The 64,396-nt window shown below is 38.6% G+C and overlaps 2 protein-coding genes and 1 long non-coding RNA gene across 3 annotated transcripts; 2 read left to right on the forward strand and 1 right to left on the reverse strand.

Moving 5' to 3' along the window:
- The first annotated feature begins 3,657 nt into the window (after positions 1–3,657).
- LOC146315883 (rap1 GTPase-GDP dissociation stimulator 1) lies at positions 3,658–30,247 on the forward strand. Its single transcript, XM_084736440.1, has 14 exons — positions 3,658–3,784; positions 13,050–13,154; positions 15,791–15,913; positions 17,067–17,192; positions 17,609–17,737; positions 19,555–19,680; positions 21,360–21,503; positions 22,722–22,853; positions 23,292–23,426; positions 23,636–23,761; positions 25,428–25,567; positions 26,043–26,169; positions 29,305–29,433; positions 29,643–30,247. Exons 1-14 carry the CDS (start codon positions 3,772–3,774, stop codon positions 29,768–29,770), a joined length of 1,683 nt encoding a protein of 560 aa, XP_084592566.1. The 5' UTR covers positions 3,658–3,771; the 3' UTR covers positions 29,771–30,247.
- On the reverse strand, positions 19,563–29,667 carry LOC146315884 (uncharacterized). Its single transcript, XR_014771865.1, has 3 exons — positions 29,577–29,667; positions 29,276–29,370; positions 19,563–19,687 (listed from the first exon to the last, which is right to left on the reverse strand). It is a non-coding gene; the product is annotated as an uncharacterized LOC146315884 (long non-coding RNA).
- A 5,282-nt stretch (positions 30,248–35,529) lies between the features above and the next one.
- galm (galactose mutarotase) lies at positions 35,530–53,338 on the forward strand. Its single transcript, XM_084736471.1, has 9 exons — positions 35,530–35,671; positions 37,890–38,083; positions 41,026–41,180; positions 45,552–45,665; positions 45,982–46,074; positions 49,176–49,257; positions 51,884–52,034; positions 52,546–52,720; positions 52,880–53,338. Exons 2-9 carry the CDS (start codon positions 37,897–37,899, stop codon positions 52,955–52,957), a joined length of 1,035 nt encoding a protein of 344 aa, XP_084592597.1. The 5' UTR covers positions 35,530–35,671; positions 37,890–37,896; the 3' UTR covers positions 52,958–53,338.
- The last annotated feature ends 11,058 nt before the right edge of the window (positions 53,339–64,396 follow it).

A 64,396-nucleotide genomic window follows, 5' to 3' on the forward strand; every position in this document is an offset into this window, starting at 1 on the left:
ATGTATTTGAAAGTCACTTTGTGAGAGTACAGAGAGAAGGTATGTAAAGGAAAGAACTGACTTCTCTGGTGAGTACTGTCAGTACTGACACACAAACACACGCACACAGCTGATGTTTGCAGGTCCGTGCTCGCTTACAACTGCCTTGGTAAACTGTTGCATGCATGCATGAAGCACATGCTGCTCATCTGGTAGGAAGGACTCAGGACAAAAACCTAAACCTTACTTACGTCCCGGAGATGAGACTCAACACTCAACTGTTTTCAGTCTTTCTACCTACTGCAGCTTTAAACATTAATATCTTCACAATGAAATTGTGTTTTTAAAAGTGTTTTAAGTGGTTTTAGAACCACCAACACAACATATTACCAGAAATGTTACAGCCTATGAAGACGGGCCTCTTACAGAAAGATGCTTGACTTTGTACATTGAGATCAACGCCAATTAATCACTGTTACTGTATAGTGCCAGTTGTATTTTGGAGCCACTGAGTGGCCACTAGTGGTAATGCACCTGAAAGGATTCTACTTTTGCTTTACCGTTGAGCTGTGTTGGTGTTTGTGTTTCTAATGGAGCTTTGTATTGTGATGTGTATTATATACATTACATATCGTTCCATCAGAACAGCTGCTGCAGTCGGCCCTCACACGGATATCTGCTCCCCCGCCCTCCTCCTCTTCTCCTACCCACACAGATACAAGAACAGCTTTTCACTGGTCTTCAGCCCAACCAGTCATTTACTGGCTTTTGTTTTGACACATTGCAACATTTTGCAGTCACAACCCACAGCAGGGAGAAGTGTGTGTTTGTCCCTGCTCTGTATTTTAGTTCCAGCTCCTCTCTCTGCTGCTGATAATCTACTGATGAGCTTTGAATAGAATTAGAGAGTATTAGAGAGGAGGGAGTGGAGGCAGCCTGCACCTGAGGGAGAGAGGCTCTGTTTGTATGTGTGTGTGTGTGTGTGTGTGTGTGTGTGTGTGTGTGTGTGTGTGTGAGAGAGAGAGAGAGAGAGAGAGAGAGAGAGATATAGGAGAAGAGTAGGATTCAGAATTGAAATGGGAGGAGATAAGAGATAACCAGAATCCGAGGCAGGAGGTGAAACTGCAACAGATGGAAACAGAGATGCATATAAATAACTCTCAAACAGTGTTTATTTAAATATTTCCTTTTCCTATAATCATTTCTGATTTAATTTCATGTCTTCCTCCAAAGAGGTTTGCTTGCAATATCTGATCTAATAGTAGATCACTGTGTTCTGATAACAGTTTTAAGCTTTTAACAATGAAGGAAGGAGTGTGAATCACAGCTGAGCTGACAACAGCACGAGTCACCAGTGAGGGGAGCTTCACTGTTTAACCAGTGACAGTGTTCATTCATTCAGTTCACAGTTTTGGTTGTGAATGAAATATCTCCATAGGTATTAGATGGTTTCTCATAAAATTACATGAGCACATTCAGGGCCCCGTCTTACACCTGGTGCAAAGTGGATGCGCTGGCTATCTTATGCTGGCGCCATTATCATTTTTGCCACTTCAAGATAGCAAATGAACTTGCGCCAAGTCTGTGCAGTCATAGGAAAAATTAAGGCACGGCCAGGCAAATTTTCAGTCTTGTGCATGCCGGATTGTTGTGCCTTAGACTGGTCAAATAGCAAAGTCTGTGGCTCAAGAGGTCTGAATGCACAAGATGGCAGATGGAGCGTTTGGTCGAGGCGCACACACACCTCTCCACAATCACAAAACACCTTCATCTATGCTGAGTTTGTTTCCCCACGCAGGAGTGTGGATTAATACAGTAATCTTTGAATATATTTTCTACCATCAATAGAGTTAGTGAGATTTACAGCGTGCACGTTGGCCAAATGCAAGACACACACAGTTCTCCACAAACACAAAACACCTTTTATTTATGAAAACAGCGTGTGTGTTTCTAAAATCATTCTCACTAATAATGAATAAGGAATTATTATTATTGTTAAAAATCCTAATAAATCTCAACAGACCTGCAAAGTGTTTATTGAGATCCAGAAAAGCAAGGATTGAACTAAAATATTTCATTAAATTAACACTGGTAAATATTAATCTCCTGTTCATTCTCTCTTCTCAACATTCTCTTCCAGTAGCAAAAGTAAATTTGCATCTTTGCTTCATGTGTAACTGAACTTTGGTGAACTAACCAGCAAAGTTACAGCTTCAACCAATAACAAAGACAACCCAACTTGGCTGCACCACCCGTATTCAGCGCTACAAGATATACGAATGTCACCTCGCATGGCTTGCCTTCGTTTGTGCATATGTGACTGCACGCTAAAGCATGGTGCAGAGGCGGAGCCTTGATGTGGAAAACCATAGACATATATACATAGACGCCACATGGATCACTTTGGTCTGTTGCTGGATCATGTCAACGATGCTGGGTCAAGACTGGCCTGTGAACAAATACAAACAGGAGAGTTGTAGCTTTTCGTTGTAAAAAACACTATAACATTTATTTCTCATCTGATTTTGGTGTGTTGTGTTATATTAAAGGGGTTATGATCTGCATAGAGTAAGTTACAAAAAACTTTTTTTTCTCACTCCATGTAGATCATAAACCTTTGAATATAGCATGACTTGTTGACATCGGTCAGGAAATAATTGTGTTTTTTAATCCAGAAAAAAAGCTCTTCCATTTGCATGTTTTTGTTCAGAGGTCAGTCTTGACCAATTGGAAAATGGCGGCCACATTGACATATGATTCAAAGGCCAATGCAGCTTTTTTTTCCTATATGTCTACAGGGAAAACCATCAGGAGTTATGCTGTATGTTGTTAAGTTATTGAGTTACTTTGTTGTTGTTGTTACCTTCAGATGTTGTCTTTTGTATACATTCTTTCAATAAATCTTTCTGTAAAATAGAAATGTGACTCCCCTCCCACAGTCTTCAAGACTGTCCTGGCCGACCTCAGCAGGCCATTGGCTGACATGGGAGGGTCGCCAGCCGATTAAGCTCACCTACAGGCTATAAAAACTGGTCCATATGTTCAGTCTGTCTCTCCCTCTCTAAGCTGACATCCACTCTGCATCACCTTCTCTTGCTTTGGCACTGCAACACCTCCACAACACCCATGTCACACATCATTGCACTGCATGCATGGATTTATATTGCTCATTTCCACACCTGACTCATTTGTGTTAATCTCAAATGTAATCAATTACTTAATCTTTAAGTAAGACAAGTGAGAAAATTGCCCTATTTTTCTGTTTTCTGTCTATATATTTCTTCAGTTTTTACTTGTTAACACCTTCTTATACAGTAGAAGCTTTGACATACTCCTGTCTGAACAATCTAGCTTATTTGAATTTGTGAATAGAGAGGGAGAGAGGTGAAGAGAGGAGCAGGGAGAGAGCGCAGGCGCAGTAGCAGCAGGGAGGGTGGAGGGAGAGATAGAGAGAGAAGGAGGGAGAGTTGGATAATGGGATTGAGGGAGCGAGGAGAGGAGAGAAACAGACAGACAGAGTGAGAGACAGAGTTGGGGTGCACCTGACCTCGAAAAGGGAGGGTAGCTCCTCTGCTAGCCACACCCGCACACACATTTGCACACATACACATTTGCACACACACACACACACGCACACACACCTACACACACACACACACACACAAACACACACACACACACACACACACACACACACACACACACACACACACACATTCACATTCACACACATACAGAGCTAACAGGCAGAGGCAGTGAGGCAGCCAGCAGAGAGCCTGCCGACCAGCAGCCATGACAGACACCGGTGAGTAGCTACATATCTAACATCCGCTTGTGTTTGTGTGTGTGTGTGTGCGTGTGTGTGTGAGTGTGTGTGTGTGTGTGTGTGTGCAGGGTTTCACGAGTGGTGACGTATAACACCAGCTGTGGTTATGTGATTTTTCACACATCAGAGAATGTGAATGTGTGTGTGAATGTATGCATGAGGGCATTAGATAGATAGATAGATAGATAGATAGATAGATAGATAGATAGATAGATAGATAGATAGATAGATAGATAGATTGATTGATTGATTGACAGATTGACAGATTGATAGAGAGATTGGTGATTCATCCATTATCTACAAGGGTAATGGGGCTGAGTTTCATTTGTTTTAACATATTGAAATTATGTTACAGTAATTAATCACAAGACACCACACAGCATTTACATTAAAGGGACAATACACCCCAAAACCTAAAATACATATTTTTACTTTGTACCTGTAGTGCTACTTATCCATCTACATAGTTTTGGTGAAATATTTGCGACAGTATTTTGCAATATCGGTTTCATCATTGATTGTTTTGGTATTTTTGTCTGTCAGTTATTTTGATTAATGTATTAGCTGTTTGGTCGATAAAATGGTGAAAGATCGGCGACATCCTCAAATGTTGGCCATTCAAATGAATTTGATAGGTAACCAACTCTTCCTGAGTTTGGGGAGTAACAGATAACATATAACAAGATCATGTATTCTGGACACAAAAAAAGGTAACTGTATGCCATTACAGCTCCAGATAAAAAAAAAAGACAGATTACAGATACATTTAGTAAAAATGGGGATTATTAGTAGGTTTACAATTTTAAAATAAAGAACAATATCCTACCATGCACAGTACACACACAGCTGCCAATTCATTATCATGACCTCTAGTGAAAAAATGATTCACTGGGTGGAAATTTCACATTTTTTTGTCTTTAAATCAATCAATAAATCAAACAAAGCAAGGAACAGCTATACAAACTAATAAACAGAAAACAGAAAAAAATTTGAGCTGCAACAATTTATCTATTAAAGGACTCTTCATCTATTTTTATGATTGTTCATTTTCAAGTCATTTTTAAGAAAAAAAAATAAAAATTCTCTGGGTTTTCTGATTCCAGCATCTTCAATGTAAATATTTTCTGGTTTCTTTACTCCTCTTTGACAGTAAACTGAATATTTTTGAGTTGTGGACAAAACAAGATATTTAAGGATGTCATTTTGATCAACATTTTCCACTATTTTATGGCCAAATAACTAATTGATAAATTTAGAAAATAATCAGCTGATTAATTGATGACATAAATAATCATTTCAGCCCCCCAAACATTATAGTAGGCTAAAGAATTTCACCATATTCTATATTGAGGTAATCCAAAAGTAATGGAAAGTAAGTCTTTTTTAAAATAATAATAATACATTTTATCTGTATAGTCCTTTGAAAGGTACTGAAAGAGACTTTACATGGCAGAAAAAAACGAATGCAAAACATGGAAACAATACAGTATCAGCCTAAAAAATAGAAAATAGTAAAAAGCAGTATCAGTATAAAACCAATCTAAGAAACAAATGAAAAAGGAGAAGGGGGGCTTCAGTTGCTACTAATTGAGAAAACATGTCTGTTATCAACAAAGTGTGCTGCATTAACACTGGCTGTGTTTTAAGTTTAATTAGAGGCTGGGTAGGTCTATTTGCTGGCACCAATGTAAACATCAGATATGCTAATGGATAACAATAGCCCAACATCTCCATCTTTTTTGCACTGACACGAATGTAAGTGAGGGAGTGTTTTATATTTTTATCTTTTTTGGTGCAAGGCATGGGGTTGCACCACTCTTCAGTGTCACTCTCAGACCAGGCATTCCCAGAAACACCGAGCTGTTTGTCTCACTGACTGGGCAGTAAGAGCGCACTGTTCAGCTCCAGAGTGCAAACTAGACAGTGGCCAGTGGCTGTCATGCATTAAGACACACCACCATCCAACCAGTCAGCTTCAGCTGAAGCTACTGCTGCTGCTGCTGCCTGTTATTCACCACTGAACACAAAAAATCCTGAGCTTTACAGTGAGGAGATTTGTTGTTGGACTATTGATCAGATTGTACAGTCGTGCTGGATACTGGGAGCACCCTCTGCATACATATATGATAATGTAAGTACAGTGCTGTTGAAGCATCTGTAATAAGCACCCCGGGGACTCCCTCGCAGCACTCAGTGGGACTGATTAGGAAATTGCTCTTCTGCTCTCTTGTCAAACACACATGGATGCACATGCACACAGAAGGACAAGGGAGTTAGATCCAGCCAGGCTGTGTATCAGCCTGATAGCCCCCTCCACTCAGGCTATTTTCATTCGACTTACAAAGGATTAGCTGAGGTGATTACCATCTGCAAGTCTCACCTTACAGTGTGTGTGTTTGTGTGTGTGTGTGTGTGTGTGTGTGTGTGTGTGTGTGCTTGTATGTAACGCATTGTATAGCATGCATATTTGTTTAAGTAGCTCCTCAGGTTTATGACCAAGCTTCATTCTAAGCCAGCAGTGGAAGAAACATTGAAGATGTCTGAGGTTAATTGGCCCTAATTAGGCCAAAGTAACTGTGATCACTTCATTAACCCTATCACCAAACAAGAGCAGTTACTGGACAATTATATAAACCCCCACATTACATTAATTTATCTAAAAAACACTAAAAACTTTATCTATCACAATGTAGGTAGTGAAATCCTCTGCAGCTGACCCATCCATAGTATTAGGAGCACTTGGCAGCCATTGTGCAGCGCCCAGGGACCAACCCCAGTTCTAAGCCATTGCCTCAGTCAAGGGCAGTGACAGAAGAAATTAACTTAACATACATGTTTTAAATGGTGGGGAAAACTGGAACACCCGCAGGAAACTCATGCAGGCACTCAGGGAGAACATGCAAACTCCACATCCTGCACAAACTGGGATTTATAACATTCTCATGCTCTATTTCTGCTCATGCCAACTATGGAATGGTTAAGGTTAGGGATAGATTGTAAGTTATGGCATATAAGCCATGGTTAAGGCAGTGTTAAAGGACAAATCTGTAACATATTTGCTTTTATAAATCATAAAATGACCATAATATGTCATCAGAGATCAAGAAAACATTAAATTTCTACTCCAGGCCGGAATGCCCATTTCACACTAAATAGAATTTGAATTAATGCTGAATTTTTCGCCAAATGAGTAAGTGTCTGTTTATGAGTTGGTAGAAATAATTAATAATCTTGTAGAAGTATATATTGAGCAAAACCTTAATGGAGTTTGGCAGCAGTGAGGCAGGCAGCCACTGAACTTAAAGTCCAGAGGCTTTGCATTGACAGACAATTAATAGTTAGAAACAGCTGATCAACTTACAATGAAGGACTCCCTGTTGCTCATTATTGTCAATTTATGAGGTTGCATGCATCCTGCACTCCTGCGGTGTTCCTGCAGCCATTGATTGTATATTAAGTACGATTTTAATCTATTTGAAATACAATCAATGGCTCCAACTAGTCAATTTTTACGTATAGCATAAGGCAACTAAAATACTTAGCTAATGTTGGCTAAAGATTGTGGTTACTGTGAATGAAGAGGCAAATGTTTTCTGTGACAGTGGTAAACTCCTACATAAAAGTCCAGTGTGCTGCATGGCCTCTGCTTTGCTTATTCAATCATTCTGAGGCCTTTTCACTGTGCACTTCAAAGGACAACATTTCCAAACCAAAGCCTTCATTGTGTGCTTTAGATGTTATGCCTACCAGATTTCCAAAGGAGGTTTTTAACAGTGTTGGTCCAACTATTTTATCATTTCTGTCCACTGGCTGTGTTCTCTCCTGCCTTAAAGGGATAGTTCAGATTTTTAGAAGTGGGATTACATGAGGCACCACAGTCAGTGTATTAACTACAATAGATGGAGGGTGACATGTCCCCAGTTTGGAGAAGCAGCAGGAGTACTGGTGTAGGAAGCTAAGCAATGTACTGCTGGGGACAAAGTCTGCAGCAAAATGTATTTTAAACACCTAAAAAAAATCTATATCAGTTTAAGCATACGTTGCATTTAGAATATTTTCACCATTTTACCTTGGTGTCAGACAGGCTTTTCTGATGGGAAACTGTCAAAAGAAGTCTGGTGACTGTGGAGAGAGTAATATTTCATGTATATAATTGTGGTTTCCTGTTGAAAAAGGCTGTCCGACAGCAAGGAAAAGCAGTGAAAATAAATATAATAAACTGATATTGATTTGTTTAGATGGCTAAAATATGTCGCTGCTGACCCTGTCCACAGCCAGAGACAGGCAGAATTTCAATTAAATGTATTTGAAATACATATCCAATTACTTTTGAGTATTTTGTAATTTGTATTTAGTTGGGCAGAAAAAACAAGATGTAATGTTCTTGTATTTGCTTTTGTTTGTGTATTTGAAATACTTAAAATTCATGACTGAATATGTCATTTTATTCTCAAATAAGACGCACTTCATCCCCAGGTTAAAACTGTAGAAAAAAGTAAAATATAAACGGGTTTGTGGCTGGGGCAGGAGAACTGCATGCTCATCTTGGCGCGGGTTCTCTCTGGGTACTCTGGCTTCCTCCTACAGTCCAAAGACATAACAAAAAATAACAAATTGATAACTCTAATTTTCCCGTAGGTGTGAATGTGAGTGTGAGTGGTTATTTGTCTCTATGTGTCAGCCCTGTGATGAACTGGCGTTTTCTCGTCCAGTGTCAGCTGGGATAGGCAGGCTCCAGCCCCCCTGTGACCCTTCAAAAGCATAACTGGTTACAGACAATGATACGCTCATTGTGAACTACCACATTTCCTCATGACCAGTTGCTTGAGGAGAGAAGCTGCTTTGGTGTTTGGTGCAAATTTCTCCTAATAATGATATGCAATCAAAATATGATCAGATACTGCAGCTAAGACAAACTGACTGAAGGATACTAATATACAACAGAAGAGCAATGTGCTCTAGAACTGGAAAATAGGTCGATTGCAAATGACTCCCACAATGACACAGAGGATATGACTGTTGGAAAGAACCGGTGGCAGGCATACCAGAACTGAAGTACGTGATGTGAGTCACGTGACATATGTCATGTCACATTAAACTCATGGTAAACATTGTGCAACAGTCACAGTTTGGTTAGGTTTAGGAAGAAATCATAATTTGGGTTAGAGTAAGTAGGTTACATTTTGTAAATGATGTCACCTATGTGTATATGCTGACCCCCATATACTGTAGGTAACACACTGTGGATAAGTACCTCACATAACCACGCTTCAAATAATCTGAACTATCCCTTTACGCATGTAGAAGGTCTCCAGCTTCTCAAGAACTCTAGTCTTTACCTTGCCTAAAAGTTTAGAGAACTAAACGAAAACTAATCTGAAATCATAGTTTTCTTCCTCCAAAGTCCGTCCCAATTCCAAATACAAAATCATCTACAAATGTCAACCCCATAAACCAGTAGTAATATTCGACTGCAAGCTTTCATTTATAAAACAATTAAAAAAAAAAAAAAAAAAGTCATTCAGTCATATTTTTATCAACTTAGGAGCATCTCTAAAGTCCTCACAAGTCTCTCCCGGCTTGATCTCGAGAAGGTCGTTCAGGCTTTTATTTAATCTTGGTTAAATTACTGTAATTCTCTTATTCAAGGTTAAGTCATATCTCACGCCTTCAGCTAGTACAAAACGCAGCTGCTTGGTTTTTAACAGATACTCACATCAGGCCTGTTTTAGCCTCTCTTCAATGGCTCACAGTGGATTGATTTTAAGATTTTACTAATTACCTTTAAAGCGCTTCATGATTTAGCTCCCGGTCATATTGGTGAATTGCTGCTCTCATATGAGCTGCAGCACAGCCTCAGATCCTCAGGCAGGGCTCTGGATGTAAATCAGAAGTTGATGAGTTGTACAATATAAAAGTAATTTCTAGACACTGAGCTGGTTATTTCTAATCATATTGTAATAAGTATGTCAAACAACAATATTACTGTAATCTGTTATCCATCTAGAGGCCAATAGTGGTGTTAGAAATGTAACATGATAGCAGTAGGGGGAAGGTCGATGGTTCACAATAAACCTCCTCCATCCTCTGAGGCATGGAACAGTGTGTTTCTCAGGAGGAAACTCTGATGGCAGTTCTAGAGGAAAGGTCAGGAGGTCACCAGAACTACTACAGATTCTCTGGGGTCAATATCTATATCAAAGTTCACAGTGTCCTTGCCAGGAGCTGTGGAGTCCTTTTCTCCTGGACCAACCACCGAGTGTTGGTCCAACGATATTGTATTTTCAAACTATATTTCTTCAGTTCTTATTAATGAGCTTGTTTTCACTCATTAGTCTACATTACTTTAATTTTAAGATGGGTTTTGCTCAGATATCTTGTTGTATATTATTGTTGTATTTTCTTGCTCCATATCATGACGGGTAAAAATTTAATGTAACACTTTCTATCACGGCTCGTGCATTATAATGCTGTATAGACATACTTATAATATGTTATACTGTGATAACAGCAATGTATAATTATAGGTATAAGCACACATAAGTACTCATAATGCTTTACAACATTGACTATAACACATTATAAGGCATTATATAATGACTTATAAGGTCAAGTATCAGTTTATAATTGCAGGTCACACACTGACACATTTTTTGGCAAAGATCATAGTTGAAATACATATAATCACTGTTACAATGCATTATTATGTGATTATAAGTTGCTCTAAGTGGTAATTGGGTGCTCTAAGAAAAAAAAAAGTAATGAATGTCCTGAGGTAATAAGTCACTATACATTATTGGTTCCCAACCTGGGGTCTGGGCCCCCCTCAGGATGGTGACAAAAATCAAGGTCCCCAAGACTCTGTGGGTGCACATCTTTTCTTAGATCAAAATTGTGTGGGGGGGGGGGGGGCAGTGATCATTTGATCATCGTCTTAAGTAAAGGCTTTACGTAAAGTGAAAAAAATACTGTAATGTTTCCACAAAAGCTCAGAGTTAGTACATTATTATTATTTTAGAATGCATTATAATCACAGTACAATGTACTATATGATAAAGTGATTATAATGCATTATTAAATAGTTATATATAATACATTATGCTTCTTGACCTTTTAAGTCCTTATAACATCCTTTATGATGTGTTAAGATTATTGTTATTAAGCAGTATGAATATTTTTCAGGACTTATAACTATACTTATACATTGTTATAAATATAATGCATTATAAGTATGTTTAAATGGGTGACATATAAAGTGTTACCAAACAAAAATTTTAATAACTTTCCCTTATTGCTCCCTGTGCTCAAACATTTATTCTAGTGTCATGTATTATAATAGATGCCTGCTATTCATAATACTGACATAAACTGACATATTCATCATATGACTGACATGTTATAATACTAGCTTTGGCAGGAATATTGCATGTAGATGTTTGGGATCTTCTGTGTAATGTTTTTGGTCCGATCATAAAGCACAGACATTTAAAACTAAATGAGTAAGAATTCTGTTCCAGTATTTATATTTGCCTTCATGACTTGCACAGTACACAAAATAGCCTATAGAATCCTACATTAAAATGGTTTAAGTCAACACACTTTTTGTGCACCTGCAGCATAATTTTGCTCATGTATAGTATTTTGTTAGTGTCACATAGTGTTATATATAGTATCCCTAGAGATACTGGTGAAGTCTGAATGTGGATTTAGTGTGGTAGAATGATTGGAACAGGATTTATGCAGCCCCTCTCTATCTCTAGCATGAACAACGATTTTAATGAAGCACAATATGGTGCTGTTGACAGATGGCATACTCAGAGTCCAATATTTTGTAATGAACAGAGGACTGGAAATGGATCAGGCTTTATATAGCTCATTATAATCTGTTGAAAATGGCTTGACTGGCACTGACACAGATCCTGCAGTCCAAGTCTGACTTTGTCTGACAAGTTTGTGTGACTTCAATGACTGAGAGCTAAACCGAGCCCTGCTTCTCCTTTTCTATGTCAACCAGTAGGGTGTAGATCTCCGTCAGGCAACAGATGGTGAAGCACCTACTGCAATGCCACCACAACTGTCACAAGCAACCAGCAGAGATTTGCAAAGTTCCACCAACATTAACATGAACCTCACATATTGAAACAAGATTTCAAACTGAAGCAGTTGTTGATCACTTGTGGTCCCTAGTGGCCGGTTAAGAAGAAGAAGTGCGCTGTCACCGGTAGTTTACACCAGGCATGGCTGCGCTGCATCATGGATGCGCCATGGCACTCAGACCACTTTGCGGCCATTCTAGTCAATGCTAGTTTTAGCTGCATCCCAGAAGTGGCTCGGCACTCCACTCTGCAGAGAATATGAACCAAGTCTATTTTTGACGGATGTCGCGTCAACTGGCACAGAGCAGGTCGAATGGGTAGGAAGTCAGGCATGGAAAAGGCAGGGAGAATCCAGTTAATTTTCAAAATAAAAGACCCCATACAGACTCACAATCATAAAGACAGACAGAAAATAAACAATTTAACTACGTAGCCTGCTTATCCATGGTAGAAGAACAAAGAGCAAGGAAAGAGGACTTAATCAACAAAATCAGAGCAAGTAAACATAATCAGACGGGCAAAACACTCCACTGCTGAAACGCTTCTGAAACACTGCTGGTGGAAATTGCAGTCGCGTGCATGATGGAACAAAACCGCGGTGCAGCTGTGCCTGGTGTAAATTATGGGTCAGTGATCGCATAAAACTTTGAAGGAATTTAATAAAAGATATTAAGTCTATTTTTTGGAAAAATGGCAGTTCTCACTATGCATGTGTGAGGAGACTATTTTTACAGAGGACTGAGAGAGAGCTGAACATTATGATGTCACAGTGAAGTTGACCTTTGACCTTTTGGATATAAAATATCATCTCTTCATCATTTTATCCTGTTAGATATTTGTGTGTAATGAGGTCACAGTGGTCTTTGACCTTCTAATCAGTTCATCCTTGAGTTTGAGTGCCCCAAGACAATTGTACCAAGTTTGAAGAAATTCCCTCCAACTGTTTCTGAGATATTTTGTTCAAGAGAATGGTACGGTCACAGTGACCTTTGACCTTTGTCTGAGTGGTCATTTGTGCCAAGTTTGAAGAAATTCCTTCATGGTATTTTTGAGATATCGCCTTAACAAGAATGGAATGAACCCCACATATGTTAACATACAGCTGACATATTCTTAAAGTTTGTTGCTGGTGTGTGTGTGTGTTGCAGACTCTCTGACCGAGGCACTAAAGGCCATCAGTGTGAGTACAGAGCTGATCGACGAGGAGCTCAAGCCTCATTTGGACACAGTGCTGGCTGCTCTGCTGGAGAAGAGTAAGTCTTGCAACACACCTGCGCACACTCACACACACACACAAACGCAAAAGTGTTTTGAGGAACATGAATGTGCTCAGCAAATGTAACAGTAACCTGCTTTCAGTGGAATCTTTCAGATATGAAGTGTGTAACACTGCTGGCTTCATGTCTCTTTGCCACTGAAAAACAGGATTCTGTTCCATAATCCTTCTGTTCATGACAGGATTGTCACACTGAACTTACAGTTCTCACGGAAAATATTAGTATAATATGAATTTCAAAACTTTTTGCAGAAAAATGAATCTAGGTGGCTTAATTAATGACCAACAGGCCCTGTCTGATCTACCCTGTATGACAGTTTCCTTAATGAACTTTTCCTCAGTGTTTTCATTTTCTAGTTAGAATACACAATCCAAAAGGTACCCAAGCACAGTTCATAATGACAAGACATGACTTTCACTTCAATCAACACTTCGTTCTTTTTCTCACATGCATCAACCTTGTACCAGTACAGTGAAGCCAGTCTGACTTCAGCAGATTGACCTTTTTATAGAAGCTTTATTGCTTTTTCAGACATGTGACCAAACTGCCATCACAGACTGTGTAACAAGATGAATGTCTGAAGGATTTTTACATGAGCCTGGATTTTGGGTGCAAATCGACTGCGGTGAAGTCACACTGCAAGTAAAATTTTGGCTCATGTTACTTGTGCGAGTTTGTCATGAGTCACTGTAAAACCGAATGCGCAAATGAATTATTTGTAGTAAGCAGTGAAAACTTACATAACTTACAGGTTCTCCTAACCTAAAAATTAGAGTGAATGTAGAATTGTCTTTCTTTTGTGTTTATTCAACTCATAATTTTCAGTTAGTGAGGGAAAATTGTCCCTGAAAAAGTCCCTAAAACACAAATATTTTTAAAATATTTTAAAAACCAATTTTATTTATATTTTCACTGAGTTTACTGAAAATTATATAATACATTTTTATACTCAAATGTATTCAGTTCTGTTGACTTATTGCAATGAGAGAGTCTCAATTCTGAGTTGGCTTAATCAATAATTTTGATTTAACTGTAATCAAAGAGTTCATGTAACACTAACAATTATTTAAGCTTGGAAAGAAAATTGAAGAAAGAAAATTGTGGCAACTGATTGCCTCATTTTTTGGGTACTGCTGACTTATTTGTTTTTTTACAGTGTTATGCAGAGATGCTAATCTGTGTTTCCTGCCCAGAGACTACAGCTGAAAATTAGTTTATGTCTAACTCTGCCCCCGTCAACTAAACAAATAAAATAAAATAAACTGTCAAACAACCAGAATACATTAGCCCGAAGCAAGTGAGCAGCGGCAGGCACAGAGAGTGTGTTTGTGTTCAGTTCAGCCTCACCAGACGCTCCAGTTCCTTCTGTTATTTCCCTCCAGTCTCTCCTTTTTTCTTACTCTCTGCTCTGCACATTCATGAAGTCCAGTACATTTCCACTCCAGTAAGCAGTCAGCATGAACAGAGAGAGACTAATTACACACACGCAACAGTGAAAGTCGGCACCTCAACGGCTCACTGCGGCAGACAGGTTAAGAAGCAAGACTGAAAATAATTCCACTTTTTAAGCCCACAAGTAAAAAAAATATAAGCTCTCCTCCCGTCTGTAAGGAGCCTTGGATCAGAGAAGAAACTGGTGTCACTCCGGGTGTTCATATTATATTATTCTGAGCACAGCTCTTTTCTCCAGGGCTCCCCAACACTTATCAGCTGTTTGCCAGGCCGGTCCACCTGGTCCTCCCCACCAACCTCCTGCAAAGCTTCACGATACACAGAAAGTTTTTGCTCAAGTTGAATATATTCAACTTACACAAATACATGTATGACGCTGATTTCATGCTTTCACACAGTATCGTTTATATAAACTTTGTAATCTTGCCATGCGAAAAATTTGCTCTGCTTTCTGTGTGAACACACCATAAGGACACTGTTGCTTTGTGTGAAGTTTTGAGCCCAAGTCAAACACTTAAATTTTGAAATAAACTATAAAAACAGTTTTGCAAACCTATAATCTTTAGTTTTCTTTTCTTTAGATAAAACATGAGATAAATCTTTCAGTTTTAGAAATTTTGAGCTTTCTCAACTTTTTATTTTTACAGTGTGTGGTGAACTGACATTGTAGCCTCAGCTGTGTGTGCCATCACACATGCACCAAGGCAGATGAAGTGAAGAGAAGGAGTCTTCCAAGGCAAACACACATGGTCAACCACACACACCTCTTTTCTATTGCGACTTTGTCCGTCACTGTTCACCAAAATTTCACGCAAAGCAAAAATGTGAATTCGCGCTTGTGTGGTCATATCCCTAAGGATTGCACAATTGGCCTGTCAGGCTGTCACATATTTTGGGTCAAAGTGAAAGTTTGATTGTGGCAGTACAGAAAAGTTCATGAGGTCACCAAAAATGTCTGTGACAGTGTCATTTTTAATGCAAACACTAGGAGTCGTCTAAGTCAAAGTCTGAGTTGCATACTGTGTGACACATCAGGGCTTTACACTGTAAACTACAAACTATTAGCCTACTTCCTCACTTCTTATATGCTTTCTAATATACACTGCGATTGTATATCCTGCCATCATTCTGATCCTGAGCAAATGGATGTGTGTCCACAGAGAAAGATGCTGCTGTTGACATTGCCAAAAGTGGGATTCTGCCCACACTGGCTCAGGCCTTACGGGGTAAAAGCAATCTGAGCTGCCAGGTGGCTCTGGTGGTGGCAGAGATGGCCAGAGAAGGTAAGATGCTGCTCTAGTTGTTATCAGTTGTCATGTTCTTGGAAAATAAATCATATTTGTGACGTTCCAGTTACAAATATGTTATGATATGTGATCAGTAGCCATTCGTGCTTTCTCCTTTCACCTCAGTTCTTTACTGCTACAGTATTGTTGACAAAGGTCAATCATATTACATTGTCTTCCTTAACAGGAGTTTGTTCAGTTGTCATGGAACTGTAAATTTTTGACTGACACATAGCAAGATTGTGTCTCATTAAACAGTTTACAAATGATATGCTCTATACTCTACAACTGATCAGCCACAACCAAACCACTGACAAGTAAAAGTAAATAACATTGTTCATCTTGATACAAGGGCACCTGTCAAGATGTTTTTGAAGTTGATGTGTTGGGTGCAGGAAAAATGGGCAGTGTGAGGATTTGAGTGATTTTGACAAGGGTTGTGATGGCTAGATGATGACTGGGTCAGAGAATCTCCAAAACACCAGGTCTTTTGTGATGCTCCTGTTATGCAGTGGTTAATACTGACCAAAAGTGGTCCAAGGAAGGACAACTGGTGAACTGACAACTGGGTCATGGGTTTCCAAGGCTCACTGATTGTAATGGGAAGTGAAGGCTAGTCTGTCTGGTCTGATCAAACAGAGGAGCTACGGAAAAGTAAATGCTTGCTCTGACAGAAAGTTGTCAGAACACACAGTGCATCACAGCTTGCTGTGTATGAGGCTGTGTAGCTGCAGACTGGTCAGATTGGGGACATGAGCTTCAGAATTGGACCATGGAGCAGTGGAAGAAGGTGGCCTGGTGTTGACGAGGTGTTGACTTGGCCTCCAAATTACCCAGATCTAAATCTGATTGAGCATCTGTGGCATGTGCTGGAAGAACAAGCCCAATCCCATCTTGCAACTTGTAGGACTTTGAGGATCTGCTGCTAATGTCTTGGTCCTAGATAACACAGGAACGATCTATCAAGTCTATCTGGCATGCCCTACCAACCTAAAGTGACAATATGCTTCTTTTCAGTGACATAGAATGGCACTATGCTATCATGCTACATTGCACCTGGGTGTGGTCACAGGTACCACAGAGGTTTAAGGAACTGGAACTCAAGTGGTAACATTTTCTCCTTGTGTGTGTGTGTGTGTGTGTGTTGTAGCTGCAGTCAGGGAGCCGTGCATCGAGGCAGGCCTGGTGAAGGTGCTGCTCCCCCATCTGAACAGTAATAATGAGGAGATGCTGCTGAATACTGGCAGGGCCATCGGACGCATCTGCTTTGACAACTGTGAGTAGGTCTGACAGTGCTGGCTCAGACAGCAGGGCTCACTGATGATGAGCTGTGTGCTTATTAGGCAGTTATTCTGCATCATTCTGAGGGCTACAGAGAGAGACAGCAAATCAACCTTCACATATAAATAGGTACTCTGTATATGGCTTATAATTCTCAAATCGCTCAGTTGAATTTGATGAATTGTGTGCAATTCCAGGTCATTTCCACGTCAGTTAGCTGATTAAACCTTGCCAGATACCAGACTGAATTGTAAACTCAACTCGACCCAGGCAAGATTAAACAGACAGACATAATGTTGAAATGAAACAAAAACCTTAAAGTTTAAGTGATTTTTGAGATGCAAATACATACAAGTTACAACAAATTCTTAAAACACTATATCCCCTCTCTCTGACTTACCTTCCATCCAGCATACCAACAGGACCAGTTAGTCCAGGGCGGCGTGATCCCCAGACTGGTGACCATCATCAGGGAGTATCCAGAGAACGACCCCCTGGTCAACGTCTGCCTGCTGGCCCTCTGTAACCTGGCTGACATGGGTGATTATTGACTCATTGCATTTATTCAGTAATTAGTTATTTAGATGAGACATGACAGGTAAATCATTTTTCATACACTGGTTTTGAGGATTTGGGTAATTTTGCTTAGATGTTTATTTTGCAAATTTGTGTATATTAAATTAGAAAATGTCCCAATAGTATATTTTAAGGGACAGTTCACTCCAAAATCAAAAATGTATATGTTTCGTCTTAGCTGTATTGTTATTTATCAATCTAGATTGATGGAGGTGAACTGTCCCTTTATACATTAAACCTTGTCTTGTAATGTAAGCAATCAACTGGGGAGTTTTCATGATCATGTTCATTGTTTTTGTCTCAACATATATGTAATTTTCCATTACATATCTTTGAAATCTTTCCAGTTTTATTTCTGTGAATATTCTGAACATTTCTTCAGAAGGGTTTGTTCAAATGTCATTCATAGCCTGATTTAAATATCTTTTTATCTTTTTAATATTTGTAAAAACATCTGAATCTAATATGTCAACAAAACAAAACAAGAATTTTAATGTTTAGATTTCTGTGATTGAAATGTATGCAAATTACAACATTTGCATATGTAAACCTAAAGTTTTAGAAGACTTATATAATATACAGTATGAAACAGAATTAATAATAGATTAAACAGAAGTAACCAACTGGAGAAGGTGATATGATGATATCTGTTAGTTACATTTTTTACTCTATTCACCTGTAGTGTCTCATTTTCAAGGGACAGTTCAAAATCAAAAAAATACATATCTTTCCTCTGGCCTGTACTGTTTTGGTGTCAGTTGCAAGCTGTGACTTTTGGAGATTTCTACCAAAGAGATTTCTGCCCTCTCTTGGATATTATGAAACTGGACGGCACTAGTCCTGTGATGCTCAAAGCAACAAAAATGCATTTGAAAAACTCAACTGCAATGTCTCTTTTCAGAAACCATGATATGGTTGCTCAAAATAATCTACAGACCTCGTTGTGCTACTTCTTTTTATTAGAAAGAAAATAGTTTTGGTGGATTCTAAAGTAGTTCTGGTAGATTTTATGGCAGAAAGAAAATAGTTGCTACATGAAAAAAAAGTTTTGAACTTTTAAAATGTATTCTTTGGTGCTACAAGCTGAGTGCCATTTAGTCCCATTATATTGGAGAGAAGGCAGACATCTCCACAGCTGATATCTACAAAACTCTGCAACTCACACCAAAAAAAATCTAGATGAATAAACAGCACTACAGGCCAGGGGGAAAATATGCATTTTTGATTTTGGGATGAACTGTCCCTTTAGTTAGCTGTGATTTGAATGACATCATGTCAGTATTTAGATTGTGTTTACATGTTCTCTGTGTGTTCTCTTGAGTTTTCCTTGTCAGTTATTTAAACTTTAAATTGCTTGCAGGTACAAAGGCGCAGTAAAAACTGGCACACATCCTCACTATTGTGGCTGTCTGCCTTTGTCATGTTTAAACTGGTTGTGTTCAGTGCCCAGAGAAATCAGTGGGAAGAATGAACAAACAAACAGACTTTAGTCATTCTCCTGTGTTTCCCCAACTCATGTCACTGTTGAATATGTAAACCAGTGAGACAGAGCTTCCACAGTCGTGTCACCAGGATAAAGCAACCATAGAGTGGAGACCAACACTGTTATAAAATGTAAAAAGTGAAGCCTTTATTAAGAAAAGAGCAGGAACTTCACCATATTCAAAAAGCTGCAGTTTTACATTAGCTGTAGATGTCAGATATATGATGACATAAACTGGTAGTCAGGATAACTAGTTACCGCCAACACTGTCTATAGTTATAGATCCCTGTGTTTGCAGACTCTGCGCGGGAGGCTCTGGCAGAGCAGGATGTGGCAGATGTACTGACGTTTCAGCTGAAACGGGCGCCTGATGCAGAACGCCGACATGTCATCCTGGAAATCCTGGGCTCACTAGGGGAGAGCGGTAAGACCTGAAAAAAACAAAAAAAACAAAACAAAAACAGGATGGATAAAGGATGCAGGCATGAAATATGTTCAAGAACATTTTTACTGGCAAAGTTTAACCCCAATAAATTAAATAATCTAAATTAAAAAGTCAGCAATAAACAGTAGCTAAAACTTTTTCAGTCATGCATCACATAGTAAGTGAGAATCACATTTATTTCAGCTTTTCTTTGATAAAGAAGCAACATACAGAGGGAACTAAAAGGAAAAGGAGTGTTAAACCATGGCCTGGAGCTGTTGTATCAAGAGTATCAACACAGTCCCACAGCAGTTTGTGAAATAGTCCCAAAATTTAATTTATTAGGAATAAATTGAGGAAAAACGTTCTGGCTTGTTTATGCTTCTATAAGCCAGTCACAATTGACTTTGGCAGTACAAAAGCCAGTATGCAGCGACAGTGCCCCTGCAAAATAGTGCTATGGGGAACATGTTTTAGAAGATTTGCATGTAGGGAAGCAGGCCCTGGCATCAAAATGGCTACATTCCTGCAAAAGCAAAGGAAAGAACGGTTCGCTTACATAAGCTTTACTTTTGTACCATTACCCACCAAGTTAGTGTTAGGGTAAGTTTGCATTTTCAGTTGCAGGTTGCAGATTGCAGAGTTTTCAATTGGATCACCTCCTTTTCTGACTCAAAAAGTTGGCACAACCTCACCCACCAATAGGAGCTATCAATCGGGGTACCAATTTGTACTCTGGTGTCATACTATTCCTAACTCTGACATCCGCTGTGAGGATGGGGACATCAGGAACACACCGCCTGGTGTAGGACAATTATGGAAAAACTGATTCCAGTCAGAGAATCAGGTCTGAGAAGGTACTTTAATTTCCACTTAAATCTCCAATGCAGGGGGTTACAACACTGAAGGTGAGCAGCTGTTAAATTAAACAAAGGACAAGTATCTTAAAAGTCAGTTCTCCTAAAACTATATGAATTCACCATTACACATCTTAAATCTCACAAACAACAAATCTGCTTAAACAGCCATCCGTTCAGGCATTACTGCTTATATTCAGAGAACCAAAGTTATAACCATAACCAGACTCAGAGTTCACAAGCCAGCGCGTGGTGTGAAGCAGCAATAAATTACAAATGCAAACTGAAAAATACACAAAAGGTATGCAGGGTAACAGAAAACAAACTTGCTCTACAGTTGGAGGCTTTTGCATGTCCAGGGTTAATGGAATGCAATATTTAAAACGTGAGCTGCCTGATTACACTTTCAAAATAAATCTTACAGAAAAAAACATTTTGTTTTCAGTTTGGTTTGGACATCAAAATTACTTGGTTTAAGTTCAGGAAAAGGTCAAGGTTTGGATAAAAAAAAATTACTTCCTTTAAAAAATCTATAATGACTATTGGTCTTGCATGTAAACTGAACTCTGGTCTCTTATGGAAAAGTGGGAAACCCACCCCAACATTTATTCTTGTCACTTTGAAAGTCATGCAGACAGATCGTGTCCATGCACACTATGGGCTAACAGCACAATGAGAGTAGTTCCAGAAAATCTGAAACAAAATCATGACTAAAACCTTTCTGTCTTTACTTTTAAAGTGACAGTGTTAGTTATTAATGATGGTCAAATAAATGAATAAGAAGTCAACAGTAGAGCTGACCTGGTTGCGCTGTACCACCAGACACACTGAAGCTGCAGTTTGCTGAGTCAGGAGTACCAGAGGCGTTATCAGAGATGATTCGGGCTCTGCAGGGAGGTTCTGACCCCCACGACCTCTGCAGCATCAAAATCGCCTCCAACCTCATAGTGTCTCTGCTTTTAGGAGGTGAGTGATGCCAGTGCAAACCTTTCAGACATCTCTGGATGTGTGTGTGTGTAGAGCAACAAGTCTGTGTCAGTGCAGGTATCTGTTTAGTTTGTCTTCTATGCCTCTCTACGTCTCTCTGTCTGCTCCTCCTTCACCTCATCAGACTTTATTTTAAGTCAAAGAGTCAAAGAGAGAATGTGCAAAATGTGATGTGACAGGTCTGATCTAGGTTATTAGACACTTTTTTGCATTTAACTTAGTGTGCATATTCTAAGGATGAGGATTGAGGCTAAGCATAATGGAAAAAAAGTATTTTGTGTCACTAGAATAAAGTTGAAACATCAAAAATAAAGTCGGGGGACATATGTGATGATTGAAAGGCTTTTTAGGTTGTTGTTTTAGTGTTGCATATTATACCTTAAGAATTCAGTCAAATACCATTTTGACTTTTGGTTTTTCAACTTTATTCTTGACGTTGCGACTTTATTCTCAAAATTTTACAAGTTTATTCTTGACATTCAAATCTCAAAAAAAAAAAAAAAAAATAGACATTTCAACTATTCACCTTTCTATTCAGCTTTATCAGCAACATTTTGACTGTATTCTTAAAATGAACAAAAAAGTAAAATAAATTAAAATTTCCTCTTTGGATTTACTTTATCTGGCATTTCAACTTTATTCTTGGAATGCAACATTTAAAAAAAACTTCCTCCTCTCATATTTTTCCTTTATGTCTTGCACACTTGAACACTTTTCCGTACATATTCAGCTCTGATTGATATTGAAATTGACACAAACTGTTGTCCTCTCTTGTCCTCTATAAATGTGGTGTGTGGACTAACTGTCATCTAAAGAAAGAGACAGACGAAGATTTATAAAAGCCCACAGGGCAGCCATGATATAACAAAGCAGCCGGGCAGGTTGTTTACAGTATAATGACTCTTTTCAGCCTCATTTATCCAGATAGTGTGACCTTTCTGGTGGCAGCGTGTCACAGGAGGACGGACCATTATGTCTCTGTATGTGTTGTGTATCTGAGAGCAGAAATCTGTCACGTTGGCGCCCCACTGTTGTTTTATTGGTGATTTATCTCAAGAATGTGCAGCATATCATTCTTTATAGAGAGATGGTAAGGTCAGCGCTGCTTGTTGGAAGAATAATGTGCTGTTTGTGAATATTATTATCTTGTTTAAAACACTGTGTATGTGTGTGTGTGTGTGTGTGTGTGTGTGTCAGATGAGTCTATGCAGAAGTGTTTTGGTGAGGGAACAGGTCTGGTGTATCAGGATGTTCTGTCCTGGCTGCAGAGCTCTAACACCCAGCTGCAGCTGTCTGGAGCTCTGGCCATCGCCAACTTTGCCAGGAATGGTGAGATCATTTTCAGTAAAGAACTCTGTATATTATTCTTTTTTTGTTGTTGATGATAATGTTTTCTGTAGCTTCCCAGTTCCTTAAATATGAACAATAAATTTTTTTGTAGATGGATGTATGTTTTTAGCATCAAAATGCAATTTTTCCAAGCCCTTCTAAAATGTTTTGACCCGACCGGTTTCTGTATTACGACACTGATTCATGCATCAGCACTGTAACCTACGTCACTGCTTTATGCTGACAACTGAGTGGAAGTTTCCATTTGAAAAACCTGAGGAAAAAACACAGTTGGCGTTGTACTTCAAGTATTAAGTCCCTACGTTCTTGTAGAAAAAATGACAACTGGCTGTTCTAGTCAAATTGAACATAATACATGTAATATAATACAGCAATCTGGTTTTGAAGGTCTTTGTTGTCCTGCTGTGTTTCTGTCAGACAGTAACTGTGTGAAGATGCTGGACCTCGGTGTGGTTCCTCACATCCTGACCCTGTTGGAGCAGCATGTCGATGAAGGAGACGTGTCTGTTCAACATGCTGGACTGAGCGCGCTCAGAAATCTGGCCATCCCTGGTACTGACTAGTAAAGATACAGTATGGTTCCACTGACCAAACACCGAAGTAATCACTTGAAAGTTTAACACTGAAACTTAAGTTTTCATGACAAGAAAGCTAAAATTGCCCAGTCCATATAAATCATATGCAGCAGTTTATATGAACACAGACAACACTTACACTGGGACACTTGGGAAGTGCATCAGTGATACTTGTGTGTCTTCCAGCCACCAACAAAGTGCGGATGCTGGAGGACGGGGTGACTGAGAGGATAAAGACCCTGCTGCGCTCTGACATGCCACCAGTTCAGTTCAAACTCCTGGGTACACTACGCATGATGGTGGATGGACAAGGTGAGCATAAGCGATAGTTTAAAGAATTTAAATATTCATGCATGAAACATATTGCCTAATCTGGACTCAAAGAATCATTGAAATTTAACTAGATTACCATCATTCCCCACAAATGAAATGTTAGACAGTCCGTGACGCTTCCATGACAGCTGCTTCCACTCTGACGGTCTCCTCATGGTTCCCATGGCTCTATAATAGATCCACGATGGCTGCACACAGATCTGATGGAACCCTCCTCATATTAATACATGAAACTAACAGAAATGTGTCATTTCCATCCTGTATCTACATTGTTTTTCACTGTTTGAGGTTTGACAGGCATTCTTTTAACTCTGCCCTCTTCTTCTGCAGTGGTATATTGGTTTTCTGATTGCAGAACTTGTGCCACCTACTGTTTATCTTGAAGGACCAACTCTTACGAACAGAAGCGGATGGAAACATTCATTCACATTCTCTTTTGCCGATTTACTTGAAATTCTGTCAGAATTTGCGATATATTTGTGATACAACAATCACACAACAAAAAGTAGGGCTAATCCGTCAGTTCAGAAGATCCACAGGAGCATGTGGCAGTGTGGTGTCAGTTCTGATGGCAGCTATGGGTAACCTTTGTGTGGGAGGTGTTGTCATCCTAGCTCTGTCAAAGGACCAGTGTGTAGGATTAAGTGGTATCTAGTAATGACTTTGCAGACTGCAGCAAAGTCATGACACCCTCACCTTCCAAGCATGTTAAAATGACTGTGGTGTGATTATTATTATTATTTTTTTTTTTTTTGCAGGAATCTGTATCGAATGAAGAAGGTTTTTTTTTTCAAGTCTGTAGAATCTGATTTGTAGGACAGGACATCTCTGCCTCATGACACTCACTCATTTAAAAGTTTTTTTTTTTTTTTTTTTTAACAAATATTGCACCTCCTGCGCTTTGAAAATGACAAAAAGCCATATAATGATTTCCATAAAATTCCAATTAATTGTGTAGCCCTACTCCAAAAGTTGCAAAAAATGCAAAAGAGCCTGTGTTTGGTTTGTCCATTCTGGGCTACTGTAATTCAACATGGCGGCCTCCATGGAAGAGGAGCTGCTCCCTCTGTAGATATAAAGGGCTCATTCTAAGGTAATGAAAACAGATTATTATTTTCAGGTGATGATACACTAATGAAAACATACTAATGAATATTATATTTTATTCAGTGTCATGTTCTGCCAATAAATACCTCTAAATCTGACACATTGGACCTTTAAGTGGGTGCTTGGACCTGGATCCTCCAGAGAGGGCTGGCCACTTGGGAAGAATGCAACTTTGAACAGTTCCCTGGAGCCTTTCATTGTTGGTTAAAAGCCTCAGTTAAAATGATTGACTCTAATATTTTTTTGTGTTTATCCATTCTCCCTTTTCCCTCAGGACACCTAGCCTGTTATTTTCTAAATTAATCCATCAATCATTTGTTGTGTAATATGTCAGAAAATTGTTAAAAATGCCAAGTTCCCAGAGGCAGAGGTGTTGTTTTGTCCAATCCAAACTATTCCTGACGCCACTTGATTCTGATGTATTTCCTCTCGCACCATCCTCATCAACATTCACAACCCCACTGGTAGGATTTTACACCTCCTCTATGAAGGTTTTTAAAAGTATTTTTCTTTGCCTCTGCTGTGCTGTACGTGTCAGAGGAGGCAGCCCTGGTTCTGGGGAAAGATGCTGTGCTGCTGGCTCGGGTCATGGAGTGGTGTGAAGCCAAAGACCACGCAGGAGTCCGAGGAGAAGCCAGTCGCCTGTTGGCTGCCTTCATCAGACACAGCCGCAGCCCCGTGAGTCACTTCATGCTCATCTGAAAGTTTGCTAAAGTTTGAGCTAAAACATAAAATATTTAACTTCTTGGGAGTTAGATTTTAACTTCTTGACAGTATCTGTATGTATTAGGCCTGCAACAAATGATTATTTTCACAGTAGATTAATAGTTTTAAAATTTCACACAATGGTAAAAAATGTCAATCAGTGTTTCCCAAAGTCCAAGATGACGTCCGCAAATGTCTTGTTATGTCCACAACTCAAAGATGTTCAGTTTACTGTCAGAGAGGAGTAAAGAAACCAGAAAATATTCACATTTAAGAAGCTGGAATCAGAGAATTTTGACTTTCTTTCCTAAATTTACTCAAATTGATTGATTATCAAAACAGTTGGCGATTAATTTAATAACCAATTATTTGATTAATTGCTGCAGCTCTAGTACATATCTGCACACATACTGAACATCTGTAACGGCTGATTTTCTCTTTCTGACAGGAAGTTGTCCAGGCTGTAGCCAAAGCAGCTGGGGTTCGGCACCTTATCTCCATGGCAACGAGCGAGCATGTGATCATGCAGAACGAGGCCCTGGTTGCCCTGGCGATAGCATCTGCCATCGACATTGGTAAAGCAATTTCCTAGGTTATGTAAATTCCGAAGTTCTGAGCCCGAATTGATCAAGCATGTCAGACTCATTCCTGCAGAGTCTGACTGGAACTAAATGTGGACTCTTAGCGAGGCTCAGAAGTCTGCTCACGTCTATCCTCCATCCACCTCTACTGCTCTTATAAATCCCAAAGGAAGAGCACCAAAAATAGGTCAGTCTGAGAATTGTTGGCCAATCAGAACTGATTTTATCACTCTGAGATGCTTGTTAAATACAGGCTGTAATTTTTCTCTACAATGCTTTTAGCTTTTAGCAGTTCAAACAATGCAGTTCATAAGAACCCACTGATTTTAATCCCCAAAAAAGAGGACAGGTGAATTGTAACAGTCTGACATGGACACAGAGCAGCTGTGCAGCCGTACCTCAAACTAACCAGGGTTTATTTGCCCAAGACTGAAAATATGCTGTAACTCTCAGGAGAGCTGAACCTGCACAATGCCACAGAAGTAAACACAGATTATATCAAATTCTGTGCTGACACCGGGATTCCAAAAAGAACAATAAAAGTTGACCCTAACAACAAACCTTACATCACAAAGGAGGTGAAGGACTCTAATAACAGAACAGAAGCAGGCATTTAAGATTAGTGACAACCTACAATTCAAAACTGAACCAGAGGCTGTGGGAAGTCAGGACACACCACAAGGTAGCAATCAGTGTTGTGTGACAAATTTTTAGTTTCATTGAACGTGAACGGTGAACTGAACTGAACAGAGCAGTTTACAATTAATGAACGTGAACATGAGCGACGTTCTCTCCTGAGAGAGATAGCTGCACTCATGTCGTCAGCTCTAAAAAAAAGCGTGATCACAGCAGAGAGACAGAACTTGTGAATATGGACAGAGATGTTGGTGTGGTATAAAATCTTTGGTTGACCATGTAGCATGAAGTGTGTGAACCACACTGCAGACCAGAGTCTGTGTTACAATGAGAAACGGAAGAAAAGTGGAAGAAATGAATGTGAACTACATCATTTTTGGAACGGTGAACTTCAAAATTTAAAAATGCGAACTATGAGAGTGAACTTTAATCTGTGTGATCTGTAGTTTGAGCTAGCTCTTTGTAATTGTGAACTTGCACAACACTGGCGGCAATAAAGGAAAACTTCCTGGTCATGAACTCAAAAATTCTATGTGACTCTATAAAAACAGCCAGTACTATGAAACCCACTCAGAAATCCTTACACTGACTACATGAATGAGCTGATTGTTTTCTACAGTTTGACAGCTGTGACTTCTCAGCTGAATGTGACATGGCACTTGATGATATTGTTATTAATGATGGGGACAGGATTGAGGTGATAGGATTGATCGCTTTTTTATTAAGAACATGAGGAGATGAATTGACACCTGCCTGGCATCCCACTTGTCAGAAGTCCCTGGATACCCACATTATACCTGCTCAGTGGAAAAGGACAATCACACCGTCCCTAAGAAACCCTGTCCACAGGAGAATAATACTTGTAGACCCATTGCTATAACCTCTGTTGTTATGAAGTGTATGGAGAAGCTCATGGTGATCAACCCACAGCTGGATGTAGGCCTGCAGCTGGATCCCCACCAGTTTGCATATAAACACCAGAGAGGCACTGATGATGCAGCCAGTAGCACAGTGCACCTACTGACTAAACACCTGGAGAATCCTAGAGCCTGTGCTACACTGCTGTTTGTTAACTCCAGTTCTGCCTTTAATACACTCCAGCAAAGAGCTGAACCATTTTGAAAAAAAAAATGTAAAAAATTAACTGCTATTGCAATTGCAATATGATTTAGAGGTGATGTTAATTCTTATGTTAGGAAACTAATTTTGATTGAAAAAATAGATGTTAAAATGACTATGGTGTGATTTTTTTGTAGGAATCTGTACCAAATGAAGATGTTTTTTTAAGTCGTTCCCTTTAACAAATATTGGACCTCCTGTGATTTGAAAATTGCAGAAAGCCATGAATGCACTGCAGCAGATGAATGTTAATCCCTTCACTACCAAATGGTTCCACTCATTCATCACCAACTGTACCAGCCTCTGGTACAGCTTCCCAACTACAGCTTCCTCATGGTATTTGACCCCACATCCATTGGAGACCACTCACCAGTGGTTATCCACAAGCCAAATATTGCTCAGGTTGACTCCTACAGATCAGAATACAAACATGGAGTGTTCAGATGGAATATATCTGTGCATGGCTCCAACTGCAGCTGCATTTCCTGCAAAGACTGAGGGTCTTTTGGTGTCACCCAGAGTGTGTCGCTCCTCTTCTACCATGCCACAGTAGAGAGCATCCTGGCGTATGGCATCTCAGCCTGGTTTTGCAACCTGACTGTCCAGATGAAGGCCCAGATTACTCGGCTAACACAGAGAGCAGTGAAGATAATAGGAGACAGGCAGCACCCATCACTCCAAAATGTGAGGAAACAATCACCAGACAGGCACAGAAAATCATTTCAGACCCCGCCCATGTCCTATACCCTGAGTACCAGCTCTTCCCCTCAGGCCTGTCAGAGTCCCCAAGTGCAGGCTCAACCCTTTTAAAAACTCATTTGTCTCCCTGTCAATCAAAGCCCTAAATAACAAGCTAGTCAAGGCTGATCCTCTGTAACTGCTGCCTTTTTTCTTCCTTCTTATTGTGAACATGTCCTCAGGCGGTTTGTGTTTTTATTTTTGTGTGTTTGATAGTTTTTTTAATTTACTGTGTGTGTGCCCTATCATATTCTGTATTTTTGACAGCAGCTACTGCATGTGTCCAAGACAAATATCCTCTGGGACAATGAAGTCCCCAACCAAAGTGTAATGCTCAGTGGGCTGCAGGTTCCACTGCTGTGATGGATGATGCACAAGCAAAGAGCCACTCAACAGAAAATGACTCAAGTGAAGTATTTGTACAGTAACAAAAGAACAGAAAAACATTGCAGTACAAGTGCAGCCAGATGCAGTCAGTGTGCCACAGGAATACACAACACTAACCACCTCTAACCACTGACCAGTTGACAAATCAGTTTAAGTATATGATATGACCGCTTCTAATTTTGCATGATATTATATAGAAATGCATTTACATGCTATTTACCTTTATGTTTGTGTGTGTGAACACTGCAGACTCTATGAAGGATCCGTTCAGAGATGCAGAGCTGCTGCCCATGCTGAAGAAGATGCTGGAGGATCCTGTGGGGGCGGTCGAAGTCAAGTTCAGCGCTTTAGGTCTCATCTGCAGCCTGGCTAACTCCAGTAAGAGTTTGATTTTATAAGAGGTATTCATAGGAATTATGTTCCACCACAAATTTCAAGATGTTGCTGTTACACTGTGAGAAAAACTGCAATGAGAGGGTCAGTGGAATCTGATCACAGAGAATATCTTAGCTTCACATTACCTCCACTAGTAGTTGCAGTCATCTCATACTTCTCTTTCTTCTTCTCTCCATCCCTGTCTGCTCCAGGTGAGATGAAGGAGGAGTTGAACTCTGTGAATATAAAGGAGAGCCTCAGTAAACTGACAGATCATAACAGCAGCAAACTCGCCTCGCAGGCCAGCTCCATACTGTCCGTCCTCGGAGACACCAGTTAAACCAGCATGCAGCGACAGAGGATTTCATCTGCTGTATGGATTTATTCACATTATCCAATGGCATACTTTAATTCAAATGATCTGTTAAATATTGAACTGGCTTATAAAAATGTCACCTGTTTTGTGGCAAACAATTACTAATCCCTATTCCCGAGCAGCAGCCCCCAGTGGCTGCAGTGATCACAGAAGGAATAAAACACACAACGACAGATTTTCATTTGTTAAAGTGACGCTTGAAGTGAGTTTTGGCTCACAGAGAAACACTATGAGGTCAATTAAAATATAAGGGGTTCATTTAATTAGGAGTATGAATGTCCTCAACAATTTTCATGGCAATCAAAACACATGTGATGAATCTATGATCATGTGCAAAGATGATATTTTGGACTGAGTGTTGAGCTGGAGGGAAGTTCATAAAGTGTGTCCAGGGAAAATGAATGTACTCATTAAATTTCATGTAAATCCTTCCATTAGATTTTTACAAATGTGCAGTAGATGTTGTGTTTGTGGTGGCAGTAGAGGAAAGGCGAGGGCTCTCATCTTCTGGGGAACTTGAATCAGAGGTGGGGGGGGTCTGAGTCACCTTTAAGGACTTGCTTGATTAACATTGACGTGACTTGAGTTGGACTTGGTTTGGACCATGATTTGAGACTTGACTTAGACTTGAGACAGATGATTGGAAAAGACTTGACTGTTTTAGTGAATCTTTGCATTTTTCTAGGCAGACCAGCAGAGGCAAGCGCACAATGCATATATAATGTAGGCGGCTAGACCAAATATTGAACAATTTGTATTTAAGTATGATGCTTGTGTGAGAACAGCAGTATGCAGTGTTGTGCGGCAAAGGAGAAATGTTCCTCCTGAAGGGGAGGAGGGCAAGAGGTTTAACATGGTGAAGTGAATCATTTTGTTTCATACTTCTGTTTTTACTTAGTGCCCTTTAGAGCTATGTTCTAATTTCAGAGCTCCAGTCTTCATTGTTGTTCATTTAGGAGGCTTGTGGTGCTGCAAAGTATCAAATACCAGTAAGTTTTAAAAGTTATCAGGAAACTGCAACAGACTTTTTATGATCACTGTCTTTTATCTAATTTAACTTGTTATTGTTGGTGTATTTCATAAGACTTGACTTGTAACTTGCTTGACCTGAGCAATGACTTGACTTGACTTGTTTGACTGAAACTGTAGCAGGGACCCAACTTGACATGTCTGATTCTCACGACAGTAACTTGGGACTTGCTTGAGACTTAAAGGTTAATACTTGTGACTTGCACATTGGTGACTTACTCCCTCCTCCTCCCGCCATGAATATCCACTAAAGATGTAGTTTTGTTATGGAATAAAAAGTTGATCAAAGGAAAATTACGACTGACATTTTCCTTTTACTGACATTTATTGACATTTGACAATGGCACTATAAAAAGAAAGGGCAAGGAGACAACCTAAATATGGTCTTCACATCATTCTGTGGAGACTACTAATATCTCTTCCATATTTCAATCATTTGGGCAGCAGCTTTTGGACTGAAGTAGTGGTTGGATGGACAAATGGACTGATGTCACATTCTCTGCATGCCACCAGTAGAAGGTCAAAAATATTAGGCCAAATGATTTATGGGTTACTTCATATCAAATCAGATAGAGGTTTTTGTTTGCATTCAATTTCTTAAAATGTTATGTAAACTAGTTTATTGCCTGTTTGGAGTGTAATTGCTGTTCTCAAGAACCACTCATCCAATTGGCTGCACACTTGACAGTGCTCTCCCTTTGGTCCTCAGCAATACATTGGCTACGTGTGAAGCTGATTGGATTAACGGTTCTCAAGATATGTGAAGGACAGTCATACACACATACATACAGACAAGCAGAGATGCTGCTACAGTGACACCTACTGGGCAAATGGCGCTAGGGCTGCACAGTTAATCACAATATTATCAAAATCGCAATATGACCTAGGACGATAACTGAATTGCAGAACCTTAACCAAACTGCAATGTTTTCAAAAAGGAAAATGTGTGAGAAAGTATTATAATGAATGCAGACATGCAGAGATGTCCTGACCTGCGAATGTTGTTCTCCAGATGTTCGTTTTGTACAAACCCCAACAAATGTCACATCAACACAATTTTTTTTTTCAGTAAAACTAAAAATTGATATTCAAAGATGATCCTTCCCACTAATTGTATTGCATATTGCAATCGCAATTTCAGTCAAAATAATTGCAGTGTAACTTTTTTCCATATCGTGCAGCCGTAAATGGCGCCAAATCTTTCATGCTTTCTTAGATATCACATTGACACATGTCCTCTAAAGGTGGTTGTAAAAGCACAAAGTGTTCAGGACATAAGACATGAAAATAATGACAAAAAGAGACAAGACATTCTTCCAAGGTGTATAAGGAGTGTGCAGTAATTTCTCCTGCATAGTAACATTTTCACAAAACAAGTGACATATAAAGTTTTGAGATTGTTTGACCTAAAATGTTTTGACTGGATTTTAAATTTGAATGACTGGAGTTACAAATAAAATCTCTGGCTAAGATTGTTGATATAAATGTGAATGTACAGTGCTTTGGGATCGCTTTCTCAGTATTTTCTTCGATCAATGGTGTAAAAGTTACTTCAAGACTAAGGTCGACATGACCGAAGACTATAGAGTCAAATAAAACTATTAATGGAACCACATTAACAAGCAATAAATGTGAATGGCATGTTCTACTCCCAGAACCTTCATGGTGTATTAGGTGTCATCTCTCTCAGAGGGTCCTGAGCTCCTTCATTAAGAGTCTATATGAGTATTTGTATCATGTCACTGTGGTGGACAGGTGTCCGTACAGTTTTTAACAGTTTAAGACAGATGCTCATCTCATAGATGCATGGGGGTGGAGATTTGAAAGATTTACATGCGCAAGACTTGCAAGCATTCAGATCACTGGACAGCTCGAGACTTGCAGAATCTGTGCATCGATGATGTAGCATTATAGCCATTCAATTTGTGTTTAGTTATATTGATTGTTGGATTTTGACTGTCCACAAGATGTCCACAGTTGTATAATGACTTGGTCTGTGGTTAAACATCATGATTTTAACTTGGTTAAGCTTAAAGGCAAATTGATGTCATAAGTGAAGAAATAATTACTTGGTTATTTGATGTTTCCTGCTGTTAAACTGATTTTTTTTTCTTTGCCAGTGTGGCCAAGTACTTGCTCAGGTGGGAACTGGGTCTATGTAGTTACTACACCCTGACAAACAGCTGGTTGTGGTTACAGGTACAGCAGAGCGCACTTCTGACCCAGTGATCCAGAAGACCTGAAACTTTCAACACACACAATCACATTCTGATTTGAAGTTACTCTTTCTTTAATCACAGCACAAGCCTTCAGCCACTGGCTGCACTCTGAGGGCCCCTGCAGCTCAGGGTTAAATCAAGAAATTTGAACCGTCAGCAGTGCAGAAGAAAACACACACAATAATAGAGGAGCCAAACAAACAAGTGAATACAGCCAACAGTAGGAAGCTGTGTGGGTGGGAGTTAGGAGCCTGCAGCCACGTTTGAATCAAACTCTCCATGATAACTATGAAAGTTGACTGACCGGTGTCTTCACTGCAGCTATGCTTCCATCAGTGGTAAAGGGTACACATCAAATGATGTAAATGAAGGATAAAAAGCATAAAACTCAAAAAAGATTTTGTTCTGTCTATCCATCTGACCATTAAACAAACTGCTTTCACATGTGGCTGCAGCAAACCAGCGATATCCAATAACATGCTTCTGAAAATGAAGCTTTGTGTTGGATGTCATACAGGAAACATCAGAGAAAATTTTCTGTCTGAAAGAGAGTTCTATAGAAGCACAATGTGAAGAGACCACATGCACAACATGCTGAACTGCGATCATGTGTATATACACTATACTATAAGTCTAATACAAGTGTACAACAGTGTTCTGAGCTACTCAGTGTGTTTATAGTCGGGGGCGAGCATGAGTGTTCTATACAAATAAAATGAATAATCTGGTGATGGACATGAGGCAACAATTGTACTGTAATGTTTCATCAAATAAATGTATGTAATATCTGATATTCTGTATACATCATAAGGTATTACCTGACATGTGAACAAATGTGTATTTTTAAGGGAGGGAATATTTGACATTTTTGAGCTTTATTCTAGAGAGCAGAATAAAGTTATGCCATGTCTTCCCCCAGCTGGTGTAATTAATGTATTTTCTCTTTAATATTCTTCAATATGTTGACATATGTAATAGGGTAAGGGTGAATCATAGATTAATAATAATGTTTTTTCTCATCTGATCATGATTGCCATTATCAAAACAGCCACTTAGCCACACATTAAAGGGTAGTTCACCCAGAAATGAAACTTCAGTCATTATCTATTTACCCTCATGCCGATTGAAGGTCAGGTTTAGTTTATTAGTCCACAAAACACTGCTGGAGTTTCATAGGAAACAATGGAAATGAATGGTGGCCAGTTTTCAGATGTAAAAAAACCCCAACATGCCAAGCTGGCTAAAAAATGTTATTTACACCATGTTTTTAGCCTAAATCTTCACTGTAGATCCTTACTTTGGAGCCACGTTCCCTTCAGAGACACACTGTCTAAACTGTGTCTGTGGTGTGACAGTGTGCAAACAGCATGTTGGGACATTAGGAGACTTGGATTATGCCAGATAAGCAGTATGGAGGTGTTTTGTGATTTTTTGTTTGTTTGTTTGTTTGTTTTGTTTTGTTTTGTTTTTTCCGTTTGAAAACTGGTCACCATTCACTTCCACTGTTTGGGAGATTCTGCAACACTGTTTTCCTGTGAAACTCCAGCAGTGTTTTGCAGACTAACAAAATAAACACGACCCTCAATCAACATGAGGGTGAATAGATAATGACTGAATTTTCATTTTTTGGTGAACTATCCCTTTGATGAGATGCTTATACAGTAAAGCAGGAAGTTACCACTAACCAGTACCTTTGCAGGGAAGGCATATAAATTCATCTCTGATACAACTTTCACAGAAAATTGGCTTAATATTCACCAAAGCACCAAAAAAGCACAGTTTAACAGTCGTTATGTACTGTAATTATGCAATGAATATATGAAATGATAAAAATAAAATGATGAATGGTGAATGTCGACTCTTTGTTGATGCTAAGTATAGTCTGTAAATGACCCAAATTCACTGTGGTTTCAATAATTTGAGTTTTATTTTGAAGTGTATTTATTATGTTCTTACGTTGCCATTTCTTGTGAAAAGGGAAGTTTTATTTTGAAAGGTCACTGAACGCAGGCAGCGAAGCGAGAGTAAATAAGATAAACAGTGTGGAGACGATAAGGAACAGGTGGGAGAAACAAGTGATGAACATAAACAGGAGAGTAAGCTGTTATAAGGAGTTTAGTCGAGAATGACAACAAGGTATGTTATTTGCATTTATTTGTGTCCAAAAATTTCGAGTTTGTTGTATTTTCAACTTTATGGTGTATAAGACTACTGTATTATTTGTCAAACAAGCTAATGCGCTCTTTGTGTTTTGTTTATTTTTTGTTTAACTCTTACGTTGGTCTGCGAACTAAAATCAGCATTAAAAGATTTTACAGTTTCATAGTCCATAGTCTGCTATATTGACCAAGAAAGATGAAAACTGCTGGCAGGATGTTTTTATTTTTTGTTTGCTTTTCTTCAGTTATTATGGATACTATCATTTAATTATGACTTAATCTGTCTAATATGATGTAAAGAAGTCCATGTACCGAATGCTACATCCTCCGGTACAGTAGGTGGCGGTATGCACCTACAGCCAAAAGAAGAAGAAGAAGAAGACGAAGAAGAGGCGGAAGACAGACGGATGTAAATATGTGACGGTCCAAAGTCTCGTGAGTGGCTGAAGAGTTTTGAGGTGAGAGACGGTTTGAACCACAGCTGTAGCAGCTGGATATCTGTTTGTGATATTTGTTGATCACAGATATTTGTTGGTTATCAAGAGCTCACATATTGCAGCCTGACGTGTGAACAACTAACAGCAGTTAACTGGTGATAGTCACTCTTTGGATGTTTGATGTGTGTGTGTTTGTGTGTGTATGACTGTGTTTACCTGTCACAGTGTTACAGGGGATTTTCAGACATTGTCACTCTTGCTTTTTGTATGAATTAGTATATTGTAAGTGTATGTGCCTGTAATTATACTGTGAATTCAGACACATGTAGAGAAACACACACAGATCTGGTGGAGATGAAGAGCATAGAACTATTGTGAGGTGTGTTAATGTGTGTGCATGTGTGAGTGTGTTTGTATGTTGTGTTGGTGTGAACAGGATGTAGGAATGAATGTCTTGTGTCCTGTATTTAATGTCTTGGGTATTTAATGGTATGAACAGAGTGATGTTTTATGTTGCTTGACACCACTCAAGGATAGGACATGTTATGAAATACATGTGTTTAAAGGTATTATAAGTTTTGTTGTTGAAAGACTGTAAGTAAAACCTCATGGAGCACAGCATGAAATTAATAAAGATAATTATACAAAAGAAAAACAAAAAGTTTTGGTCAGAATTAGGGATGACAACAATTAACTGATGATCAATTAATTAATTAAGAATTTGACTGATCAAGTACAATCTATTTATCAAATAAATGTTATTTGATGTTGGGTTATATTAGGGCCGCAACTAACAATTATTTTCATCATCAATTAATCTGTTGATTATTTCCTTAATTACTCCATTATTAATCAGACAGCTGTTTGGTCCATAAAATGTCACTGTTGTCCAAAGCTCAAGATGACGTCAAATCACACAAATATATTCAGTTCACTGTCAGAGAGAAGAAACCAGAAAATATTCACATTTGAAAAGCTGACTCAGAGTATTTTTTGATTAATCGATTGTCAGAATAGTTGGTGATTAATTTAATAATCAATTAATTGTTGCACATGTAAATTACATTTATTTAAGTTTTATGTAGTCTTAGAATAAAGCAGCTGGATTTATTTTCAAGCGCCAAATCAAATTTTTCTTGAAGAAACAACTTGTTATTCATCAATAATTGGGTTTCCCTCTTCACAATGCAATAAGTGGACACCACTCGTAGTGTGATTTTTGTGGAGTGTAACTCAACTTGTGACTGTGATTTTAACTTCTAAAGTCTACCCAAGTTGACCTGAAGACAATCTTTGTACCCTGGTGGTGAACAGCTTTCATGAAAATATAGATAAATGTTTCACTTCTTCTAATGTTGGGGTCACTCTAGGCAAAGTAATCAAATTTCAAGTTTAAAAAAAGATAATTTAGGTGATTTTCTCTGCTGTTAAAACATTGTTGGCAGGTTGTTTTTGACCTAGTGACCATGTGATGCTGTCAGAGAATATGCAATACGTTGCTGGGGAAATAATACATAAATGTTTTTTTTTTTTTTAAATAACAGCTTATCTGTTACCAATGATTGATTCAGGAAATTGCTCATGTAACTTTTATTTAAGAAGAATGGGATTTTAGGGGAAAAAATAGAAAAAAACACACATTTTAATTATGATGTGAAGGTGATGTTATTATGATTATCATTACAGTTTAGGGCTGCACAATGAATTGAAAATGCATTGAAATATAATATGTAATATGGCTTTCTGCTGTTTTAAAATAGCAGGAGGTGTAGTATTTGTTAAAGGCTTAATGTGTGACACAAAACCTTTAAATGAATGAATGTTGTGAGGCAGAGGTGTCCTGTCCTACACATCAGATTGTACAGACTTGAAAAAACATCTTCAAAAATCACACCACGGGCATTTTAACATGTTTTTCAATTAAAATAAGAATAATAACATACAAATGATCATTACCTCTGATATCGCAAATTATATTGCAATATCAATAAGACTCAAAAAGAGTCAAAATAATCGCAATTAGATATTTTTGCAGAATCGTTCAGCCCTAGTTTCAGTGTTAGTTTTTGGGTTTTTTGTTTGTTTGTTTTTGTTTTTAAATCAAATGTGGATTTTTCGTGGGCAAGACATTCAGAATAGGTATCACAAGACCCACCAAAACACTAACACTAGGCATTGAAAACCATTTTACTGACTATAAAACCCTTGTCCTGTACTGGCCTGTTGTGCTCGTTGTCAGCTCCAGGATGACAGAGGTGAGCCACCAGCCGTGGGGAGAGGTGCCCGGCCAGGGCACTGTGGATCTGTGGGTGCTGCAGTCCTCCCAGGTGAGGGTGGAGGTCCTCACCCTGGGTGCCATCATCAGGTGTGTGCGCAGCAGAGGGAAGGATGGCCAGATGGAAGATGTAGTCCTGGGCTACGATGACCTGGAAGGTAGGAAGGAAAAGAACGTTCTTCTTCTCCATGTGACAGTAGTACAGAAGTGAGGAAACATTCTGGTGATCCTGTTTCTAAGTCTGATTTCTAAAGATGCACCGATCGATCAGCTGATGACTGGAGTCAGTGTTAAGAGATCAATCAGTCATTCAATCATTATTTAAAAAAAATGTATTCTTTCCTCCCCAGTCAGAGCTTTATTTCTACATATTGCATATTCTCTGAAAGCATGATATAGCCAACATATTAAACTTAAATACTTAAATATCAGATAAAATGCAGAGCACGGTCATAAATAATAAACAGTTATATTTCAGATCTTTATTTGATGGCAGATGGATTCAATTTGATCGACCAAATTCTTAATGACCGATCAATCATTTGTCGATTAATTGTTATCATCCATAGTTAAGAGGGAGAATTAGAGTCAGAGAACAGTGTAAAGGAAAGTGTGAGGGAGAAATAGAGGAGAGGACATGAGCAGAGAGGGCAAGAAAATGTGTGAAAAGAGGGGAGAAGAAAGGTTGGAAATGAAAAGGTGGACAGAGAGAGAAAAAAATAGGAAAAAATGAAAAGGCCTGTCAGTAACCTGGAGCACTTTTGGAGAAAATTTAAGTTATTTTATAGTCAATGTTTTATTATGAACATACAATTTAATTTTTTTGTCTGTGTATGCTATAGTACTGTAGAGTTCTTAAAAGGTTTTTTATGGTTTTCTCTCCTGTCTAAGAACATGCAAAAAAGGTTGCCTTTTATTTTTTCCAGGATAATTTTTGTTTGTTGTTGTAGTACACATTTTGTCCACAAGAGGCTGAAGCACACCACTGCCCCATGTTCTATAATTGTTTTTGGGTTCTTTTCATCTGGCAAATCTTGTTTTTTCCACACCTGTTTCACAGGTAGAAAGGACAGATCAGATTAGAAGGATGAACAGAGGAAAACAGGAGAGAAGACAGTCGAGATCAGATTACTCAGACCAGACATCCTTAAATCCACTTTGTTGAGTTGTTGTGCTGGACCACACCACACATTTAAAGACCTGAGCAAAACTCTGACTGTAGAACTGCAATATAGAAGTTAACTAACATTCGTATTAAATGGATCCTCACATGTGACTTTCAGAACTGACTGTAAAATGACATTTTGGGGGATATAGCCTTCTTATTTAGGCTCATGTTGTTTCTTGTATTTAGTGTATTTTAGAGTTTCAGCAGAGTTTCAGAACTAAGCCGCTGTGTTATGTCATGCCAGAGCAACAGTGTGTCTTCAGCCCAGTCTCACACTAAAATGTGTAATAAACCCACCAGCTCACAAGAGTGCATGTGTCACAACTTAAGGCCTGCAGGCCAAATCTGGCCTGGTGCCTCATTTTATGTGGCCCACAGCAGCAAAAGAATATAGATCTCTCCTGCATTATTGAACTATAGTGCCCATAAACTACATGTCCCAGAATGGTTTCTGATTTTTTTTTAATCCGTGTGTTAATTGCAGTAGTAGTGGATGTACTGTAACATTAAAAATAGCAGCCAATCAAAATGTTGACATAAAGGGGAGGCAATTTATTGATTTACTGAGGTGAATACATGTTTGTGCTTAATGGAAACAGGCTCATATGTCTTCTTTTTGTTGTACTACTTTGTGTATTTCATTTTTAAATAATCTCTATATCAGTTGTACACTTGAATGTCTGTTTGCCATTATATTTGCTAGATTTCTGCTAAGAGCTAATTATAAATAATAAAAGAATGCAAAAGCTGCTATGTAATATGATAACAAGGTCACATAGTCTTGGAGCCCTTTGAGGGCAACCATAGTACTGATGTGGCCCAGGATTAAACAGAGATTAACACCCCTGGACTAGAGGATAACATGTCAGCGTCATATTTTTGCCTTGCCTCGTGAAAAGTACACGTGAGTGTGAAGGTGAAGGAGAGGTAACAACAAAGGGTGATGATGATGATGGGAGCAAAGAACAAAGGAGTTACTTAAACCTAAACCATTATGTTTTCCTAAACTTAACCAAGCAGTTTTGTTGCATAAATCTCACCAAACTGTGACCGAACCCTGACTCTTTCTCTGCAAGTCTAACCAGATGTTGAATATGTGTTACCGCTGAATGAGAACATGTGTACTTTTCATGCTTAGGCGAGACAAAACGTGACACTGTCTCAGTGAACTGTCTGGTTTGTTAGACATTTTGGCGTGATACCAGGTTGGTTTGTTTGGTTGCTTTGATTTTCAGTAAATCATTTTAAGGAGAACTTGAGCATGAACATTGTGCAGATTCTGAGTTCTTTATGATGATATTGTTTCAGAGTTCATGGTTCATGGTTGTTGTTTTGTTTTCTTGGTTTTTCACTTGCCCAGTGGGGCATGTGAGTCTGTTTTTATTTGTCCAAATTCAGTTTTTACTTGCCACAGTACTAATTGTTTTATTTATTAGGGGTAATCCAATAACAACAACAACTAAAGTTGCAATGTCTATAAAACATCCATGAAATATTAGAAATTAGTGAAAAACTTCCATCCGTCCATGATAAAGTCTTTAAATGTCTTGTTTTGTCAATCTAAAACACAAAGATGTGATTGAAATCTATATATTTGATTTCTGTCATTTTGCATGAAAATTACTTTAATGATTTAGTCATTGTCAAAATAGTTTTATACTTTATTACTTTTTTAGCACTTGCCCAGTTGGGCTAATAAGTTACCAGATTTACTTGCCCAACGCGGCATTTTACTTGCCCTGGGCAAGAGGGCAATCCTTAATGTTGAACCCTTTATTTGATAGATCGATAGAGGGAGAGTTTCTGCAAAGAGCTGAGGGAGAGCAGGAGAGGTGAATGTAACCCAGGCGAATAAGAATAACCTGTGTTGTGTTGTGTTGTGTTGTGTTGTGTTGTGTTGTGTTGTGTTGTGTTGTGTTGTGTTGCTGTCAGGTTATATGTCAGATAAGCGGTACCTGGGAGCTGTGGTGGGCCGCGTGGCCAACAGGATTGCACGGGGACGCTTTGTAGTGGAGGGAAAAGAGTACCAACTGGATATCAATAATGGACCTAATGCACTGCATGGAGGCCTGCGGGGCTTCAATAAGGTAACACTGAGTGAACACACTGTGTCTGTGTTTCATCAACGTGAATGTTTGTTATCCCTCTTTGTACTTGTCTCACTTATGTTTCACCATCCAGCTGCAGGTAAGATTATATAAGATCCTTTGCTGATAAGATAAGAAACTTTATTTATTAATTCATTTATTTATTGTGCTTTTTATTTATTGACATATTTTATCCATGTGTGTACAGTACTTTGGTCACTATGCTGCACACTCATATCATTGTACAGTGTCAATTATTTTAGTAGATATTGAAAATAACCTTCATTAGATTACGTACGTACATCTTTAATAGTTTTGCTCTGCAGCTGGCTGCCTCCTAACTTCTAACCTGAATGTGACCAATAAAGTGTGAATTTGGTACATCATATTGTTGGGAGAGTTTTTAAAAGGAACAACACAGTAAACACTGATAAACTCCCTAAAGTAGATCAGGCCCTCCTGCATCCATCTATAAAATGTTAAGGAACCTTCACTGATTCACATGAATGTGCACATGCACACCGTCAGACTGTCACATCAAGCTAAGAATCTACAGTGAAGATTCAGGATAAAAACATGGTGTAAATATCATTTTTTAGTCACCATTCACTTCCATTGTTTAGGAGATTCTGCAACACTGTTTTCCTGTGAAACTCCAGCAGTGTTTTCTGGACTAACAAACTAAACTTGACCTTCAATCAGCATGAGGGCGAGTAGATAATGACTGAATTTTCTTTTTTTGGTGAACTATCCCTTTAAAGTAACCTATAATTTCACAGGGGTGTGGCAGCGTGCCCTAAATGATGTACCTGTCTGTGCTTGAATTTTCATAGCTGTAAGAGCACAAATATAAATACTGTAAGTGACATGAGCGTCCGTCCAGACAGGTTATTGTGGTGATGACATCATCTCTGTGGTCTTTAACACCCATCATTAATGATCCATTGTTGGGTTGTGTGCTGTTCTGTGTTTGCTCTCATGGTGTTTCAACTTGCTGCCACCAATGTTCATTGTTCTCACCTGCCCAAAGAACCAGAACTAAAGCAAACAGAGCCAGGTGTAAACACACACTGAATGTTGCTTTATTCAGGAGCGCACAGACATTGTCAGACCAGCCAGTCGCTACAAGGCCACGCCCCCTTCTGGAGGAAAACACACACTTTCATATAATGAGAGAAACAGGAAAATAGTGAAACACATAAACATACAAATCCATCACGATTTCTGGTTCTTCATCCTTCCTGGAGATCCCAAATAGAGAGCACAAAGAATGTCTGGACCTCTGGGTTTTTTTTTTCAATAGTATATTTATTGATATTTGAGGGTGAAACAATTATTGGCTCATTGATCCACTTGGACGGAGGCAAAGGTGGCAAAAGTATGAACATTCTTTACTCAAGTAGAAGTACAGGTACTTGTTTAAAACAGACTCTGGTAGAAGTAGAAAAACCGATTCAACTTCTTTACTGCAGTAACAGTGAGAAAGTTCAGGCTCTGAAATGTCCTCAGAGTATAAAAGTAAAGAGTCGTCCTTTCAAGGACATTTCTACTGACTGTTTCTTTGCAAAGCTGACTGAAGATCACCTTTTAAGGTTGAGTCTTATTGTGTCTTTTTCATCATTTTTTGTCTTGTTACATCTTTCTTGTCATGTTATGTCATTTTTGGTCTTGTTATGTCTTTTTCATTGTTCTTTGTCTTTTTTAAAAAATTATTTATCTTGTTTTATCTCTATTAAGTCATTCCTCATCTTGTTGCGTCTTTTTCATCTCATTACATCTTTTCTTGTTACATAGTTTTTGTCTTGTTGAGCCTTTTTTGTCTTTTTATAATTTTTGTCTTGTTAGATCATTTTTCTTCTTGTTCCACCTTTTTTCGTTTTGTTATGTCTTTTTCGTCTTCTGTCTTTTTTTTGTTTATTACATGTTTTTTGTTTGTGCATTATCACATCTTTCATTTCATCATTTTCATCTTTCACATCACTTTTCATCTTGTTGTCCTCACAATTCAGTTCATTCATCCACTACATCAGTCCTGAAAATAGCATTTAATTAAAATCTGTGTATTTTGATAAATGATATGCCAAATTTCCAATTAGATTTAAAATATGCAGAATATTAATTACCATAACACATTTTGCAAAGAAATGTATACTTTTATTTTGGCAAAACAAATCCCCTTAGACTTTTCAGCTGTTCCTGGACCAGTTATCACAGTTCTTAACATTAGAGACACTAACCTTAGAAAAAAATCATCAGGAACATATTTTTCAATAACTTTGGTCCCTGCTGTTTTCTTTTCAAGAGGAGATCAATAGTGGACATTGTCTGTACTTTTTGGACCTGGACTTCTGTGGCCTCATATTTACATAATAAATTCTGAAGTTTAAAGTTTAATTCTGTCACAACATGTTTGTGCAGTTCTAAGTGTACTTTTTGTGGTTGGTTTTTTTCTGTTTCCTTTATCTGCTGTTTTACTTGCTTGTCTGTCTGCTGTGTTTATTTGTGTGTGTGTGTGTGTGTGTGTGTGTGTGGGTGGAGAGAAGTGATGAGGAACATGAGGAAACTATGATTGTATGATTACACATTGGTGCTGGGTAATGGTACACTTGCTGAAATAAAAAGAGGTTTTAAAAAAAAGAACCAAAGTGCTCCCTCTAGCCTCATAATAATCTAATCATTTATTTAATTTATTTTGTTCAGTCAGCCATGCCAGCAGCTCTGTGAGCTGCGTTCAGGCACAGCAGTGCTTTGAGCTAATTGTTAAATTCTTCATCCTGAGTGGGACATGAATGTTACAACCAAATGTAATGGTAATCCATTCCACAGTTGATGGGAAATTTTACTCAAAACTTGAGGTGTCATCCTCATGGTGGCAGCTGTGGCTCATTTTACCTGCTGAACCTGAAGCATCTCCTGGCAGTCCGTCCAATAGTTGTTGAGATCTGGACCGAAGTGTTGGACTGAACTACCAACACACCAAAACTGCCATGCTATCAGCATGCTTTACAGAACAACTGGAAAATAAAATATAAGATTCAAAGGGTTAATAACTGCCAGTTATTGTCCTTCTACATTCATTTCACACATAATGACATCTGTATATAACAGATGTGTGATGTCCTTCAGCAGCACACAGGTTAAATGGTTAAAACAAACTAATGAGACTGTGACTGTTGGTTTGTTTTTAAAGCAGCAGTCTGCTCACTCAGCCTGAGGGATAAACTGTACACTGCATCAGCTAATTACTGACAATTCACTTCCCCCCAACACACACACACACACACACACACACAAAGATAAAGAGTCTACATCTTGCATATTTTGAGGACTGTGTTTATGTGTGTTTGTTTGTGTGACAGAGGTCCACTGACTTCTATTTATTAATCAGATTTAGATCAAACTGTCTCATGTGGCTAAAACAAACACTTTTATTATTGCACAGCTCGGGGCACATTACGTGGTGACATTTTAAGCGGACGCTGTAAAGCAGCCTTATATGCACAACACCAATTCCAAAAAAGTTGGTGCGTTGTGCAAAACATGAGTAAAAACAGAATGCAGTGACTTGCAAAAGCTTTTTGTCTTTTATGCAATTGAACACAGTACAAAGACAAGATATGTCATGTTCAAACTGATATAACTAAATTGTTGGTTGTGACAGGAGCAACAAAAGACTGAAAGTTGTCGAACACTCCAAAAATACCTGTTTGGAACATTCCACCGGTTTACTGGTATCAGGTGTCAGTAACATGATTGGGTATTACAGAGGCTTCCATGAAAGGTTCAGACATTCACAAGCATGGACGGGGTGAGATTCAAGAGCAAGTTTAAGAACAACGTTTCTCAACACAAACTGCAGGAATTTAAAGATCTCACCATCTACAACCCATAACATCATTAGGAGATTCAGAGAATCCAGAGAAATCTCTGCACATAAGGAACAAGGTTGAAAACCAACACTGAATGTCTGTGACCTTTGACCCCTCAGGCAGCACTGCATTAAAAACTGCATTAAAAACCCACATCATTCAGTGAGACAATGTGCATGTGTTCCAACAGCATGTCTTCGTAGTAAAAGAGTTAAGGTACTAGACTGTCCTGCCTGCAGCCCAGACCTGTCTCCTATTGAAAATGTGCGGATCATTATGAAGACCCCGGACTGTTGAGCACCTGAAGTCGTATATCAAACAAGAATGAGAAAGAATTTCACTTTCAAAACTTCAACAGTGTCCTCAGTTCACAAACGCAGAGTGAGTGTTGTTTAAAGAAAAGCTGATGTAACACAGTAGTAAACATGATCCTGAACCAACTTTTTTGGAATTTGGGTTATGTATACTATATAATACTGCATGTCTGTGTTTGTCTCTTCAGGCTATCTGGCTTGCTACAGCAGTTGAAGGTGGTGTACAGCTGAGTCATACGAGTCCAGATGGAGACCAGGGTTATCCTGGAGAGGTTCAGGTCTCTGTCTCCTACACCCTGCAGGTAAACACATCTGTTTCATGACCTCACAGCTCTGTAGCTGATCACTCTCAAAGCATGCCAGACATTTCCCTGTTTTTCAACTGAGGTTTGATTTTTGGCTGGGATGATGTGACTGAAGAGTTTTGGCTTATGAATCGTTCTACCTCCAAAACCAGCTGTTTGATCAGAGTAATTTACTGAATCGGTTTTGTGGTGCAGTTGTTTCTTAGGCTTCATAAAACAAAAGATTCCACTGGTTTGCAAGCATTGGAATATTTTGCGTATGCATAAATGGTTTGCAGATGTCAGATCAGTAAGATTTAAGTTTTGTGTTTAGGGGGAAACACTAACTGCTGAGTACCAGGCCCGCTCGACCAGAACCACCCCCATCAACCTCACCAACCATTCCTACTTCAACCTGGCTGGACAGGTAAGATCACATGATCAGCTGTATGATCAATAATATATTGGTGGTGTTTTTGATGTAGAAAAAGTGTGAAAAAATCCAGCAGGAGAGAGAAATATGAAAGAGAGCCACTGTTTTCATTCCCCATTAATTATCATCATCTTGTGCTGTGTGTTTTTGTTTTTGTTTTGTTTTGTTGTCCCATCCTGTACTCTGCTCGACAATATGGAAAAATGCAATATACTGTATGTAATATAACAAATGAAAATATTTAAGTTAGTATGTAAGTATAAGCTGAATGACAGATGCAACATTATAAAATGTCTGGTCTGAGACAGAGGCCAGGCTGAGTCAAGTCTGATCCTCTGTGGCTTCTCTACACAGTTTTAGGCTGTTGTGTAATCCATTTTGGTTTATATCGCTGAATCACTTTGACTCAGATGGGGAAAAAAGCATGTCACCAGCAAGAGCAGCCTCTTGCTGACAAGCAGAACATTAGTTAAAGTTTTTTTTAAAAAATTGTGGCCAACTCAGGACACAATGAAGTGAACTCATGGACTTTCCAAAGAGTAAATATCTTCTGGGAAGGATCAAAACAATCCATCCGTCACATTTTGATGCTCCTTGATTACTTCTGTGTGTGTGTGTGTGTGTGTGTGTGTGTGTGACATATTGGCTGTAGAGATGTCTGCCTCCTCTCTTACATACCAGCAAGTAGTTCTGGTAGATTCTACTGCAGAAAGAAAGTAGTTCCTACATGAAACTACTCAAAACTAAGTCTGTGGATTATCTTGAGTAACCAGGTCATGATTTCTGGAACGAGACCCTGGTTTTGAATTTTTCAGATGTGATCTTTTTTTTTTTGGTGCTTTGAGCTCCACAATCTGAGTGTCATTTAGTCCCATTATATCAGAGAGAAGGCAGACTCTCTATGGCTGATATCTCCAAAACTCTGCAACTCATATCAAAACTATCTGGAGTCCTCAAAAAATCCTAATGTAACATTGAGCAGACCCTCCAGGATTTTTGCAGGCTGTTTTGGGGATTGTTGCAGCCTAAAATGCATGATTTCACTGCAACTTTTCTGCAACTTACCAAATGTGATGCATGTTGAAATGTTTTTAGGCATTTTTGGCAATGAAAAAAAAAAGCTGCAAAAAAAGTTGAGATTTTTTTTTTTGTATAATCCATTAAAAATCAAAGGTAACTTGTTCCAGGGAGAATAAAACAGCACTCTGTTCCATAGCCTACCAGAAAGGCTCGGGATTACAGAAATCCAAACAAAATGTTTTTTTTTGAAAATGAAGAAGTGAACCTGAGGCGCGTTCAACAAAGAAATAACTGTTTTTGGTGATAAGGCTCAGTCAAAAGAACTAGCATGAAAGAGTGTTGATAAATGTCAATAACAATGATGAACACTGTGCTTTTTTCAGAGCTGAACTCACATGAAGCTATGATGATTGGTCAAATTTGTGGAAAAGTTGCAGTGATTGCAAAAAATTGCAAGGTTGTGTAGAATTCACTGGGATTAGTTGAATTTATGATTGCAACATTGAAACTTCAGGGGATTGAATGAGTTTCAGCCTCATTGATTCATAAAAAAACATGAATATTAGCTTCGACTTCCTGTTTGTGCAACGTCAGTAAAGGAAGAGGAATTAATTGATTTGTGGGGACACACTTTTTAAGTAAGACACTTTTGTTTTGTTTTTTTTGGATTGGAGGTGGGAATCAAATATTTTCACATCAAAAGGCACAAGTCCAACTGGTGTGAAAGTCTGTGCAAGTCTTTTTGATTTTGTCAAGTGAAGTCTAAAGTCATCAAATTTGTGACTCCAGTCTGACTTGAATCCAGGTCGTGTGACTTGAGTCCACACCTCTGGGGTTAAGTTGAGAGCAGAGTAAGGGCGAGGCAGGTAGGGGTGCACTAGATGCATCATGACTTGGAAGATTCTGAATTGATTCATAAATGTCAAAAATTGTTTTTCTGAATGTTAATTAACTCGATGTTAATTAGAGCAGCAGGCAGCACAGCACCCAGGCAGTCTACAGCGTGCTCACACCGGAGTTATCAGCACTTAACAAGGAGATGGAGCTCATCTTCTCAAAAGGCAGTGGTTGCAATCATGTTTTGATTTAGTGTCTAAATCAGTGCGACACACACCGCAGCAACAAACAACTCTGTGGTGAAGAAAATGACTGTCTGCTCTGTCTGTTTCTCCTGTAAAACTCTGTTCCTGCTCTGCATGATGGACAGCAGTGTGTTCCTGTGGAGCTGACGGCGCAGCAGAGACGCTGCTCTCCACTGCTGGAACCACAAAGTTAATAAAAACACACACAGCAGGGGGATTCTTTTAAATGGATTAATGAATTTATTAACAAAGTTAACTTTTTGTAAAATAAAAAGGCTGCAGACCATTTCATTGCTAGTAAGTTTTCATGTTGTATTTCATGGACACTGGAGCGAGAGAGTGAAAATTCTTCCCCATTTTTATTCATTCAGTCAAAAATAGATTCTAAATCAAATCAGAAAAGAAGAATCCTCCCCTAAATGAAACATGTACATCACGGTTACTTCTAAACTGCTACCTCTTGAGTTTTATGAGGATGGCCTAATGTGAGCAGCTGCAGATAAATACAACCCAACCAGCACACCCTGGCTTTAAAGCTTAAGATTTTCATACATCGTGATGCATTAAGAATTGTTTTATCATTGAATCACAGCCCTCTGAATCGTAACTGAATCGAGTCATGAGGTACCCAGAGTTTCCCACCCATAGCATGCTGTCCATGCACTGTCCTCTGAAGCAGCTTTGATTCCTCTCTGTGTCCCTTTGCTGCATGTTCTCCCCTCTCTCTCCCCTCTTTGCTGTGTGCTCTCCAGCTGTCCCTGTTAAATAAAAAAAAACTAAAACATAAGAAAAGGGTCAGGCAAGTAGTGTTTACTGTCTAGTTATGGTTCATGTTGGGTATAAGTCTCTAAAAGTGACCCAAGTCAACCTGTGTGCATGCCTTCGTGTTGTGTTTGTGTGTGTGTGTGTGTGTGTGTGTGTGTGTGTGTGTGTGTGTGTGTGTGTGTGTGTGTGTGTGTGTGTGTGTGTGTGTGTGTGTCTGTGCGTGCACAGGCTGCAGCAGATATCTACGATCATCAGGTGTCCATCAGTGTTCAGTCCTACCTGCCTGTGGACGACACATCCATTCCCACAGGTAAAAGATTTACATCTCGCACGTTCTCAGACAACAAAAGGAACCCAACAACGTTAAGTGCTTCTTACGTGAAGTGTGAAGTATGTGTAGATGTGTGATAACTTATCACAGCACCAGTACAGGTAGTCTGTGCTGCCAAAAAACAGGTTCTGCTGGTGTTGTAAGCATATTTGCCAGCCTTTCCAGGAAATTCTTGTTTTTCATTTCCCTCTCCCAACTTCCTCCTGGGATCACATTTCTTCTGTATTTCTTCTGAGTTTTCCCCCCTTTTGTTCCTTTTCATTATCATAACCTGTTTCTGACACTGTACAGCATTTATAAGCCTGACACAATGCTAAAAGTCTGCTGATTCCACCCAGACAACAGTACAGCTGCACCAAACCAGACTTCCTAACAAGTTTCCAGAGGAAAGGTTTTTTTTTTGTAAATATATTTTATTGATTTTAACAATCTATATCCCGCTAAAGTACAACAACAAAACAAGAATACTTGATTTCAGTTCACATACTCATCTCCCAAATACAAAGAGGCAGTGTTCATCAGGTATGTTGCCAAACAGAATTTCCCAAACCCATCCGTACCACCCCACCACCCTGTAACATCACAGGTTACACAACATGGTCGTGTAAAAGAGGGATAAGGGATAATAAGAGGGAACCAGATAATCACATACAGTATGAATTACTCAAACAAAAAATTAACAAATAAATGAGAATAAGCAAATAAAAAAAGAAAAAGAAAATAAATAAAGAAAGGAAGTTTTAAAGGAAAGGGTCATGCATGTAGTAAAATCTGACAAGTCAATTTTACAGGAGCATTGAAAAATATTAAAATAAAACATTAAAATTGCATTTGAGATCATAAAAACAAAAGCTAAAAGCCAGCCAATGAACAGTTAAAACATTACAGATATTGCATGGAAAAGTCCAAAACAAAAGAGGAAGCAAACAAACATAAAAACAATAGTGACAGATGATCTTTACAAGAAGTTATGTACCTGCTTCCCTGGAAAGCTGCAGTAAACAGTCAGGTTTGAAGCCCTGATTTACATGAGCTGACAGTTTCAGTCCACCTCAGGTATTCAGGAGGTTTTCTTTCACAGGTGGGGAGCAGAGAAAGTAATTGTTGCTTTACCTTCCTTGTTTTGAACACTGAGTAAACCTGTTCCAGGTGGTCTGAGGGGTCTGACTGCTTTGTAACATACAAGTAAATCACAGATGTATTTAGTTCTTTACAGGCAAATAACAGGATTTTAAAATCTATCCTTTGCCACACAGGAAGCCAGTGCAGTGATTTAAGCTCCACTTTCTTGATGTTGGTCAGGATTCTGGACAAGCTGCAGTTGTCTGATTTTTTTTTTACTCAGACCTGTGAAGACACGGTTACAATGGTGCACCCTTCTGAAAATGAAAGCATGAACAAGTTTTTCTATATCTTGTTTAGACAGAAATCTTTTAATTCTTGATATGTTTTTATGGTGGTAATAGACTGATTTAGTAAATTTAGGTCTGAGTCCAGAACTACACCAAGACTTCTGGCTTCATTTGTAGATGGTCATGGATTTACATGGATGTTCTTTGGGGCCAAAAACACTATCTCAGTTTTTTCTGTGTTTTGTTGTAGAAAATTCTGGCACATCCACTTACTGATTTCTTCAGTGCACTTATTTAGCAAATGTAGAGGGCTGTAGTCATGTGGTTACACTGTTATGTAGAGTTGTGTGTCTGCAAGGCTGCAATTAAAAGTAAAATTATCGCTCTTGCAGTGTACGATGTACTTTTGTTTTCTTTTCATTCTTTAAAGGTCACCAGAATGCAGGAAATAAAAGTCTCTGAAACTCAGATTCTTTGGTATTGAAATCTTCCCCATTTCTGAGCCTCCAAGGTTGAAATATGATGATAGCAGAATGTTCTTTTCCTACCAAAGTCTTTGTGTTCTCCATTCTGCTGTCTTCCTGTCTTTGTGTCCCTGCTGTCTCTGATTCTATTTGCAGAGTTCAGCACCTGTTGTCTCCGCTGCAGCTTGAGATAACTGTTAGTTTGGTCCTCATTTACTTTGTGTGTATTTTGAATCTATCTTTACTGCATGCTTTGTACAGTACAAACTTTAATTATTGTATACGCTTGGCATCATGTTGAAGCTTGAACACTTGTACTTAAGTGTGGGAGTGTGTTCCTTCATGCTCTGTCAGACAAACACTCTCATTACTCTGCAATTAGCTTCGGTTTCCCTTGGAGATGGAGCAGCTAATGACCGTTTATTTATATCACTGAATCTGTGTTAGAATTAAATCCACCTCAAGGCCTGACCAGACTTTAAAATATAGCATCAACTCTGTCATGCACACTTAAAAGTAGAGGGCTTGAATCCTTGAATCCTGACCAGCTGGTCCTACCTATTTCCCAGCAGCCCCGTGCTCTCTGACTGTTCGATCTGCAACAGGTGGACAGTTTGAGGGTGGATCTTTTTCTCTCTTTTTCATACCTCTGTTTTTCCCCATGAAGTTTCTCTGAGGGGCTATAAATCTAGAAATATGACTTGGGTTTTTTACTGTGTTGGACTGTTCCTCATTATCTAACCTCTGTTCAGTGATCGATCACCAATCAATAACCTGATCTATCCGTAGGAGAGATCAGAGGAGTGGAAGGCACGCCCTTTGACCTCAGAAAGCCTGTTCTGATTGGTCCTCGGCTGAAGGAAGTTCCTGGTCCGGGGTTTGACCACAACTTCTGTCTGTCCTCACCCGGAGACGCCTGGACAGAGAGACACGCTGCCAGGTGTCATTCTCTCTCTCACACACACACATACATTACAACCATACCATTCTCTTTAAAGGACAAATCTGTTATATATTTACTATCTTAAATCATAAAATGACCCTGTCGTGTCATCAGGGATCAAGCTGGCATGTTGAAGACACGGTGTCCCCTTTTGAAATATTCATTCCAGACCAAAATAGCTGTTTTGTATGTCTGTGTCACAGTTGTCAGAATTCAAATGAATTGAATTTTCACAGAATAGCAGTAAGTGTCTGATAATGAGTCATGTGAAATCATTAATAATCTTGTAGAAGGTGACGTTTCTAACTGTTAAATTAAGCAAATGTTAATGGAGGAGATGGCAGGGAGAAACAACTCGCTTCAACCATAGATTGTATATTAAACAGGATTACAGACTATTTAATATACAGCTCGCTGTTTGGACTGCTGTGCTCACTTTTGCACGTGCAATGGCTACATATTGATCCTTTAATATAGTCTGATTGGAAAACTTGTTTCTTCATCTCAGAGTGTGTCACCCAGCCAGTGGGCGTGTCCTTGAGGTTTCTACCAGCCAACCAGGAGTCCAGTTCTACACTGCCAACTTCCTGGATGGGTCAATGGCAGGGAAGGGCGGGGTTAGGTACGGGAAGCACAGCTCCTTCTGTCTGGAGACACAGAACTGGCCTGATGCTGTCAACCAGGTATGATGATGATGACAAATCTACTGCAACCCTGCCTGTATTCCAGGCATCAGTCTAATGTTACTGAACCTAACAAAATCTGTGTGTGTGTGTGTGTGTGTGTGTGTGTGTGTGTGTGTGTGTGTGTGTGTGTGTGTGTGTCCGTGTCCGTGTCCTCAGGCTTCATTTCCTGACTGTCTCCTGCGTCCTGGTGAGGACTACCGACATGTCACTAGATTCACCTTCACCACTGTCTGATCTGACCTCCACCAACAGCAGACCAGAGAAGAAGAAAACTCAGTAATACTTTAAATTAAGGTGCTCATAATAAGCCCTTATAAGATGTTTATTAACATTAATATGTCTTAATAAGACTATATAAGTGCTAATAATAGCATGATAATCATGTTTATTGTGAGATTAGAAGACATTTACAAGAAACTTGTCACCAGTTTATAGACTTCTTAATAGCCTTATGAGTTTCATAAAAGTGTTTATAACAGCATTACAAACACATTTATTAAGTTTAACCTGTTAACTATTATGTCACTGTCATACCTTTACTAATCTTTAGTTGTTGCTTCATCAAGATTTCTACATACTTTATAATGAATTTATTAGCAGTTAAATGCACTTATTTACAGTTAAAGTGAAAATTGAATGAAAGCAAAAATGAAAAATGAAAATTTACTCAATATCTACTCACCCCTGTGTTGATGTGAGGATGGGTGAAGATTTCCAGTTCACAAAACACTCCAGGAGCTTCAGCAGAAAACAGTGTTGCAGCCAAATCCAGTACAATTGAAGTGACGCATTATAAAGTATGTAGAAATCCTGATAAAGCAACAACTAAAGATTTGTAAAGGTATGACAGTGACATAATAGTTAACATATTTTGGGGGGTCCTAGATCTAAATGTATGAAAGGTACTTTACACTTTAAAGTTGAGTTGGGCTTCAAAATTCATCATGTCCCTCAGTAGTTCACCTGGTAGAGTGTATGCTTCATGTACAAGGTGATTATTGCGGTGTCTAAGGGTGTTTTCACACCTCTAGTTCAGTTCATTTGGTCAAGACCAAAAGAAAAAAACAGAAACATTGTTGCATTTTAGTCCTGGTGCGGTTCATGTTCACATTGACTTTTAACAAACGCACCAAGAGGAGGAAACATGCAATTTCACTGACTGACATTGAACTTGTTGATTGGACAGGTTTGGTGATTGTCATCCTGCACCATCAGTGCATCATCAGGACTCCTGTGACTGACGCAGCACTTCAGTGCTTCAAATGTGCATATTTAAGCTCACCAAGAAATAACTGATTACAGGCATTAATTAGCAAATCACAGCATGTCATGAATAATGACTGACCTCGCTGACCTGTTGTGGCTTGTATATATGTAATGTCCACACAGAGACAGCTCGCTGCAGCGCTGCGTCTGACAGTCCGACTGTTTGTCTCTGTATGTTGGGTTTACAGAAGTGTTGGGCATTCATTCATTCAGAGAGAGAGAGAAAGGGAGCACTCTGCTCATCACGCAACCTTTTCATGTGTGTGTCATACAGTTCTATTACTGTGGAATCACTGTCACACACTCTTTAATCTGACAGACCACTCACTCGGATACAAGCACAGCAGTTTGAACAGCTTTTGGCCTGTTAATCAGGGAAAATACCTGTGCTAAAGCACTTACCTGTTACTAGTTATACATTCGCCTCCTGAACAGATTTAACGATGGATTTAATAGCAGTGAAGCTTTTGAAATTGTGCTTAAATCACAATCACATCTCTTATCATAAAATCCTGTGGTTGGTTTGTTTGATTTCACGCCACAAAAGAACTGCACCAGACTTTGTTTGGAAAAGTACGAAGACCCACCTTTTCAGGCAGACTTAGTCCAGTTCTTTGGTCCACACCAGGGTTTGATTGACAGCTTTCACACCAGCCCATACGAACCAGACTCAATGGGCCAACGGACTGTAGTCTGTTCTAACCAGACTAAACGAGGCAGGTGTGAAAACACTTTAGGTTCGAATCCAGTCCAGTGCATCCTGTCTTACTCTCTACTTACTAATAATTTTAAAAAGTCATGGTTGACTGTTAACGACTGCATAATAAATGATTAATTAACCTTAATAAGCATGTTCGCACTTTAGATCTGTTACTCCCAAACAGTGTTGTGACCTGTTAACAAGTGCATAGTTAACTGTTAATAAATGTATGATGAAGCATGTAGAAATCTTAATAAAGCAACAACAAAAACCTTAACATACGTAGTTAAACTCAAAATGTGTTTATAATGCTGACATAAACAATTATAAGAACCTCATAAAGCTTCATTAATATTTGTAAACAGTCTATAAACTGTTCACAAGTTTATTATAAGTGCTTATAAATGTCTTACAATATCTGTCTTACAATAAACATATTTATTATGCTATTATTAACACTTATTTAGTCTTATTAACACATATTAATGTTGCTAAGCATCTTATAAGGGCTTATTACAAGCACCTTAATATAAAGTCTTAGTGAAAATTTAATACTTTGAAGTAAAACATGAAGTCTGATAATGATTTGTATATATTGATTTTCACAGAATAATCATGGACCTGACAGTTCAGCAGCCTGTGCCTTTTTCAGTGCAAGTTTAATTCCCGACTGTGAAACTGTCATTTTGTAATGTGAAGTGTTTTGCCACACCAGATGGGCATTTCAGGCAGAGTAATTCTACCCTGAGCATGTAGTTTGAGGTGTGGGGCAGTGACATGAAGCTCATAGTCCAACCTGACCAAACACTGTTAATTATAATGTGATTTATGATCCTGTGCCAATTCATTCATCCATCAAACAAAAGAGTAATAAAGAGCTGAATCACTCAAGCTGCTTGGTGCCGTTTGTTCCAGTTAGGTTTTTTTTTAGCATCGGATTTGTCTCTGATCGATTGTCGTCCATCTGTCCTGTTTCTGCAGTGTGAAGAATCAGAGAGCAGTCACACTGAATCGAACACTGCACTGTGTGCGTGAGTCTTTACACAGGCTGCTGAACTATTCTGAGAACAGTAGGTGAGGAGGCAGGTTTGGGTGAGAGGGCATCCTACTACTCTGCCAAGAGACAGGGTGTGTTGCTATGGCAACCTCTTATCCATCACTCAGAGAGGCTTTTAACAGCTGAGACTTCATGAAACGTAGAATTTGTGTGAAGTTCACAGTCCCAGAGCTGGAGAACAAGAACGAGAAAACAGATCTCCATCAAACACCGGCTGTGTTTGACGTTCCTTGTTTGACTGTAGAGAGCAGAGTGTGAGACAGCACACATCATGAGACTGAGGCTGGATATCACGCAGGCAGGAGGAGTGAGCGCTCTGATTCCCACTGGTAACACTGTCACAGAAACACCAACCTCTCAGGTGTTTCAGTTGGTTTATTTCCCACCATAAAATAACTCTTCTTTTGGTGTTTCAGTTTGTTGGTATGATGTATATTGTAAGTATTAATTAATACAGTCAAGTCTGAACACAGTCATAGGACTGTATTTAGATCATCTATAACACGTGATCTAAAGTGTGTGGCGCATGTGTCTATAGGGCGTATCCAACTCCGCTTTGCTATTTGAACGGCGCATAATCTGGGAGCAAAGTATGGTGAAAATGTTTTATTTAGTCTCTTAATTAATCTTAGGTGTGTTTTGGACGTAACATGAATTTTACCAATTAGAGTGTCATCTGCCACTCCCTTTAAGAGCAGGATGTGCCTGGATACCAAAATGAATCACCATTTGTGATTGAGGCACTACAGCTAAGGCCCGCAGGTCAGGTAGGCCAGGTCAGAAAAATTAGTATTATGATTAATAGCACAAAGAGTAGTTTTATCATAAATCACACTTCATTTAAACTCCACAGAAACAAAATAAAACTCAACAGAACCATCTTGATTCATCTTTCAACTGTTCCAACAATCACCAGCTCTGGTTTGGTTAAAAAAAAAAAAAACTTTCTGTAATTTAGTAAAATGTGAAAATATGGAGAAAGGAGTGAGAGGGAGATCGGACATCGGAGACGCAGTGCAGGAAATGTCATGTACAACCAAAATATTGTCAGATCTAACACAGTGAATTAAGAGTTTATTTCATCGAAACAACGAGAGTTGGTGGTTGTTGAAACAGTGAAACAGTTCCTTTTATTTTGTTTCTGTAGAGTTTGAATCGAGTGTGATTTACCATGATAAAATGACTGTTTGTCAGTGGAGTCTAGTGGCAAACAACAGCACACAATTCAGTCCACAATTGCCTCAAAGGATTACAGTGCAGCCTGTTTCACAGTGACCTACTCAATATCTTACCCATTTCAAAAATTGTTGTCCCCATTTGTCACTTAGGCACAAAAACATGGGGAAATATGGACCAGGTTAAAAAAAAGGTTACCCTTTAAGAGTTCCCTTCCTAATTCACTCTTAATGTGATGTGGGACAAAATCCACAGTTCTCATTTAGTGCAGTTATATTACAACATTTATATGAAGCTTATGTGAGGGTTCTGCTGTCTGAATAATTCAAATCAATTGGATATCTTCCAAAGTTATTCGTTAGTTAGTTAAGTTCTTTTTTTAATATAAAATGACCTGTTTGTGATCATAGACAGTGTTTCTCTGGGCTGCAGTGGAGGGACAGTAACAAAAACACTTCATAGGCAATCAGTGTCTTTTAAAGTTGGGTGGGTGAGCGACTAACTCAGTGAATTGAACTATTGCTAATAGCAATTGTCAGCTATTGGTGGATGAATGATGAAATTGTAAGAAATATACTGTACAGTATTGAAAGTCATTTCATGAGAACATCAAAGAGTGTCTTTTGTTCAGGCATGTTCAAGTTGAATTGGAGGAGTGCTCCTTTTTGACTGCACCTCCAGGCGAGGCAGTCTAAATTCAGCTCACATTCTCTTAATACCAGGCAGACATGGCACTATTGCAGCAAAACCTGAGCCGTGGATTGGTGTCCTCTGATTGGTGTGTTTCAGCCAATCAGATCTTATACAACAAACAAGCCTGGAGAAGCACTGTCATTATTTAAGAATTGAAATAGCATTTTCTGTCTGCTGTATCTGCTCTGTAAATCACTGTTCTTTGAGAAAAAATTCAGAAAAGAAAAGGGAGACATTAGAGTTTTTTGGATTATTGATGGCGCCCCCTAGTTTTGCATTAATTAAGCGGAGCACTGTTCCAGTATCAGTCTACTGACTAGATGGACACCTCATTTTGATACAGCCGATCAAATGTTGCATAATGCATTCATGTCAGTGTTGTATCACAGGCAGAGCAGATGGTCACACTGAGCCACACAGCAGCAGCCACACAACACAAGAGACGCAGACTCTGAACAACAACACACATTAACGTTCCTGTTCGAGTCTCCTTCTTATCTCCAGGAACATCTTACCCTGCACAAAAGCGCACTGCTGAGGTCTGCTCCATAGCAAATTCCAGCATGGAAACGCACCTGCAAATGTGACCTGGGTCCAGTTATATGCTGCTGTGATCCTTAGTTTTCAGTATAGTAAGTGCTGCATGTCCGGTTTGTGTGATGCATCTCTGTTGCTGCCATCTTCCACAAGTGTTCCAGCCCATTCAAATAGAAAATGCTAGACTTTTGTGCTGCTTTTTAATAAAAGAAACCAAGCAAGGGAATGACATTTCACAAGGCTTCAGTTATTTCACAAAAGTGATTAATCTGATATTTAAAATAACATTTTCATCTCAGTTATATAAATTTGCACTGTTAATCTTTCTTGTATATACATGCAGCCCTAAGTAATTTATTTTTCCTGTTACACTACACTACACAACCTTGCCCAACCCTGCAGATACACTGGATATATTTTTTCTGCCTAATGGGTTTGTCTTCCTTTTTTAATAAGAAGAACCTATTAAGAATACATTTTAAAACATCTTGGCATAATTTTGACTTCAAAAAGGGATAACTAAATGTGATTTCAAAGTCAAATGTAACAGAGGGCTGAATTACAAAGGAAGCTCAACACAGTCAGGCTTTCTTTGCATGAGCTGCTTGACAAAACCTAAACCCCCAGTCAGAGATAACGGGTATCACCACGGTGGTTATCAGCTTGCTTTGTTACCCCAGGTTTTCATTTTCAGACTCTGTGTGCGCTCACATAAAAAGGGGCGTTTGTTGCGTCATTTGACTCTTCTTCTGCACAAAGTGAAGCGATCATGAGCCGTCCACTTCAGTCAAGATGAACGAGTTGTTATAATTAAGAGCAGTGGAAAATATACAAAAGATATTACGGCAAAAAGCAACACTGTTGCTGCAAATAAGACAGGAGAAGAAGAATGCTGTCAGAAAATGGCCTATCGACTGAATGTGATCTTAATACTGCTGTTTATTTCTTACATGACAACTGTGCATTAAACAGTTAAACATGCCATGTCAGTCTGACACTGTCTAATGATGACAGAGACGTGCACATCACTGAAGTTTTTGGACAAATCAAAGTCAAATGAATGTAACTGACTGAAGATTTTCCCTGATAAATAGGATAGACTGATTAATTTTCTAATCAGTGTTCTGAGCTGCAGTATCAGCGATGTAAAATGGACGTCAATAAATAGTATTCAAAGAGTCTGTAGTTGCATCATTATTTTAGTGTGTGGATGATACACTGTGTACATTTAAAGTGTTAATTTGATCTGAAGCAAACAGGAAAAAAAATATTCTTACATTTACATTTTCTTACATACAACTTTTCATTTTTAACATCTTCCCTCAGTTTTAGATCTGTATGGCTCATAAAGAACTTTGTTAGGAAAAGAACTGACTAAAGAGCAGCATTTTTTACAGCCAATATAATCTGAGACTTAGAACGTAACCTTCTCCCAACTAGGTTATGAGTTCAGCATTGAAACCCTGAACCCCTGACAGTGAAACGGAAATGGATTTAGACTCAACATTACTCGCCCTCAGCTCACTTTACATTTTCACAAATTTCAATTTCACATTTAATTTTACTGTAATTATGGCTGTTACACTTGACACTACACACTGACAATAATTTGGCAGTAGAGCTTTTCATAACTTTAATTTTGAAAGCTGTGATTCACTGTCAAACATGAATATGAAATTTGGATTTTATTTTTATTTATTTATTATTAGTTTATTTTTTATTTGCATACCTGGGCTGAAGCCACACTATTGAATAACAAAAATAACTGGAATTCTTTTGGGATTGATTTAATTTGCAACACATATAGTTAATGTAAATAGCAAAGCAGTGAATTGGTGTGCTGTGTGTCATGATATCATATAAAACAATATGGACTTTGAACAGTAAGGACAGATCAGATGTTCAGGGATGACAGAATAGAAATGCACTGGAATACCAGTTTACAAAGCCTTTTTACTTTTTACATTTTTTAAAAAAAAGGGAAATTGCAGTGAAAAACATTCAACTCTCACAATAAGTGTGTGTTTTCACCTATTCTGCTGGCTTGACACTGCCTCTCTCCCCTCCATCTGCTCCTTGCAGCGTCTGCTGACAGTCTTAATAATCCATGATTATTGATTTACAGTGCTGTTAGAGCGTAAAGTGGCTCTAGAATAAAGTGATCATCTGCAGCAGTCAGGGCCAACATGTAGGTGTAAATGTTGAAAAGGAGGAGTGATGTGAGGGCAGAGAGAGCCTGCAGCAGGGAACAGAACACTGATGAGGTGGTGAGTGGGAGGCTGAACCTGGCTTTCAGCTGCTCTCTCTTACTGAAGGAGGGGGGGCTGAGCATGAATCATGTGAAACTGCAATGGAGATAAACTATATTTTTATTTCAGAATCACCTGTTTGTTTATTACATTACAAAGTAAATCTGGGAGAAACAATGGTACATGTTTCTCTGTAACTGACAGTGATCACACTGGACTAAAGTTAATTTTTCCAACTGGTAAATGGTTAAATTCTTCATTTCAGCTTTACTTTAAAGCTACTACAATGAGTTTTAAACTGCTTATGAAACAGTCTCATGTTTTACTGATGCCTCTATATGACCTACAGAATTACAAAATTAAATATTTTTGAATTTGGGGTGTGATGAGATGAAATGAGCCTGCATTTACAATTTCAAAGAAGGAAATTTTACAAAAAGGAAAAAGGAGGAGATTTTTCTTAAGATAATTTCATTTTTGATGTTATATTTTGTGGTCAGTATAGCGGTTAGGTTGCAGATTGCAAACACCTTGTCTGACTCTCCTTTTCCAAACATGTTGGAGAACCTTTGGTGGCCCATATCTAGAGCCAGTGTTTGGATTGTCTATTCTGGGCTACTGTAGAAACATGTAGGTGCAACATGGCAGCCTCCACAGAAGAGGATCTGCTCCCTCTGTAGACAGAAAGAGCTCATTCTAAGGTAAGAAAAACACAGTTCTTATATTCAGGTGATGATAACTCATGGAAACACACTTATGAATATTATATTCCATTTATTCTGCTAATAAATCCCCATAAATCCTACACACTGGATCTTTAAGGACAAGAGCTTGTCTAGCTTGTCTGCTGATGAACTGTGGTCAGCCCTCAAAAATGCAAAGTTTGTGTGTGCGTGTGTGTGTGTGTGTGTGTGTGTGTGTGTGTGTGTGTGTGTGTGTGTGTGTGTGTGTGTGTGTGTGTGCTGCATTGTCAGACATGAATTTCACCCCTAGCTGTGCTGAGTTTCTTGCCTTTTTTTTTTTTAGCTCATTGTGTTGGTGTTATTGACCACCCACCCACATTTTCCATTTTCTGGCATCTAGCAGCCAATGAGCCAGATATCGAATTTCAGTGTAAATCCATCAGGTGGAAAGAAACAAAGACGCAAAGTGGTTTACTAATTGTTTACAATAAGGTTGTAACGAAATTTTAATGAACAAATGAATGTTAAGTTGTTCTGAGTAGATGTAGAGGCACATAATTTCAGTGAGCCTTAGACCATGGATGAAACCAATATCACATTTTGAATATTTCTCTGCAAAACTCTCTCTATATATATAAAACAATAACTTTACTGTTCTTGCTGTAACCTTTAATTATTAGTTGCATTGAATATTTTAGAATTTGCATGACAGAATTTCATTAAAATAATACTAATAATAATAATAAGGTAAGACTAGAAGAGGTCACTCAGTAGAGTTCAAACCTCTGCCAGGCAGTGTTAAAAGAATATTTGGATCTAACCTTTTTGTAATCACCAACATTTTGATTAGTAACTGTAATTTAAGTACACATTTTTGCTCAGTAACTGTAATGGATTACAATTACAATTTGTTTTGTAATTTAATGAAGTAGTTACTCTCCAGCACAGCTAGTATGCTATTAGACATTTGTGTAAAATCTTGTTATAATTAGTGTTTATTCTTGACTTATGGCCAGAAATGTGTTTAGTGAGGTTAAAGGGATAGTTCACCCTAAAATGAAAATTCAGTCATTATCTACTCACCCTCATGCCGATTAAAGTTCGGGTTTAATTTTTTAGTCTACAAAAACAGTGTTGCAGAATCTCCCAAGCAATTGAAGTGAATGGTGACCAGTTTTCAAATGGAAAAACCAACCAAAAAATACAAACATAAAATGCCTCCATACTGCTTATCTGGCATAATCCAAATCTTTAAAGGAACCTTTGACCACAAAAATGTAATCAGTTCATCTTTGAGTCGGAATTCTCATTTGTACCAAGTTTGACAAAATTCCCTCCAGGCATTCTTGAGATATCACTTTCACGAAAATGGGATGATCTGAAGACATAATGCGTCCGGCCATAACTGTTGCCAGCGTGGAGCCATTAAAAAAAGGGCTTTCAAACATACAATTATGAATGTGCACAAAAAAAAATTAGCCTGATCAGTCCAGTAATATGCAAAAGTATACTGAGTTGCAATTGCATGCCCTGCAGGCTTATGTCTGGCAGAGATAATTATGTCATCAAACCACGTGATTGTGATCTGTTATCTTTCATCTTACAGCAGCAGTGGCAGAAAGGTTAAAAAAATGGACCATCACTGAGGTGCTCTTAAGCAAGGCGCTGAGCTGTCTGCTGCTGCAGTGGAGCTGTTCTCTGGTCAGCAGATCAGACTGTGGTTACACCGGCCAGCCTCTGCCGTGAACGTGACGAGGAAGTTCCTGTAAAAGCCCTGGTTCTCAGTGAGATGACAGAAGGCAGATAGCAGCGTGGCGTGATGCTGTCAGTGAGCAGCTCTTGTTGAGACAGTGATGGACAATAACTGATAACCCTCAGTCCTTTGGTTTTCTTGTCGGTGTCTACGTGACAGCCTAAATGAACTGACGCAGATAACAAGCTTAGAGCGCTGTTGATGACATGAGAAGACTGTAGCAGACCAACCCAACCACATGACCACTGTGAGAGAGACATGACAGCTACAACTGTGTTGAGCTTGGAAATAAAATCCTCTGGACTTATCAACATATCATGGTAACCCTTTACAATAAGAGTTCATTAATTAATATTAGTAATGCAATAATATGCATTACCTAACATTTACTAATGATGTTCATGTTAACAATGGTATTAATTTTATAGTTTATAATGATGCTATTAGCATTAGTTAATACTGTAATAAGCATTGAGTAACAGTTAATTAACACTATAATAAGCATTAAGTAACTGTTAACAAATTTCCTCTGTTAAAATGTATTAAATGTATTAAATGTTTTAATTAGGATATTATTATATATGAATACATATTAATATATGGTTAATAATAATATCAGTTAACATGTGTTCATGCTTAAGTTGGACGATGGACAAGTAAGTGAACAATCATAACCCTTAAATAACTATTTATAAAAACATTTTTTCTCTTAATGAAATGACTTAGCTGTGCAATTCATGATACACGTTAATTAACATTTTTACCAACCATATACTAATATTAGTTAGTACTCTAATTAATATGAAAGCCTTTAATAAATGTTAACTAGACACATTTGGTAATGTTACTTAATGCTAATTATAGCATTAATTAACTGCTTGTTAATGCTTACTGTGGTATTAAGTAATAGCATCTTTATAAACTATTAAATAATGTAAGAATTAATACCATAGTTAACATGAACACCATTAGTAAATGATTACTAGACATTAGTTAACTATTAATTAACTGTTAGGCAATGCTTATTAATGCATTACTAATGTTAATTAATGAGCTCTTTTGTTGTGTTACCAATATCATTTCTCTAGTACAACCTGTGCTGTGACACTATATAAATAAAAGTTAAAAACGATTTATTATCATACAGCCCTGGCCTACACAAAATGTATTTTGTAGCCCCACAGCTGGTAAAACTGTAAAGCATCCCAACTGTAGTTCAGTTCAGTTGGTTCAGACTGAAGAAAAAATAAAACAGTTTCCTCTCAGTTTTCCTGTTCACATTGTTTTTTTTTTCTTTGTTTTTTTTTTTGTTTTGTTTTTTTGTAAATGAAGCATTTTGCAGTGTGTCATACTGGATTATTACATGGATTATTAAGGGTGTACAGAGATCAGGTCTGGTGCACATAACAAATTACTGTTTGTGATTTACCAATACCAATAAACCTATATACTTATATTGATGGCATGTATCTTATACTGGTAATACTGCATGATATTACATACACTTACAAGAATGTATAGCCAAGGTTAGCAGATGTTAGGCTCAGTTGTGCAATGGC

Source organism: Lutjanus erythropterus, chromosome 14 (genome assembly GCF_056507025.1).
Source record: "Lutjanus erythropterus isolate fLutEry1 chromosome 14, fLutEry1.hap2, whole genome shotgun sequence".
Taxonomy (NCBI): domain Eukaryota; kingdom Metazoa; phylum Chordata; class Actinopteri; order Lutjaniformes; family Lutjanidae; genus Lutjanus; species Lutjanus erythropterus.

What these genes read in the sequence shown, in the direction of transcription:
- LOC146315883 (XM_084736440.1), top strand. An exon ending in ACGCATCTGCTTTGACAACT is followed by an intron (nt 17,193 to 17,608) that starts GTGAGTAGGTCT and finishes CCTTCCATCCAG; the next exon opens with CATACCAACAGGACCAGTTA. An exon ending in TCAGACACAGCCGCAGCCCC is followed by an intron (nt 25,568 to 26,042) that starts GTGAGTCACTTC and finishes TCTTTCTGACAG; the next exon opens with GAAGTTGTCCAGGCTGTAGC.
- galm (XM_084736471.1), top strand. Translation starts at nt 37,897, where the DNA reads ATGACAGAGGTGAGCCACCAGCCGTGGGGAGAGGTGCCCGGCCAGGGC. An exon ending in GGGCTACGATGACCTGGAAG is followed by an intron (nt 38,084 to 41,025) that starts GTAGGAAGGAAA and finishes TGTTGCTGTCAG; the next exon opens with GTTATATGTCAGATAAGCGG. An exon ending in CTGTCTCCTACACCCTGCAG is followed by an intron (nt 45,666 to 45,981) that starts GTAAACACATCT and finishes TTTTGTGTTTAG; the next exon opens with GGGGAAACACTAACTGCTGA.